The 71,897-nt window shown below is 44.2% G+C and overlaps 1 protein-coding gene across 1 annotated transcript; it reads left to right on the forward strand.

Annotated features, from left to right (window-relative positions):
* Nucleotides 1–25,266: 25,266 nt before the first annotated feature.
* On the forward strand, nucleotides 25,267–52,104 carry EGLN3 (egl-9 family hypoxia inducible factor 3). Its single transcript, XM_086463233.1, has 5 exons — nucleotides 25,267–25,623; nucleotides 47,808–47,927; nucleotides 49,826–49,962; nucleotides 50,668–50,741; nucleotides 52,067–52,104. Exons 1-5 carry the CDS (start codon nucleotides 25,267–25,269, stop codon nucleotides 52,102–52,104), a joined length of 726 nt encoding a protein of 241 aa, XP_086319359.1.
* Nucleotides 52,105–71,897: the final 19,793 nt, after the last annotated feature.

The raw sequence follows: 71,897 nt of genomic DNA on the forward strand, positions 1-71,897 counted from the left end.
AAAAAATGTCTTCTTCAATCAGCTGTGTTACGTCATCTGTTACATATCAGCTCTCTGATACGTAAGGGCCGTGATCTATCTTTAGGAGCGGTGCAATGACTACACTTATGACCTTCTCTTGTGCAGGCAGTCACATTAGTATAAACGGGAACTTTTCCCTAAAAAGAACTGAACAAACTGCACGAAGACTCAGGATTTGGCTGGTGGGATGATTCATATGCGTCGAGTCCTACATTTTCATCCATTCCAATTGTATCACTGGAATTTAGGACATTGTCTCAATCGCTTTCTGATGATGAAGTGCAGAGAACTTGCTCACTTGCATGTCCTTATACTAACAGGCAATTAGATATGTGTCTGCCATCTGTGAGTATCCCTGGAAATATTTTTAGCATGACTTAATGTTTTAAAGTTGGGATGTTGAGAATCAACTCTTTCCAGTATATCATCCAGTGCTCTTTTGTCTTTGACACATCAGGTTTTAGACTTGGTGCTAAAAACACGGAGCAACTTTGCTCTTAGGAGGAACTTTGTTCATAGATGTGCAAGTCAGTTATTTCTGTGCCTGTTCCCAAGATCAGGCCCTAGATTTTTCAGACCCAGATGGGAACAAAACTATTTTTATCTAGTGAATCTACTATGCTGTCCTATCCTGGGACATATAATACAGCATATCATAGGGCACCATCCTGAGGTGGGAATGGACTATAGTTCTGGAATTTTTGCCTGGGACTTACATCTGGAAATTAGTATCTTGATCATTGAATCTTTCTAAGTTTCTATTTCTATAGTGTAAGTTAAACCCTACTTCTCATTCTTAACCCCTGACATTTGTTGTGAGGTGTGTTCTATACAGAGTGGTGTTGTACGAGTTTGAGGGCACTTGGGTACAAGCTCTGTTAAAGTGGCCATGAGGCTTTCCTTTATAAGCAGGCAGTAGGGTTAGTATGGTTTAGTGGTGGACTTGGCAGTGTTAGGTTTTCAGGTGGATTTGATGATCTTAAAGGTCTTTTCCAACCTAAATGATTCTATTAATTGATGATTTTTTTTTCTTACTACACAGTGGGTTGAAGCTCCTAATTTGTAATAGGTTAAAAGACCCTGTGTATTTGGAGCACTTTACGTAAGTCATTGCTCTTCAGGACTGTGCCCTTTCTGGTTATTCTAAATCTGTTCCATACTGTCAGGTTCTTCTCCCTGGCATTACCCTAGTTAGGGTTCACTGTTAATTATATCCTGTAAGCACATTGTACCAGATAACTCTGACACAGGGGAGAAAAAAAAAAAAAACAAAACCCACGCAAGATTTTAAAGTGTAGAATTTACTAATGCTATTCTGCCAGAAAAGGCACAAGGACAAGGTTCCTAGGGCAATGAGCTGGGATTATTACTGAGACCCATGCAGCAACAGTGATAGAGCAATTTGCTCATTGTCTCATGTTCCCCTTCTGAAGCGAAGTGAACGGAGAGGCAGTCTTGAGGATGAAATCCCAGACTTGCTGGCAAAATTCCTGCTCAGTGAGTAGAATTTTGCTCCCATGCTGCATATTTTGCGGTGGGTGAATTCTATAGAGTTGCACACAAGTTCCTGCACTTACATACATGACTTTCCATAGCAATTGTAACGATATCTGGCAGTATGAAGATGATGAATGCCTCAGGAAAAAAAAAAAAACAACAACAATACATGGATAGGTAATGTATTGCTACATCACAACCACCAGCTTTGAGACCACTTCATTTTCCAAGCCTTATTCTTCTAGTGGAGCTTCCACTGTGCAAAAGGATTTTCAAGGAAAACTCTGTGCAGCCTCAGCAAACTTCATCAGTTTAGAAATGACACTTGTGTCTGAGCGCTTTGCAAATGAAAGAAAGCAAGAAACAAAGTCTCAGGTGTTTTGTCTACTTGGTATGTTATGATTAGTTTTGCCCCTTTTCCTGCGTTTTCAGTTGGGCAATCAGTTTCTTGGGAAGTTTTGCGGCTTTTTCAAGGCACAATATCGCGTGCTGCTAGTTATAACTGCTCAGGGTTGTGAAAGCAGAGGATTTATCAGAGAACACAGAGGCTGATATAAACTATTTGCAGATCATAGCATAGGGTAGAGGGACAGTGGAAATGCCCTTCTTTCTATGGCAATGTGTAAATTTTCAGACCTGCAGAGGCCACAGAGCATTGTGAAAGGAGACAGTAAGAGAACGGAACGAAAAGAGCTATACGTGCAATGCATGGTATGGATCACATCATCTATTAAAAGTCATAGCATCTATAAACAGATCAGATCTTGGAGTTGTGGTAAACAGCCACCAGCAGCTATTGTGTGGACAACGGTCAGATTTTAACAGCTAGGGAAAACTCAGAGCTGTTTAGCTGTGGTTTAGCTGTTCGGCTTTGCCCTGCAGCAGGGAGAAGCAGTGGGTGACCTCCTGAGGTCCTTCCTTGCCCTTATTTCTGTGATTCCAAAAACTACATGTAAGTAGTCCATGTTAAACAGAAAAAGCCACCAGGAGAGAGATAATGGCTGTGACAAGACCATTCATAGCTCACATACTTGGTTTTGTTAGCATAACTACAGCAAAGCTAAAATAAAGGCAATGATGCAGAGTTTTATTTGAAAGAAAATCTCAGTCTCACAATTATTTCCTGTATTAGTGAATGATAGTGGAGTAAACATAGAAATGGGTGCACTTACATAAAAGAGAAAATAGATACTTAAGTGAAATACTGCGGGTTTGTCAGTTTAGCTACTTACCGTATCAATATGAACATGGATTATAAAAGCAGCACTGCTAATTCTTTCATTGCTTGGGTTCTCAGGCTTTACAAAATCAGCTTATCATGGGGTAGTTATTACCTATCACCACTTACATATCATTGCAGAAAACTGCAGTCATGTTGGACTAAAATGTGAGTAGAAGCATTGGCTATTGTAACATCCGTATAAGTAATGGTGTGTGACATAACAAGCAATTCTTGTCATTTGCTAACCTTTATGAGTCACTTAATAAACATTAAGACGACTGGGACTCAGTGCTATGCACTGTAGCATATCTTACCAAAAGTGGACAACACAGAAAATATATCTGCAAAATAAGGTGTCTTATGATATAAGGCACAGCTCTAATGTGTGGGTTTGACTGGACTAGTACCTGCATGGAAAATCCGTTAAAGCTCCTGTATATATGAATATTTGGCTAATCTGAATGATGCTCCAAAGTGCAGTGGTCAAACATTATTTATCCTCCTGCATGGGTGCTCTTACTCAGAATGAAAGTAAGTTAATATAATTTCTTCTCTAAGGGCTAGATTCAAGCAGGACTTTAGGAGTGTATAGCCCAAGTTATCCCAAGGCCTGTGTCCCAAGTGTAAGGAGCATTACTTGTTAGACAGGAATATCTTTTATTTGACACTTAGAACTGAAAAGATCCAGACTGCTTATAATTTGGACCATTTGTTTAACAAGTTTGCCCTAGCTAAATTCCAAGTAGCAATAAGAATGGACTTAAGGAAGAGGGAAAGGGGACTTGGAAGATGGAAGGCTGTCCTCTTGTGAAGACTGTAAATATCCTGAATTTAATTCTTTGTTTAAACATAGCTTTCCTTTGTCACCTTGACACTCAGAGTTTCTGTCTCCTTTCCTTGGAGTTTAAAGAAGAGAGAAGGATTGGTGACTGGGGAGTGGGGAATAAATGTGCTTTTCAGAGAGCAAGCCTGTGAAGGCATCTTCAACAATGTCAGGTTTTCAGAGGTTCTGTTGGGGGAGAAAAATAAGGACCTGAGAGAGCTGAGCGGCTGGGCTGTGTGAGAGATGATAGTGCAGAGATGATCGTGGAAGTGGAAAGAAAAAAAATGATTCATGAAGCAGTGTGGCTAGGCAAGTATATGCACTATATTAGGGACAGAGAGAAAAAGTCTGCAGAGAAGATACTATAGATGTTGACAGGTGACTGCTTGAGGTCCTAAATGATATTATAGTTCTTCCAGCAGGCGTGTTGGATCTGTCTCTTCCTCTCCATTTTGAAGCTCTGGAACTAATTTTACAGATTAAATAAAGTACTTTGTCGACTTGGTGTGTCTGGCACTGAATTCGTAAATCCATCCTTTCTATTTCAGTCAGGCATGACTGGGTGAACAACCTCTATAACTAAAAGAAGTGACATGAATAATTCTTCCTTGAAATAAGGTCGATGTTATCCTCAAGTGACTTGAGCTATGTGGAAGGAACAAAGACCTACATCAACCAGGTGCTATTAGCAACACTGGGTGCAGACATATTTTGTCAGAAGTCTCAGCTAATAATTAAAGAGTCATTATTATTATCTCAGTTTTGACAAGAACCACAGTATTTTTCATAGAAATGTATTTCAGCATCAAATTCACCCTGGGGTGAAAGAAATTTTGTCATTACCAAGCAACTTTTGTGTTATGCCCAAAGCTCTTCATTCATAGTGCACATTTACTAAAAAAGTTGCTGGTATTCATATTCTTTGTCATCATAAAGCCTAATCTTTTCTTGTCACATTAGAATGCAGTTTATGGATTTTTTTTTGGTTTTCTGTTCCTTTATGTACTTCTGACTTCCCATTTCAGTATATAACACAATTGATTTAAACTACTATTGTGAGATACCTTTGCTGTACATACGATATTTGGAATGTAAGAAAAATAGTAATGGTTGGTGCAGCCTGCTGCTGTTTTCAGATAGCATCAGAAGGGAATTTTTTCTTTAAATATACAATCTCAATCTAGCTTCATTTAGTGTGGGAAGCTTATTTTTGTCTTTACCACAAAAAGAAATGGACAATTCTATAGATGATTTTTTTCTGCAGAATGATAGAGTATCACCAGTGGCCATAAAATAGCAAACCGTATGTCTTGGTAGCAGAAAATGGCAGTATCTTTAGCAAAATGAACTTGCATAGATTTTTGTGTTATTGTTAAAAGTATCCTGCATTAAACAGTAGGCAATCTTTTTAGAAATGTTTGAGTTCCCAGGTTCACTGCCGTATTATACCTCTGCTTATCTGCCAATAGGGGTCCATACTCTGCACCATGTCTATCTAAATCTACTCAGAGAAAGGAATGATAAGGCAGGTGTATTATATTGGAAGACCTACATTATTTTCTTCTCATCTTCCTTACTTCACTGTAGCTATTCTCAGCATAAATTAAATAGCATAGGTAGGAAAACTTGTCTTTCTTATATATATATATATATTGATTTTTCAGTTCTATGTATAATATTAAATCCATGCTATACAACTTTTACAAACATACTACCAGCTTCAAAAACATAGGACTTTAAAAATAGCTTGTGGAGAGCTTATGATCTACTAATGAATCATAAAAAAAATTTTCTCTACCATACAGTCCCTTTTGTTTAACATGGAGAACGTTATGTAAGCAAGTTTTTTATCAATGGATGTTTTGCTTCAACTGTTTCAAAATCTGCAGTTATTAATGGTGTCTCTTATCCCAGCTGTTAGCCCTAGCTGAATGCTCAGTGCCCGACTTCGGATACGGGAGCAAAATCCCTGTTTACCACCCAGTCCAGATGGATGATGAGTAGATCTGGATCCCAGCCCTGGGACCTGCAGGAGCTGCCCTCGACTGCAGGGGCTACGGCAGGAGCTGAGGATAGTGATGGAGCAAGTGCATAAGGAGCCCGCTTTCCATTACCCGAAATAATACTGGGTGACTCACAAAAGCAACATCACAAATAACCCATGGGAATTGTGAAGTCTGCCTATATTTTCATATCACAAAATGATTAGGACGTGCACCTTTGAAAGGCCTGTGAACAGATTGGTGCCGGTCGTGAGCAGCAGCGGGAGGCCGGCTGCTGTGTGCACTGGAGCACTGCACTGCAGTTATCTCAAAGCTGAGGATGCAGTTCTTCACTCCCTCCTCCTCTAAGGAGCTGCAGCAAAGCAAGAAGGCACGATCTGCATTAGCCTCGGTTGCTTCAATACTTAAGTGTTTTGGCTGACACTGTTGACTGGTTTTTCTACAGAGGAGACTATTGCCAGGTAGCGGTCAGCAGGAGGGAGGAGAATGTTATGGATAGGAAACTGTCTGGAGTTCAGAGGACACAATGCTATTTTTAAAAGTGCTACCCCTTTGCACCAGTGTTCATTAGCATATTCAAAGGTTATGTTAAGTACATATAAGGCATCGCGAGGCCTTACAGAAGCGATCAGAAAACAATATTCTGTACTGTAGGTGTGGTGAACCTTCTCAGATTACCCAAGAGAAGACATCAAAATTATCAGCTGGTCAGGAAAAGATGTGGAGTAATTGGTGCTGCTGTATTATGGGAACCACTTTCTATAACTCCTAGATTATCTTCGCATCATCATTTTTGACTATTCTAGCGAGTAAAGGCTGAGTAAAAAAAAGCAGATGGAGATAAAGGTTTGTATCTCTTGCTGATTTTACAGTATTTGTTGATATACTGTTTTCATTATTGGAATCTGATACAGATCATAGAAGACTGTATTTGAGTAATATTTTTTCTTTATTATTGATTTAAATGTCTTTTGCCCTGGTTGCACAAATACAGCTAAAAATAACTATTTTTACATTCTCTTTTCCAGTGGTGGACAGCTATTTCCAGGGACAGTAATTCCTTTTTTTTAATTTTCAAGTCGACCAGATTGTACAACTCTGGTTTTACTTCACGGTCTTTCTAGGCATAGTTGTAGCCATTAGCAGCAGATTTCAGCTCTTGTATTCAAAAGGCATAAAATTCTGGCCAAATTCATTCGTCAGTCACTTCAGTGATGTGTGAATATGCAAAATAAGTCAGGAGATTAAAAAGGGCTGAACAAAGGCAGAGACCCATTAACATGGGTTGGAAAGTAAATTCTAGATATAACAATTTATAAAACTGAAGTGGGACATATTTGATTTTAGGGAACTACAGTGATCTAGATCCACTGCACATTTTGATTTATATAAACCAGTTTACACAAGGTGGCTCCCTTGAAGTTGTGGGAATTAAATTTACACATAAGCTCTGTTTATCTGAAAAATTCAGTGAATGTACTTTCCCTTAAAGCTAGAGGTCCTTTTTATCACTGCTCCTTCTTCCAGTGACAGATAATATTTTAGTGGTTGGAGAATTAGAAATGAAAACCAGAGTTAATGCCTTTTTCTTTCTTACCGAAGCTACTGTTCTGGTAAACAAATTGTTCTGCATTTTGCAGGGTCCTGCCTCCAGGGTCCAATGCAGGGCAGTGAAAAATGGAACTTGCACACCCTAACTGTATTTAGCCTGATTTTCCAGAAAAGAAACCAAGTCTGATTTCTGAATTTAACCTCACATCTAAACAATGCAACATACTGAAGCCATTAGCTCTTTAGCGCTAAACTTAGCAATGAGGAATTCCCTAGATGATTTTTGCATTCCAGGACTGCTACCACACAAGATTCATGGGGACATGAGGAAGATTCAAGATGCTTAACAATAAAATTACGTTATTCTCCAAACTACCTGGTGAATTAGCATTTTCTTCTATCATCACTAATTAGGTCTTGAAAAATTCTGTAGTGTCACAGATGTTACTGCAGAGGAAACCATACTGGCAAGCAAGGAGGAAACAGTACAGGACTGTTGTTAATTTTACATATTAGAAGGCTTAACCCTTTTAGTGTTAGAACAGGGTCTGACATTTTATGTTAAGTGTTTTCATCCATTTCAAGGTGTTAATACTTTTCCCCTGGAAAGGCGTTTGTCAGAGACTGGCTGGACATTTCACGTAGGCTCTGTTTAATTCTGTCCCCAGGGCCAAATGCCACTGTATCAAAAGGTGGATGTTTGATTAGCAGAAGGACACCAGGTCACAGGTTTGTTGGAATGATCAGGCCTCAGGCTCTGATAAAACTCAGAGCAAAGTCTAGCTCCACAGACCAGAGGGAAAAAACCATCTGCAATACAAGTAAAAAATAGTCATGCAATATCATTTTCAAAAAACATATATATAAGCAAAGCTGGTGGCTACCACAAGTTTGTTTCACCGCTTCATGACCCACTCAGTCTTGTCTGTTCTCGGAATCACAGAACCACAGAAGGATTGAGGTTGGAAGGGACCTCTGGAGGTCATCTGGTCCAACCCCTGCTCAAGCAGGACCACCTAGAGCAGGTTGTCTAGGGCCATGTCCTGATGAGTTTTGAAGATCTCCAAGAATGGAGACTCTACAACCTCCCTGGTCAACCTGTACCAGTGCTCAGTCACCCTCACAGTAAAAAGTGTTTCCTGACGTTCAGATGGACCCGTTGCCTCTGGTCCTGTCACTGGGCACCACTGAAAAGAGCCTGGTTCCGTCCTCTTTGCACCCTCTCTTTGGGTGTTTGTATACATTGCTGAGATCCCCCTGAGCCTTATTTTTTTCAGGCTAAACAGTCCCAGTGGTCTCAGCCTTTCTCTATAGGAGAGATGCTCCAGTCCCTTCATCATCTTCATGGCCCTTCATTGGACTGTTTCCAGTATGTCCGTGTCTCTCTTGTACTGGGGAGCCCAAAACTGGATGCAGTACTCCAGGTGTGGCTTCATCAGTGCTGAGTAGAGGGGAAGGATCACCTCCCATTGCCTTTCTCTTCTGTTTTCTTCCTTAAACTAGGATCAAGGGCATTGTACTTTCCAACATCTTTATCCCAAATTGGTAAAAGATATTTACTCTGATAAAAAAATAAAATAAAATTTTCTTGTCAAACTCCTGGGAAAAAGAATTTTTAACAGCTGTAGATTGACACCTGGCACAGCCCATTGGAAGTATCTTCTCTGCCCATGGGTGTAGCAGAAACCATTGAGCATTCACAGTGGCACTTTGTAGTTTAGTCCCTAGCTTGGGTCAAGACAGAGGACATTGGAAAGTTTTTAATGCTCATTTATATACTTCAAATGGTGGAAAATTTATTTCAGCATTTGGTAAGTTATTCCCTTTGCTGTGCCACTTGCTGCTAATCTGAAATTGAAGCTTTGGCTTCTATCCATTGGATTGTTTTGAATGTTTGTATACCAAGTTAAAGACTTTTCTTGCTGTGAAGTAATAGTCTCCTAAGGCTCCCTGTAAAGCAGGTTTTCTGTCATACCTATCATTAGCTTTAGGAACCTTTCAATTTTTTTTAGATTTTCTTTTGAAATATGGGCACTGGGCAGTACTATTCCAGTCATGGACTGACTGCTGTTGTGTGTGGTGTCATCAGATATACCTATATTAGCACAAGACACATAACAATGCTTCTGTCTTTCTGAAGAAGAAATTTCTTCAATGCAACTGTTGAGGCACAAGCTGGTTGATTTTGCTCACCCAAAAAATGTTATTGGTAGGGTGGCTTACTCTGAGCCCCCTTACCATGTCCCAGCTCTTCGCGTGGCAGTGTGGAAGTGTACCGTACGTGGATAACCAATGTCCTTGATCTTACTTCCTGCAGCTGTGCCTCGTTAGAAACGTCAGCAATGTGATCACGCTGTGCATCAGGGTGCTGTGAGCAGCCAGGGCTCCCCCAGAGCAGGCAGGGCAGGGCCTCCCAGACAGGACCATCCCACCACCTCCAGCCAAGGACCAACGCAGGCTGGAGAGCACTGGGGACAGGCATACGGCCAGGCCAAGATGTCAACCTGCATATGGAGGCCAGGATCAGGCCTAGTTGGGGGAACCAGGCTCAGACAGCCCTGGGATGGTGAAGTTCAAGTGGGAGGCAAATGGTAGAGGCTTGGCTGAAAGCATCTCCTACGGGAAGAAGGGTCAGCCCTTGCTGAGGCTCCCAGCAGTGCTGCCTGGCAGCCTCTTCCCACAGCCACCAAAGGGTTCCTGCACCCCGCAGCCAGACCTCTGGGAGCAGGGATGCTCTTGGGGCCCTAGCAGCATACCAGCTCTCATCATAACAGTGGCAACTGAGGTTCAAACGCTGACTTTTGCTTTGTTTAATCTAATTATTTATTTAGTTGTCTCATTCCTAAGCCTATCATCACCTGCATGGATCAGAACTAGGTAATTAAGCCCTTTCCCATTGTTAGGTCAGGATATACCCCACTGCAATGGGAAGGATGCTCGAAGTGCCTGTGCCCAAGGGTGGAGAACATGCATGAGAGGAATTAACTGCTTGTGAGTGCTGTGTTTGCAGGGCGGTTGCACAATTTGGTGAATCTGCTTGTGATATTGGCCAGCAATGAAACAAAAACTTCAGAGCACATCATGTCCTTGGAGCTGTGGATTTTCAGAGAGGAAATGTGAAGGAAAACTATAGTTCCCATATGCACTCATTCCAAGTTCCTAACTTATCGTGGGAGCTATTTTTTGTCATCCTCACCCACATGCCAGGGAGATAACTGGGAGCTAATAACTTCCATGTTGTAGCAGGTCACTGGGAATGTGCCTCAGTGCCATCAGAGCATTGGGTAATTCAGGAAACATTTGGCAAAGCTGTTACTAAGGACTTCTCCCTTTCTCAGTCACCTAGTTGATATTCTTGATGCTATTCAAGATACTAGCTGTCCCTGCCTGTCTTGTCTTTTCCAGGGTGATGAAATGCAGTGCTCTTTTCCTGCTAAAGGAGGCAACAAGTAGCAGGTAGTCACAGAGGGTGCGGACTAGGTCTGTGGAAAGCCGACGGTCAAGTGGAAGTGTCTTGTAATATGGCTTAAGTTCAACAAGAAAACTACACTAGACTACCTCTCCTATTTGGTTTTTGGTACATAAAATTCGTAAAGTTAACTTTTGGCACTTGGGTATACTGCCATTTTGGGTGGGGATGGGGATTGCAGTACTAACTTATTTTGAGAGTAGGTGATCGTGGCATAGTATTTCCTTCTGAGTGATTGTAAGGCTGCACCCTCCTGCTTATCTCTACTGTCTCTATTGTTCATCTCCTGTCTATTGTTATGGTTATCACTTACAATAAAAGGACATTGATTTACAAAACACTTGAACTCTATTAACAAGGTATTGTTGTGGGATGATGAAGTCAATTGAGAGCTCCATAGGAGGAAGAGGTGACTTAATGGAGTGTGATCTATGTATGGGCAGGTGGCAATGGCTTGCATTCCTTCAGCTCTGTAGCTCTGGAGTTGTATTTCCTGTGATTGCCAGCCTATTCCCTACTATTGTTTCCAGTAGTTCTGTCTTGTGTTTCATTGTCTGGATTGCATCCAGCTGCATGTCTTTCAGAGCTTCTTTGCCATTCTCAGAAAGATGGCCACACTAAACTGGAGCAGAAGGCCAGTTACTTACCATCCTCCTTGTGGCAGCAGTAGATGCTTCAAGAAAGACACTTTGGGAGGGATGCTTTCCCAGGTATACTATCCTAACTTACCACAGTCAACACTGCAGGATTTCCTGCTTCTGTTGGTGTTTTTCTTGGCCTCTGGACACAAGCTCACAAAATACACGCTCACCACACTTTTTTTCCTTATGGTTCAAACATTCACCAGAAATTTTGCAGAGGTGTAGAAAGATATTGAAGAAATTTGCTCGTTGGTGTCACTGGTGAACTGAAAAAGAAAGAACAGATAATTGTTCCTAGTCCTTTCATTTCCCCACTTAAAAACATATATTTAAACCTTAATTAGAATCTTGAATCAAACACTCCATTTAAGGCCTTGGATGCTGAGTATTTTTATTCCCTGCTGTGCAAGATCAGCATCTTGTAAAACTTCTCCTGGGAATACTGAAGGGATAGGGAAGGGTAAGCAGAGGAAGTATTTAATGAGGGATGTTAAACTATTCCAGATAGAATCCTTGAGGGAATATCTTTCAAGAGGAAACCCTAAGTGGCAGGAGACAAGCTGGGAAAATATGCAGCCAATATCTTACAGCCTTCTGAGAGGGGCTGGTGGAATATGAGGACCCTTTTCCTTTCTTGCCGCATTCACTTTCTTTGTGCTATGCTGGCAAAGTGTTAAGCATCCTGTGAAATACGGCCTTTAAATATGTGAATGCTAACAGGTTTCTATGGTTATAAGCCACGGGACTTGAGTGTGGCTACCTCCAGTGAGTTTTCATAGGCTTCTGCCAAGTGACCTCCCTGGCTCCCTCCCCTCTCTGGTGGTGGCTCATCATCTGCACTGGGAGATCAGAGCAGACCCTCAGTGGCTGTGGCAAGCTCCTTAGAGCACTGTAACATTACAGTGTAGATGTTGCTGCTGCTTTCAATCCCATGAATAAATACTGTCATTATACATTCTTCTTCTATCACATGGCAAAATGGGCAGAGCATAATCTGAAATCTGCATGGCACAATCCACAACTCAAATCTGTGTCTGAACAAAAAAGGTGGGTTTCTGATACACAAGGCAAGTTTACGTATTTGTGGCTGAGTTTGTAGCAAAAAACAAAACAAAACAAAAAATTCGTGTTCTAGTTCAAAACTACAAATATTAGTTGGGAAATAATGTAATTTAATTTCTGTAAGCTATCTTAGCTGTCATTTCCCTCAGTTGCTTATGTGTGTGTATCACATTTCATATCACACATTCATTCATTTCATTCATGTAACATAAACAATGAGTGTGTTTTGTGTGCACCTATCGTAATTTACTCCTCTTCTATATGATGGCATTACAGTAAATTAGTTTTGTCATACAAATACTGCATAATACACTTCATATGATATAAATATGTCTCATTAATTGATTGAATTGCATGCTTTAAAAAGATCAACAAATTATCATGAACTATATCACTGAAGTGAAAATGCTGCCACCCCCAAGCACTGTCTATTACTCTTGCATTCAGCCTGTGCTTTTGGCAATAATAAAAGTGCCTTTCAGGGTTATGTGAGGATAGAGGAGGCCACTCACTGGAAATTACTGAACTGCTTTAAAAGAGGATTTTAGTGAGTTTGAGGAACCTTACGATCGGTTTTCAAGAAACTGTTTTGGTGTGGGGTTTTTTGTTTGGTTTTGTGATTTTTTTAGTTAGTGGATGATCAGAAAAAAAGCTTGCCAGAGAGAAAATGGAAGACTATTTGGAAGCATGTGAATGAGCTGGCGGAAAGACAGGATCCACACATTTTCACTCATCCCTGTTTTCATTGGCTGGGAAGGTAGGTGCCAGAGATGCTCACTCAAAATTTAAGTACAGTAAACATTACTTTGAATTCAAGCTTATTTTTCAGAAATTTGACAGAGATTAGTGTGAATATTAAATGTTTAGCTGAGTTCTGTTTCTTATTGATTAATAAAAGTTCAGGCATCTGAGTGAGATTTTGGGCTCCATCTCTGTGTTAGGATTGGACATGGAGCAATGCTGGGCTTTCAGACAATTCATTGTACTTGTTCTTTGCCTTTCTGTCCAAGACAATCCATGGCTTCCTCTCTGCACCTTACTGACCACGTAGTTTATGTTCATTGACAGGGAATAGAAGTGGGAGCATAACAGGTCTTATAAAAAGCCTTTTAATGTCATTGGGACTTTGAATTATGAACAGCAGCATTCAAAAAGTTTACCAGATGCTTGACTGTTGAATGCGAGAAGACCTGCATTCAGATGGCTGTGTCAGTGTAAGTCACCATTTCCATGGCTCTGATGTGGTCCACTGGGAAGTGTTTGCACTACTAGAAAGCAGTATGACAAATTATCAGCAGGACGCATCAGTGCCAGGTAGACATCAGCACGGTGCACACGTCTCTACTAGAGCAAAGTAAATTCTCACAGTGTAATTCCTGTGCTTAGACCAACACTTCTGTCATGATTGCAACGCTTTTGTGGCTATGACCCTGCAAAACCAACTTATTTTCCCTGACTTTTAAGGCCTTTTTAAAATCACCGTGGATCCCAAAGCAGAAAATAATATCTAGTTTACCTATTATGAATTTAAATATACATGCACACAGAGACCCCTATCTTATATATGTTCTTTGCTTCTTAGTGCCTAAGTTTTCTTTCATCTGCACTAAAATGTGTGTCATTGATATGAGATAGATTAATGGGATGATCCACTTTTCCCTGTAAAATGAGCCTCTGCTTATCATTGATGCTGTAACTGCTCCTGGTCACGTATTTAATAATACACATACACTCAGACAGCTTGTTGCTGAAACAGCAGCTTACTTATAAAATGATGTTTAGTGCTGATTTATCTGTTCTATATTTCATGGAAAAGGCACAGGAGTTTTTAAAAGAAACGTCAAGAAAAGAAGAACATGAATCAGTCCACTGTATGATCAGTATATTATAATCTATTGAGATTCTGGCCTCTAGAAAAGCAGTAACTCTGCCAAAAGAAATATGCATGTTTTTCCTGAGAGTTTACTGAGGTCACATGCAAGATTTCAATGGGCTTTTCATCAGGCAGTTTGTTCTTACATTTAAAAGGCAGAGTAGCTCCTGAGATATAACATGGCCTTAAGGATAGACTCCTGGGCCCCCAGGATAGACTTGTACCTACAGCAAGCCTAAAAAACCACCAGTGTGATCAACCTCTCAAATTACAAGCAGTGGGGACACAGATCTCTTCAGGTGATTCCTCACCCCCAAGCCAGGAGGCATAATCACATAATAATTCCTAGTTAAGTGAGGGTGTGGTCATTTGCTCATTTGCTAAAATCTTTCTTTGCAAAACATAAAAAAGTTTTTCTTCCTTAGGGAAGAGAGAAAAGGAACAATTTTAAGGCTGTTTTTTTTTTCTTATTCAGGTCATGTCAGACCATTCAGAGCACATCAGTGCAGGCAAGAGCCCAGTGGAAGTTTCCGTTTGCCACTACACAGTGGGGAGACAAGCTTAGTCATGGGTGTTCACAGAGTGTTTTTCTCTTCCTTCCACACACTCAGAAAAAATAGATATTTTTCTCTGAAAGTTGCTGAACATCGAATCATGTAGAGGCTCACTTGCCATAGTCTTAAAGCCTTGAACATGTGCCTAGCTGCTCCAGTCTCTGCGTATGGCAATTACCTGCTATCTACTCAAATTATCTTAAGTCAAGGTAAGTCTTCACTGAAGATACTAGCTGCTCCCATCTGGTTTGGGCACCCACATTTGCAGAAGCAGTGTTGCTTTGTGATCTCCAGGCTTGACCTCCCTTGAGGTTGCTATTGAACCTCCACTTGGTTTTGGGGAGTATATAGCCACTTACACTCTGACTTGTAAAACCCCACAAAGGCAATGAAGGAACAGCAAAGTGAGATTGATCTGTTTATTAAGTAAGAATGACATTTTGAACTAAGCCTAAGTACTGCAATTTCAGTGCAGAAAAGGCAGCTCAAAAGATCTCTCATGGAAAAAAATAATTATGTTGCGGGACAAAAATATTCCTCTTCAAAAGCCGATTATGGTCACCATGTTTAGGGGTTTTATTTGGACCTACCAGCATCTTGATGTGCTAACATTTCGTAGTCAGACAGTGAAAGAAAGAATTTAGCCTCTATGGATAGATGATGAAATCATGAATTAAAGTCAATTAATCTATTGTGACAGTGAATTAGGAGTAACTAGAACCTTGCTTTGGCCACAAGATGAGTTGTAGGAACATTGGCTTGTCTACCAAATTAATGCTTTAAATGTATATGAATTAAATCATAGCAAAAAATCAGCATTTTAAATAAATGGTGACCTCCTTTGGTTATAAGATTTTTCACTCCTTTTGCTTTTATAACTAATTAGGCAAGACAGTCGTTCCACAAGGTCTTTCTCTGTTAACCCCACTTATCTATCAGTTAAGTCACCATATTGTGCCTGCAACACACAGATTCTTTTTCAGTTTTCCTGTAGAACATTGAAAACCACAATTAAAAAATAATTTCAACACTTACGGGAAAAGATATTGACAGTATCTTTTTTTTTCCACAATACTTAAAATTCCTTTAAGAGTCTGGTTTTTTCTACATACTACATGAAGTCTTGGATTTTCTTTTCTGCATTGCCTTCTGAATGGTTTGCTGGGAAAAGATACTACTGGTTAGTTGGAAACAGCAAAGTATGTTTGAGAAGGCAGGGTTTAATTACTAGTGTTTTTTTGCTAAGCTGCATGTGGTTTGTGAAAGTTGATTTTGGCCAGCAAAGAAGGTAGGAGCTCTGTGTCAGAAATGGTAAAGCTGTGTCCACCCTATTCAATCACCAGGACAAGGACTTCGAAGTTTAAGAGGAATAGGGTAGCATTTGCCCATTAGCAGAAAGCTGTGCAAGTGTGACTGATAGCTGCTGTGAATTCTGCTGCTAACTTTTAACTTACGATAATCATAGAATAGTTTGGGTTGGAAGGGACCTTTAGAGGTTATCTAATAACATTGTGTAGTGGATTGACCCTGGCTGGACAACAGCTGCCCACCAAAGTCTCTCTATTGCTCCCTGCCTCAGCTGGTTGGGGGAGAGAAAATATAATGAAAGGCTCGTGGGTCAAGATAAGGACAGGGAGATCACTCACCAGTTACTGTCATGGGCAAAACAGACTCAACTTGGGAAAAACTTTAATTTAATTTATTACCAATCAAATAAAACCAAATCTTAAAAACACCTTCCCCCCATCCTGCCCTTCTTCCCAGGCCTAACTTTACTCATGATTTCTCTACCTCCTCCCCGCCAGCGGCACAGGGGGATGGGAGGTTGTGGTCAGTTCATCATACGCTGTCTCTGCTGGTCCTTCCTCTTCAGGGGGAGGACTCCTCACACTGTTCCCCTGCTCCATCGTGGGGTCCCTTCCACTGGAGACAGTCCTACATGATCTTCTCCAATGTGAGTCCTTCCCACAGGTGCAGTCCTTCGCAAACTGCTCCAGCATGGGTCCCTTCCACAGGGTCACAAGTCCTGCCAGCAAACCTGCTCCAGCGTGGGCTCCTCTCTCCACAGGTCCTGCCAGGACCCCGCTCCAGCATGGGCTTCCCACAGGGTCACAGCCTCCTTCGGACATCCACCTGCTCTGGTGTGGGGTCTTCCATGGGCTGCAGGTGGATATCTGCTCCACTGTTAACCTCCATGGGCTGCAGGGGGACAGCCTGCCTCACCGTGATCTTCACCATGGGCTGCAGGGGAATCGCTGTTCTGGTGCCTGGAGCACCTCCTCCTCCTCCTTCTTCACTGACCTTGGTGTCTGCAGAGTTGTTTCTGTCATGTATTCTCACTCCTCTCTCTGGCTGCAATTGCTCTTGCGCAGTAACTTTTTCCCCCTTTTTAAATACGTTATCCCAGAGGCGCTACCATCATCGCTGATGGGCTCGGTCTTGCCCAGCGGCAGGGCCGTCTTTGAGATGCCTGGCATTGGCTGCATCGGACATAGGAGAAACTTCTAGCAGCTTCTCACAGAAGCCACCCCTGTAGACCCCCCTTGCTACCAAAACCATGCCATGCAAACGCAATGCACACTGGTTCATGTTGCTATCATGTGGCTGGATAGCTTGCTATCAGTTCTTGAGGCAGAAAAAAATTAAAAGAAGAAAAAAATTTGCTTATCAGAAAATCAAATGTGTGAACATGAGGAACCCACCAACAAGATACTCAGAAGCTCATGAGTGTCAGGATCTTAATTAAACTTTATTTACAAAAAATAAACAAGTCATATTTTAAATCAAACAAAGCGTATGTCCTGCCATGAGGGTGTTTGGACTGTGTACAGGACAAACTGACAGCAGTTTTGTTTTAAGGCTGGCGCTACAGCTATTTATATGTGTAAATTATTAATTCTGTAACTTGATATGAACATGTATTTTACATTTTATGCAGCCAAAGTAATACTCAGGCAGTTACTTGCTCAGAATTACATCTGGCAAACATCCTGCAAAACACATGAATTTTATTAGAAACATTCATTTAAGAGACGAAAACAAATCTTTGATATAAGTTTTATTAGCAAGCCATCCAGAAGAGAATTTAGGGAACAGTACTTTCATGGTTCTGCATTAGGAGGAAAAATTGCTTTAATTAGATATGGTAAGTGATCAATTCTGCATGCTATGATTAGGAGGACAGCTCTAGCAATTATATGTACAATAAGATGTCCAAGTCCATGAACATCTGTTCCTAATCATCAAACTCAGATTATAGAAAAAGCTTACATTAGTATTCATTTTGTATCACAGAAACCCAAATCCAAAATATTTTATTATGATCTTTATGCAAGAATATCAACTATATTTTTAATAGAATAAAAAAGATAGCAAAGTATATGCTGTATTTTCATTAACATAACTGAGAAAATCTTTATGATACAGATAAGCATTTAGGTAGGCAGAGGTTCCACATTATTTGTGGCCTGGCTATGCACAACATGTATAATCAGTACCAGTTAGATTTTTTTTTGGACAGAATAATTGTATTGGTACAACTACTGGTGTGGATACAATTACAGTAATATGCATGTGCCTTATATTTTATAGGCTTTATCCTCCTCCTGATGCAAAAAAAAAGTCTATGTACTAGTATAAAGCACCTTTGTAGGTATGTAAATGCACCAGTACTTGTAGGATAGAAAAGAAAGGGCAGAAATACACTGCTTTAGTTACCTGGCGTAATCTAGAGGAAGACATTTTGACCTCTTATGCAGGTAGTTCAAAATCATCTAGTTTTCTGTTTGTTTGTTTAACTTGGATCATACCTCATTCTAAAGACAAGGTGAAGGACCATAATTCTTGAGAGACAAGGCATGAGAGTTAAAATATGTACTCATTGAGCCCCTCAAAAATTTTTCAGTAGTAGGTAGGGACTTCCTAAATAAAAAGGCACGGAGATGAAATAGGATAAAGCAGTATCACCACTCACCCATATTGAAGACAATGTTTTTGTAGCCGTATCGATCAGAAAGCTGGAAGAAGAACCAGAATTCTGATTTTGTTCCCTTATAAGGTCTTTTGCTTTTTTTTTGTTTCAGCAACTTGAAAAAAACCCAAAAAAACAACAACAAAGAAAAAACCCAACAACAAACCAACTCAGACAACTCTACTGTCTTACTGGCATTTCAGCAGGACAGTAATGGTTGAAAGCTGACTGCAATTTTCATTGCCAGCTAGAGATTTCCCAGAAAAGAAGTTTGCCTGTACTGAGAATTGCACAGTGGAGGCTTTAATTATAAAATCCAGATAATAAACTACTGCTTGTTCATTGACTAATAGAGTTGGAAAAGTGGAAAGTCTAAAATTGTCCGTCCCCAAAGTTCCTCTTTTTCTTTTTCTTGAGGAAGGGGATTTCTGTTTACATCATATACTTGTTCCTTGTTTTCCTTGGAAGCTGTGAGAGTATTAGAATTGTGAAAACCCAACAACTGCAACGCAGCAGGGAAGATATTTTAAACACTTTGTATCTGGCTTTCTTCTTCTTTACCTATACTGATGTTAAATGACTGGTTTAATGTCTTTGAGAAAGAAAAGACACAGGAAAGATTTCGAAGCTGCTTCATTTAGTAGAAATCTCTTTAAGGTTGCGATCATTGATTTCTGGTCTGTCAAAATTTATGCTTCTGAGAGCTCTCTGACTTGAAATCCTTGGCAATGTCGCTAACTCAGATATGGCCCCAGTCTTTGGTGGATTATTGCTTTCCTGGACAGATTCTCTGTTTTATTACAATGCACCATTTGGGGCCGACTTATTTCTCTGTTGTCAGGATTTACTGTTTAATCCCAGAAACACTGAGATACACTTGGTAACAAAGGATGTGGTTTCTGCAGAGGAATATCTATTTAAAAAGGAAATCAGTTTTAAGGTAATCATAATATTATTTATGGTAATTTTCTATTTAATTTCAAATGTAAGTACTTGCCCTAGGTGTTCTTATCACTCCAAATTAAAAAGGTAAGACAAACTCTCTAATACGTGGAAATATATATATATATATCTGTCTATATAGTCAGATTCCTAAAAAGATGTTAACAATTTAAAAATAATTAAATATTTATTTTACAAATATATAATACTAGCAAATTTTACTGCTTTCCCTTGTTTGCGTTATTTACTCACCACATTGAACTTCTCTGTTTACATAATGAAAGTCTCAAAATAGTTGCCTTTTTTTCCTCATAGCCGTACTTACTTTAAAGTTCTTGATAGTATGGTAGTTGATAGCCATAAAATTAACTGCCAAGTTCTGTATTGGCAGACCTTGTGTTAATTGCATTTACTATGGAACTTTGACTGCTCCACTTGCACTTTGCTCACTTACTAACTCCCCGCAGGACAGTTTTGAACACCCCATGGCTCTTCAAACAGCTGACAGTGTGCCACAAACACCCATTCCTCCAGCAGAGATTCACGACAGGCCAGTAAAAGCTGCAAGTTCAATGTTCAGCATATCTCAGGGACTGCTGGAACAAGATAGGGGCACTTAATCCCATCAGGAAGCTGGGAATCTTACTTCCCAAAAGGCCGTTTTTACACTTGGAAAGCTTTAGACAAACTTTGAGAAAACAATTGTTGCTGATGCTAGCTGAGCTCCCTTAGTGCTAACAACATTTATAGCATTGTTTTTTCCCAAGACTAGGATTTGGAAGATATTTACTGGTGCATCAGTTAATACATGTTCACAGCCTACTACAAACAAGGCAATCTTTAGCAGATGTTAAGCTGAGTCAAAGCCTACTCTGAAGTTTTATTGCATGTTAACTAACACTGATCCCTAGTGCAGGCCAGATGACTGTGGCAGTGAATGGAAGATGCCAGTGAGGGCTGAGCTAGAAAATTGTTCGTCTCTGCCCAAAGGGGTCAGTCCTGATGGTTCCTACCCTTCCAGCGGATCTCACGGGACCTGGCCCGAGACAATTCAATTCCCCAACCTGTCAGGCAATGACTCTTTCTTTATTGTTTTGCTCAGGATTGCTTTTCTGCCACCTTAGCAAATGGGATCGGCTGTGGAGGAGTCCCAAGTGTGCCAAAGCGAGTGCAAAGAGGGGGAAAAGGCGCTGAATGAGTTGCTAGATCAGCTCAAGCCATGACATGTACCTTTGCCTTCACACCTTCTTTCAGTATGACATAATATTAAGGGTGCTGACAAAGGAGCTCCAGCAAGTCTCGCTGTTGTAGTTGGAGGAGACACCACACCGAAACATGGCTGCTCTGCCAGGAGTTGCTACCTGCACAGCAGGCAGAGGAACGGCGTGGGTGCTGATGCCTCGGCCGCTTCCATGTAAAACTAAGCCCCCAGTGAAGGTGGGTTTAAGGTGGGTTGGATTTTTGAAGTGGCTGAGCAAAATCACATGTTCCCTTCTGTCAGCCCTGTGGAGGAGAGGTCGAAACCTGTAGCAGAGGGATGGGAAAGGCAGGTGGGGTGAGTGACCTCTCAGGCAGTCATGGCAAGGTATGCTAGCACTGATGTGATGTGTCATCCCCGTACAAACACTGTCTGCCCCTCAGCGAGAGGGTTGTACAACCATACCGACACTGTCACAAAACTTCCTTCTGTAGGCTGGGCTTCAATTATTGTCTTAGTAGATCGTGAGACATCAGCTCTACAAATCACATTGTGAGGTATTAAAAATACTATTTTTCACTTTCTCAGTGGTATAATGAAATACTTTTCCCCTCTTCACTTTGTCTCACTGGGGCCTTTGCAATGCAGCTCTTGGCACTGAAGTGGCCTGGCTTTCCGAAAGGAAGAATCTGAAAGCAAGACTCAAAATGTTTAAAACTCTTTGCCCTAAAACAACTTGAAGCAGTTCTCCTGTAAACTCTGCTGTCAAAAAAAAAAAAAAAAAAAAAAAAAAAAAAGGCAAGCATTGGTGTGTAACAAAGTATCCAGGCTTTACTAACACTTACCAATTATTCTCATGCTCTAAAGCAAATCTCCTTATAATCATTCTGCCAGCATAATAATGTCCTGGTTTAGTCTACTGAACTCTGCTAATACATACCATGGCGGTAGGTGTAAGCAACAGATACACAGGACTCAAAAGTTTTGAAAATGAGATTCTAGAATGGAGAATAAGAAAATATAGAATTCATCTTAGAAGGGAAAATAAATGTTTCCACAGTGTAAGGATAAACAGAGCTTTACATGGCAGATGGATAGCTCATCTGTAATTGAATGATGTAGGATTTTTAATTAAAATGTGGTGACGCCTTTTATGCCTGTGATACACAGCACTGTAAACAAACTTTGTGCGTGTCCAAAGGTGCAGGTGACATTGTGAATTGCCTTATTTCACACCTTCATGCCTTTATTCATCACTTGTGCAACCCTATTCTGTTGTACGTGCAACGTGATAGCTTGCTTTGGGCAGCTGTGGAGTGGCCACAAGAAGTGCTCAGGAAGGTCCAATGGCTGGTCCTGCTCCGGCTCTTCTATTCCCCTGGGTGGTCCTTGTGCAGGTTAGTACACACTGAGGACTGCTTTGACTCTTTATTGGCAAGTTCATGGCTTAGCTTGGGAGTTACTACAACTGCAGGCCAGCATCTCTCTACCCGGCTTTGGTCCCCCTATGGGGAATGAGAGAGCTCTTGCAGAGTGCCTGTGGGCTAGGCAGGAATTTGCCCTTCCTTGGTGATGATGAAAGTGCATGATAGAGATTATGATTGCTTAGGTTACAGACTCGTTGCAGTATAATGATATGGAGACTATTGCTGGGTGCAACCCGTATGCATGGGGAAAGAGTTTCTAACCTAAGCAATCACAATCTCCTGTCACGCACCTTCATCATCATCACGCTTCCCACAAAAGTCAGGGGCAAACAGATGAAGTAAAACAGCACCAGTAAATAAAAATGAATAAACCCACTACTCTTGGGGCTTGTTTCTCCTGCTCTCTTATCTTCACGTGGAAAAGTGATGCATCTGCTACTGCAAATGCCATGTGTGAAAAACACGTTGAACTTCAAGGGGATGAGCACACCATCCAGCAGAAATCCTGACTTACCGACAAAGGGCAGTGGATGCCCTCCTGAGGAAGACGTGACTTACCCATGCTTGTGGAATAAAAGTATTTACAACTCGCTGAGCATAACTGCAAGTGGGGCTGTGGACTCAGCTTTCTAAGACACATCTGTAACTCTCTAAGGTGGCTTTTTCTGATGCAGTACTGCCTGACTGATTGTTTCAAACTCTAGAAAGGAGAAGAACAGAGCTGTAGTGGCCAACTTCAGCTACAGCCAGAAGATATCCCTCTCAGCCCTTGACTTTTCAAAGTGGCAGTGTTATGGTTGATAAAAAGGCTTAGATGTTCAGGGTCTACAAATACTTGATTCTGGCACAGGACCGTGTGTGTGCATGTACATGTAAACAAGAAAGGAGGAAAAATCCAAGAAAAATCAAAGGATTTTGGCACATTGTGGCTTTTACATGACAAAAATGTGTGAATGGTACAACAATGCAGCAATAATGTTCCTAATGTATCCAAATTTCATAACATTGACATTTTGCAGTTGAATTAATCTTGCATCCCTTGCTGATTATTATAGCGGCTCTTAGCTTACCATGCCTGACTGATTTTTCAGATAAGCATTAAGGGATTAATAAGATTCAGAATCATATCTTATTAATTATATCCACACTTTAATTTGAAGCGTGTATCTAAATCAAATAAAGCCCTTTGACAATCCATATCTCACCGCATATGAATTTATCTGATGTAAAAGTATTGCTTGGCTCTCGGTAGAGCTCCCAGGGAGTAACTTTAGAGGACTAGACCTGGGCTCGGCGTTACACACTGGGGGCTAAATGCTGCTGGATTCAAGGAGAACAAACGTGGGATACGTGACCCGTGTGGGGCCTGGAGTTCGCAGCTCGGGCAGCGCGGACTGCGGGTAATCCTGGCAGGGTCCGCGACTTGAAGGGGGAGAAAATAACCAGGGTGGATTTTGCCTTTTTTGGGAGTGAACTGTGCTGGGTTCCAGCCGTACGCGCGTACCGCCCATGCTGCGACCGGGGGCACGGCGGGGTACAGGGGGTGTCCCCTCACCGCAGAGGACAAGACGGGCCGCTGCCGGGCGGGATGGAGGCCCCCGTCACAGGCTGCGGGGGGGCGGACTGGGAGCGGGGCGGGAAGGCGGCGACTGCCGTGACACCGCGCTCGGCACGGACGCCTTGTCCCGCAAGGCTTCGAGCCCGGTTTGACCGCAGGCAGCTTCTCTCCGGGACATTTCTTTGCTTTAGTTCTGGTTCCCGTGGAGGCTTTTTTGGTTTCTTTGTTTGTTTGGCAAATCGTGGGCGTGTTGCGAGCGGGGCTGAGTAGTTAATTTACTTTTCATGAGGCATTTTTAACTGAACGCATGCCCTTCAGTCGGGGACAGGCTGGCGATGGAACAGCGGGAGGGTGTTTCGTGGCCGGCCGGTGCAGGGGCAGCGTTACCGCGCTTTCGCTCGGCAGGCGAGGAGCGAAGCCGCTCGCAGTTTGACCCCAGCCGTCCCGCCGCGGCACGGAGCCGCCGGCAGCGCGGGAGGCGCTTCGTGCCCTCAGAGCCGAGCGACCCGCGGGCCCCTTGGGGCACACAGCTTAGGGCAGCGCCGTTCCGCCGCACAAACCTTGCGGAGAGGAGCGCCTTCCCCGCTCGGAGCGGCCGTACCTGCCGCTCCGAAACACCCTCCTGCCGCTGAAACCGCCACCGTGGGGGGCGGCAGCAGCGGGGCTCCGGGGGGGGCGTTTCCAAACCGCTCTTGGACTAGTACCGGAGCAGGGCGAGGCGAGGCGGGGTGCCGGTGTCGTGTCTCGTTCCCCCCCACACCCCGCCCCGGGCTGCGGGCCGGGCCGGTGGGGCCGGGGGGCAGCAGCGCCGCCGACATGCGAGGGGAGAATTCCTCAATGGCGCTGGCCACGCCCACTCCCCGGGGAGGCGGGGCTCGCGGGATCGTAGGCCACGCCCTCCGCGCGCACGTGTGGAAGTCCCCGCCGCTTGTTCCCCCCGGGGGCTGGCCACGCCCCGAGACAGCCGGTTGGCTGCCTGGGCCGCGGCGGGCGGAGAGCGGGCGGGGCGAGTCGCGCCGAGCGGTGCCGCGCCGTGCCGCGCCGGGCGGGCTCCACCCACGTGCGGCGGCGCCGCGCGAGCGGGCGGCGGGGCGAGCACACATCCCGCACGTAGCCGGCGCATTAATCAGCGTGGGGCCATCTGCCGCTTCGGCCCATAAATCGGGCGGGGGCCGCCGGGCGCTGTTCCCGCACGGCCCCGGGGGATCCCGCACGCTGCTCGGGCAGCGGCAGCGGTAGCAGCGCGGGGCTCCGGCAGCACCGCCGGGCTCCGGCAGCACCGCCGGGCCGCGCAGCCCAACTTGTCCGCGGCAAAAGTTTTGCCTTGCCTCGCCTGGCCCCGCGCCGCGGCGGAGCCCCTGCCCGGCTCGGCCTGGAGCCGGCGGCGGCCCCGGCGGGCATCGCCTCCCGACGCGGGCGCCGGCAGGGCAGCAGAGCGCCCGTCCCCGCCGCGCCATGCCGCTGGGGCACATCATGAGGCTGGACCTGGAGAGGATCGCCCTGGAGTACGTCGTGCCCTGCTTGCACGACATCGGCTTCTGCTACCTGGACAACTTCCTGGGGGAGGTGGTGGGGGACTGCGTGCTGGAGCGGGTGAAGCGGATGCACCACGACGGCGAGCTGGCCGACGGGCAGCTGGCCGGCCCCAGCCGCGGCGTCGCCAAGCGGCACCTCCGCGGCGACCAGATCAAGTGGATCGGGGGCACGGAGGAGGGCTGCGAGGCCATCAACTTCCTCCTCACGCTGATAGACCGGCTGGTGATGTACTGCGGCAGCCGGCTCGGCAAGTACTACGTGAAGGAGCGATCCAAGGTAAGGGGGCCGCGGGGCACCGGCTCCCGGCCGGCCGGACCCGCCTCGCAGCTCTCGGCGGGACCTGGCGGAAAGTTTCCGCGGGTTCCCCCTCCCCGCCTCGCCTCCTCGCTGTCCCTCTGGCTCGGGCAGCCCCGCTCCGGGGGAGGCCGAGGCGCCCTGCGGCGCCCCGGGGACGCCCGCGGCGGGCAGCCCCTCGGCGGACCTTGCCGGCGGCGGTCGGGTGCGCGGCTCTTGTGAGAAACGCGGCCGCGGGGCTGCCCGCTGCGGGTCCCTCGCTCCGCTGGCGCTGCGGGGCGGCTCGCCGCGGTGCCCCGAGCTGCGTCTCCGCCGGGCTTCTCGGTTGCGGGACCCCGGCCGGGCCCGTGCCTGTGCCCTCCGTGTGCCACCGGGGATCACTTCGCAGCCGTCCCGGGGGCTGCCGCACGCCGCTTCCCGGCGCGGGGGCTGGAGCCCGGTTGCAGCCCGGTTGCCGCTCGCCCCAGCTGCGGAGAGCGGGGACCGCCGACGCGGGGAGTACCCCGCCAAAAAAGCCTAGCCCTGACCATGGCTTTCTTCGGGACGATTGTTTCAGGCGGAGGTACCTCCTCCCTGCACACGTACACGGCTCGGATCCGGTTATTTGGTTGTTTGCGCCCATGTGATGGTGTTATCCAAAGTACTCTTGATGGTCTAACTCATGCCAGCGTCCTACAGCTGGACGAGGTTATCGGTACTGCATTGGGTATGTGGCATAAAATAGGAGGTACTCAGCTTGAGCACAGCGAACTTTTTTTTTTTTTTTAGTAGGAAAGTTGTTTTTTCTAGACTTTATTGCTCGGAAATGGAGAGGACACTTGTATTTCTTTCCCAGTAGAGTTTATTTGCACTTACAATGGCATTACTTCAGTTTGAGGTAACTTGGGTTTTCTGTCCTTGTTTTTCTGCGGCAAGGCGGACTGGCTTGGAACGAAGTTTCCTTCACAGTCCTGAATGCTGAAAACTTCCCCATTTCTTTATCTCTGAGTTGTTATATAATATATAGCACATTTTCAAAATATCCACTCCTTTTAGAGAAATGCCAGAAATAGAAACGATGAAACTTTTTAAAAAAATTACAAAAGTGAAAAGTTAGGCATTTCTTTTGGTCCTAACTTGCACTGAATTAAGGGCATATGTGAGTGGTACTGAGATTTCCCCCCCCCCCTCCCCGAAAACGAAGGAAACAGTATGGTGATGTTTTCCAGTTGCTTGGGATCACCTCTAGTCACCCAACACCCCCCCCACCTCCGCACAGTTCTACACGTTGTTGGGAATAATAAAAGGTTGAAACATTGCTTCTGTGCTTAGGTCCACTGAACTACTGATCATCAATTCAGTTAAAGCTTGGGTAGATTTGGCTTAGCATGCGAGTGGACTGGATTTCACTCATTCCCGGTGGGCCCCTGGTGTTAGGAGGTATAAATAACCATTCTGCTTTGGCATACCTTTAAGGTCATACTAGTTCTTTCTCTGGGTGACTTCTGTTTGCCTGATTACTGATGCTGAAAGTACGTTGCTGCATTGCATTGCTGGCTACCTGGGGCGGGGGGAACAGGAGCTTACGTTAAAGTTGGACTGGAGTGAAAGGAGGTTACCCAGCATTTTTACAAGGTATTTGGATTAAGAATCAACTGGATGCGTGAAGGCTGTTGGCACTGGCTGGGGAGAAGGCTCTTTTGGGGAGTGGCAGTGAGTTGTAAAGATGATTTTAAAACTGAGTTGTGGTGTTCTTGCAGTCATTTTTGTACAAATAGTAATAACAGAGAGGACAGAACTTGTTTTACGAATAGATACCAATCTGCTTGCTATAAAGAGAGACTTTTGGCCCTTGTACTTTAGCGTGGAAGATGTCAGATTCCAAACAGTGCATGAAAGTGCTACACAGCAGTCCAGGGCTGAAAGGGACTCAGTATCATCTGTAAAAGTAAATATGGAGGAATTTCCATCAGAAGTTAATAGTAACCAATCCCCTTATTATAGTAATAAATACCATGGATAGGTGAGGTCCTGGAATAGCAGCTCCCATCTGAGAAGTGGGATGCCTTCAGGAGGAAGATTATTCTAGTGACTAACCAGCTGACTATTGCAGTGCATGCAGGTTCCCACATCACCTATAGACATTTCCCTTCCACCATTAAACCTACTTATTTTGCTTGTCTTCTAAAGTCTTGTGAATGCGTACACATACCCCCCCGATTTATATTAAGTGTATTTTCATTTTAACTGCTAGATTATATACATAAATGGATGTCCAGAAAACTTCCATAGCTAAACATTTGGAGGGATGTGGGGTGTCTCTAAGCAACTGGACCAAAACTTCTTAGTTGGACATGTGCTACTATAATTTATTGTTTTGGGATATAGGTATTGGATGGAGCTAAGAGTCCAGACCAATTTGTTTGAAGTATAAGCCTTTGGCTACATGGTAACTCCTCTTGTCGTGGAAATGAATCTCTGTAATACCAGCCTTATTGTTAGAGGTTCGTGCTTTTAAACCAATAGTATGACTTTAATCTTTAGCCTAAGTGTTGGAAGAGGGGGAGAGGTTTGCTTATTCCGTCAGCTTACTATCTGCTTAGTGTGATGTGCTTCATGCTGTTTTTGTAGCTACACAAACAGAAGACGACAAGAATGACTTTTGTCCAATGAAGGATGCTTTCCTTGTAGCTACATGAAAGAAATGAGTCAGTCAGGATTTTTCTGTTTCCAAATGAATTTCAACAGCATTACAAGAAAGTTAAGGTTGCATCAAAGAGCATGGACAGAAGTAAAATTTTACAAGGGTACTGGATACTCTTAAGAGCTGTTGGTTGACAATTGAAGGGTGATAATGAAATGTAACCTTTCATCTTTGCAGCCCAGTGATCCAAATCTACCTTTGGAGTAGGTTGTATTTTAAAATATTAGCTGACATGGTTAAATGATCAAAATAACAAGATAACATTCTTCTAAAGGACTGTACTGTTGACAGACCCAATGCACTGCTTTTGTTGGCTTCTGCATTCTCCTCAACTAGAGTTTCTAGGTTTTTTAGTAAAAATTTTCTAGTAAAACAATACAATGGTTCACCTCTTCTGGTAGGTAAATGGCTAAGGGTATCACTGAGGCATTGTTGACCTGGGTTCAGTCTTTTCCTCAGAGTGAGAAGATTCATATCCTTGTGCATAGGGACACTCTGGCCAGAGAACAGAGTTTAGTGTGGTTTTGAGGAACTGTCTCCACTCTGTTGGAGCTTTGATGCTTGGTGGAGAAAAGCTGACAGGCTGGGAAGCAAGGCTGCAGCTTGATCTGTGAGGGCAGTTGCCTGGAGCGCCCCTGGGTCAGGTGATGCTCCCAGGACTGCGGGTGAAAGGTTGATGTGCTGCAGCTTCTGACTCCTCAGGTCTCAAAGTCCCTTCTTGAGGTTAATTGGTATTTGTGGGGGCTTGAGGAGGTGCCCTGTAGAAAAAACCCTGTATTGTAAATAAATAATAAAAAGCAACATAAAAAGGCAGGAAAAAATTTCAGAAGAGAAGCCATGTGAGGAATTTCTCCTTCAAGACATGAGAAATTTTTGTTTGTTTGTTTTAGTTTAGTAGCTGAAGTTGTGCTAGGTGCTGTGGAGTTTGGGATATCTGTCCCTTTGGCAGCCTCAGATACTGCAGAGCCTGAGGAGCCCTGGACCCTGGAAGTCCCTCCTGTGGGGAGGCAGGGGACTGGGGCTGGCAGGAACCCAGTCAGCTGGCCAGTGTGCAGAAACGTAAAAGCTGCATTCACAGTGGATGCCTGAGTAGCTCATCTGCTGCTGAGAGGCTGTGGCTATTCCCCCTTTCACATTTTGCCTCTGCTGCAGAAGGGCAGCTCTCCTCGTGGTCAAGCAGAGTCCCAGAGTGACACTGTCAGTGCCTGCTGCCCTGGGCCACCTCGGCTGAGTCAGCGCTTGACGTGCTGCCAATGGGCTGCGTTGGCCCTCATGGGCGAGGGGTGGAAGGTACTTTGAACTGATGTGGCTGCACTCTGCATGGACTCTGCACCCAGGTCCTGACAGCAGTGTGTCCTGCTGTAAGTCACCGGTACCCTCTTGGGTGCCATCATGGGTTGAAATCGGTGTCAGGGCTGCCTTTGGGGACCTTGAGCTCATCTTGTGCCTGCTGGACCCTAGTGAGCCCTGCTGGTTAGAAAATAAGGCAAGAAGTTATAATCCAAAGAGCTGACCTATGTTGAAGGAAGCCCGTGACTGATGTTTTTAGCTCAAAACCCAAGTGCTCAACACTCTGTGTCAAGTGTATGGTCTGTGTTTTCAATACGAGATTAGTTAATTCAGGAGTCCCTGTGGGATGTGAACCCTCTTGACCACACTTGCTTCAAAATCTCTGTGTGGGCCTTTCACTTTTTACGGGATGTTGTCTGCATCTTCTGCTTGTATCCACGACACCTTCCTGCTCACCCCACCCTGGTGCGCCCTCTCTGAGTGTCGCAGCAGAAGCAGGTCTTTTTGTGGTGGCACTTCATGGCTAGTGGGTGTTTGCTGAAAGTCAGAGCGAGCCCTTCTGCTTGTCACATGCTGGGATCTTCTTAGGTAGGTTTTGAAACATGGCCTATTCTATCTAGCAGGTCATTACCAAGATTTCTGTTCCTGAGTATTGAAGAAGTGCATGAAATGTCACAGGCTTGGGTTGAGTTGTTTTACCCAGACCCTCATAACTCAGGTAATGAGGTGAGATATTTTTGCATTTATGTATGAAGAAAGAAAAGTTCTGTTCTTTAGCATTCAAATTCTACCCATTGCAATTAAAATAAATCAGAAAATGCAGCTTTTCACTGTGAGGTGCGGATGTTAGGACCAGGATAACAGAAAACTGGCTGTAGAGCTGAAGAGCAATACTGCCTATAGGAACATACTGGTTTATTATATGTAACAAAGGATTTTTGATACTTGCGTAGCAGTATGCCTTGCAATTAGTTTACAATGGAAGGTCTGATGAATACCACCATCCGGAAGAAATATGCATAATTTCTTTCTTCTAATCAAATGCACATGTTCTAGCATAATGGGTAAGTTCAAATCTGTTCTTCTGGCTGGCTGCCGACAGAGTCCAGAGCCACTGGAACTGTAAATACAACAGACAAGTCGTTTTATGATATCAGACTGAGGAATTCATCATTGGCACAGATCCTAGAGTGGTTGCTTTGGCTTGGTGTCAAAACTGATGTTTATATCTGTGTTTGTCAAGCAAGATTAGTTAGCCTTGTTAATTATACACAGGAATGTATAATTTTTACTTGCCAATCAGAGCATTAAATGAGTATAAACCTGGGCATATTAGCTCTTGTTTTTCTTCATCATTAAATTATTCTCAATGGCTTTTTGAAACTTTCAAAAGATGCTTCTTCTCTGAAAGAGGCACTTGGAAAATCTTTCCGATTGCTTCTTCACTCAGCAGGGACACTGTATTGGAGAAATGAGTTAATATTTTACAGACAGCGATGTGGGTATCTGTAAATGGGCTCAGAAGCATGGGTAGCCTCTATGGAATGGTGTTTGATTCATACTCAGGTGTTGAAGGTACATACAGCTTGAATTCTGTACCTGTTACATATCACACTCTTAAGAACCTGACTGTAGTGCAGTGGTAGACTTATTCTATGGTGGGCAGTGGAAAAAGTGTGCTATCTTCAGTGTGTGTTGCACCAGAGCCTTTGGCAGCCAGGTGGCTGCTGTTGTTCCTCCTTTCCCTCTCCTGTGCAAAAATCTGTCCATGCAGTGACCTTTCTTACACTGCATTAGGAGCATGTCCATGTGCTTTACAGTCATAGTTGCAGAGGAAGGCAGAAGGGGCCTAATCCTGCAAGAGAAGGGAAGTAAGTCTGAGCTATTGGGCAATGTAAAGAGCAGTGGCCTGTTTATCCTAAGCTTGTGCACGTGTTTGTGGCATCAGAGCAGGTTACTTGACTTTTTCTATATTGTCTGTAGTTTTGCAGTTGAGCAGTGCTTAGTGAGTCTTTAGTAGACTCTGGAGTTACACAGAGATAGCAAAGCAGTGAAGTTTTCCACAATCTGTCCCATACTGGTAGCGCATTTTCTTTGATACCTTCTTATCCATTGTTGTGACTGCTCTGGTACCAATCCTTCCCAGCACCACTATGCCAGCTCTTAAAGCCAGAGAATTGTAGTGATAGCCCTGTTGGCGTGCCTGCCAATATCCTATTACTTGCAAGCCCTAAGTAAATATGTGCCTCTGTTTTTGTATGAGGGCTCATCAGTCGTTAAATGTCAGTATAAACCTTCCACAGCTGTATGGGGAGGGACACTGTAATAGAGGTGGCATTAATGCCTCTGGGTATGGGAAGTGTTTGTCCTTTGGACTGGCAGGGGTGTGTACAGCATTGCAAGGCACAGTACCCTTGGGAGAGCCACCTGGGAAAATGTCAAGATGCAGAGTTCAGTGTCCCCTCCTGCTGAGCTTGCATTTTGAGAGGGAGGGGAGTTGGTCCTTGCTATTAATATTTGTATACAGCCTTTTCCCAAGGTAATTATTAAATGAATAATTCAGTTCATTACAGCTCACTGCTAATAACAGTATATGTTTAAATGGAGATGCATTGATGCTTATAACACTGATGCAGGGCAGCATGTACACAGTAAAAGTGAACTTATTTCTTTGCATTAAGGGTTCCAGCTGCTTGTGTTAATCCCAGTGTCTTTTTTTGATTTTGCAGTAAACTCTTCTTTCTTTGACTTCCAAACTTATTTGGATGGTGGCTCAATGTAATGCAGCCTTACCCTGCATGTTGCTTCCTGAGCAATTTGCTTGATTTAGTATGTGGAAGCATCTTCTTCCTCTTTCTCCTATGCTGCACAGATTTATGTGTCATGTCAGTCCCATACCCTGTCCCTCCTTCCCCCCCCCCCCCCCCCCCCTGCCCCCGGGGTAGTGGTCATGGGGATGTTCAGCAGTGGCTGTACTCCCCTAGTAATTCCTTTCATATGTGGAAGGGGTGGGATAGAGGGAGAAGATAAAACCACAATGACCCAAACATGAATGCATTTTTAATCAGATGAAATGTTTGATGAGCAGACTTGACACACTTGGAAGTGATCAGTACTTTTATCAAATGTTTCAAGATGACTCTTACAAAGTCAAAGTACTTTTTAAGTACCTTTTTTTTTTTAAGGTATTCACTTAAAAAAAAAAAGTTTTCTCCTGCTCCTGTTTCGATTGGATTGCCTTTTCCCATTGTGTAATAGGTCAGGGACAAGTGGTCCTTTGGCACCAGCAGGCCACATATCGGTCATCCATCTTGCAGTGGACAGCTTGTGAGAAAGAGGAGGTCAGGAAGGGAAGCCTGTGAGTAAGTGTTGCCGGTTTTAGATTTATGGAGAAGGAGGACATGTGCATACCAACTCGAGGGAATATGAAGCCCTGGGTTGGCTTTATCATGACTGTAATCCTTCTGTCACAAAGCTGAAGACTGAAACAACGTTGTTAGAAAGCTGCCAGCAGCACAAGATTCCCTAAGCTTCTGTGAAAAGGTTTTATTGGATTAGCAGAGGAGCTCTTGAGTAGAGGTGTTATGGGAACGGCTTCTGGTACCTGTGCCTAGGGCAGCTGGTGGCCCTTGTGGTGGGTTTCAGGCTGAATAACCAATGCATTGGCACAGAACGTGGTGAGGCTTGACAAAAGATTTTGATTGGTGCATAACATTACATGGCAATTTGTTTTAGACCTTTTATTGCATTGAAAAGAGATGACAGGGAGTTGGTCAGAAAAGCAAGAACACTCTAGCTGTTCAGGCAGTGAGGTGGAGGAAGAAAATGGTTGAAGGAGGCTCATGCCAAGCAGTCTGCTACTGTTTAAGCTATTCACAGGCATGTCATTCCATCAGCACACCACTCCTGACTGTCCCTGCGAGTGATTTGGAGAGCTGTAAGCCCCATTTCCCCTCCATCACTCACTCACACATATGGGTCTACTATCTCTCAGTGACAGAAAGGAGCTTTTCCTTTTTTTCTTGTAATTGTGTTTTGATAAGATTAGTAGACAAAAGAAATTTAGTGCCACCATGCAAAGCACTTAATAGAAAGCAGTTGGTTAAACAAGCTACTTGTTGCTCTGATTTTTCATAAATAAAGTAATGCAACAAATTTTGCTGACCATAATGGTTCCGTAGAGGCTTACTAAATGTTCATGCCACCAGCCACCCTGTTTAAAACTAATAGTATAAATTGCAGGAGTACAGCATAGCAAGCTATCTGCACATACTGGAAACAGTTTGTCCAAAGCTTTGTCAGCTGGAAATGGCAGGGTAGCCTCTTCTTCTGCCAAAAATCAGGGAATTGCATCCTACTTTGTAGTGCAAAGATAACAATTTTGAGCCTCATGTCTATCTACTTCATACGAATCCTTTGGTCACAACAGGCTCTTTTCTGGGCTTTCTTTTTGGACCTGAAATCCAAACAAGAAATAAGTTTGCATTTTTCTTGTCTGCAGGTCATAATAGTAATTAATCATAATAGTAATTAATCATTGCTTATGTCTTGCACTGTAATTTTATACAAATTGATAAGGAAAATGTTTTCAAAGTTTTGGCCCCAATTCAGTAATTCACTTAAGTACTTTTTTTAGGTTTTTTTGTTCAAATCAATGGGACTGAAGCACATCCTTTGGTGCTTGGCTTAGACTATGCTAGAATATGTTTAGAAAACTTCAGGACAAGTTGCAGTGATTTGTCTTGCAGTCCATGGTCTTTGTCTACATTTTGTCTTAGATTTGAAATGCAGGCTATCTTTTACATGGTGTCTTGGAAGGGAGCAAGGAGCCTTACTTGATGGAAGTTATAGACAGCATTTAAGATTTTTATCTGACCTCTTCATTAACAGTAGCAGTTATTCCAGCAATGCATACAGGGAGGTAGGTGCTAGTCAGTGCAGGCTGGAGGGTGCCACTCTGAATGGGAAAAATCCTGGGGTGTGATGCCCTGTTGGACAAGGTGCTTGAGGCAGTGGATGCCAGCATGGAGCCTCCTCACTGCCCCGAGGCTCGAGGGAGTGACAAAAATCTCTTGCACACAGCCCCTCACTGGACCGTGTGAGTAGAAAAAAAAAAAAAAGGCAGAACCAGGGGAATTTGGAAGAGGACATATTAAAAAAAAAAAAAAAAAGAGGGAGGGGTAAGTGTCAATTAGTCCTCAACTTGCCTGTTCCTAGGTTGTTAACAGTGTTAGGGCATTGTGCTTGCTGCTGAAGACTATGTGTAACTGCACCTTCCCCTTCTGATTTCCCATAGACAATATGGTAGAAGTGGTTTAAGAAGTGGAAAAAGGAGAAGCTTAGCTGTAAATGCTGCAACATGTCCTGCTGTTAAAGCATGTAAACCATGGCGTATGACTAGATGTACACAAACAGAATAGGGTCCCCCAGGATGTATCAGTAACTCTGTTCTTTACAGTATTCACCAATGCTTCCGCTTCCTTAAATTAACTTGTCCTCTGTCTTCTGTTGTCTGTGGAGCATGTGCGTGGTGTCTGAAGCAGGCCAACAGGAAGGGTCACTCACTGCCTGGTTAACTGCTTACAGACTTCCTCTTCGTGGAGGAGAAATGAGAGGACTTGCAAATGCTGGTCCTTATTGCAAAATTTACTATAATTCAACATTCGATGGTCGTCAAAGGCTGAAGTGTCAAGGTTGTGCATTTTACCATTATATTTCTCAGTGCAAAACCTGACGTCTAACTGGTGACCTAAAGGCTCAGTGCCAGTCTTACATTAACAGTGATAATTTCTTGGCAAGCGTGAAAATGTAGTTGACTTGGTTTTTGTTCGTTTGTTTGTTGACACATCTAAGGTGTCTACAACTGAAACAAATACTTTTTCTATTTTATAGTTTACATTTGCCTTTTCCTGGCACTGGGTTAAAAGCCTGTTTCACTGTTTGCCATCTGTAGAAGCTATTGCTGCTAATTATGAGCTGTATTAGTACAGTGTCTTGGCTGCAGTTAGGAAAGGCACTGGTTGTGCCAATAGTGACCGTAGCTATGGGCAGACACAGTACCTACTTCACCCCCCATGCCTAAGTATGCATATATAGCCCTATAGCTCTGACTTGCCAGCACGTACCTGTCCTGCCTTCCCACTCTGCATTTCCTGCTGCAGAGAAGCACTTGTGCCCCACACCTCCAGCTCCAGCCCCTCACCAAGGGGTTTCTTACCACCACTCTTACCACAGCCTGTCATGCCTGTGCAGCCACCATCTCTTATCTCCATCCCAGGGAACAGGAGAGACAGGGGTGAGGGCTGCTTCCTCTGGTTGCCCAACCAGCTGGCATCCTGGGAGAGCAGCCCCCATCCAACCTCCAGCTTGGCTCACCCCCAGCTGCCCCTGCGGTGTCACAGAATACATGCTGCTGTCATCACACTGGCTGCCAGAGAGGAAAAGTTGTGGAGAGGAAAAGGAAAAAGGAGGGAACAGAGCCAGAAAGACCACTCCAGGCTTTCTGCATCCTCAGGAAACATCCTGAACCCACACCAGAGAGACCACCTCCCTGCTCAACCGTGGCTGTGCTTCCTGCAAACACTAGCTTAAATGCTGAAGAACGTTATTACTTTAAGACCCAGTCCTGAACTGGGTCTTGAGAGACCTCCCAAGGGCTGTTGCTTCAGTGAGTTGCAGTGGGAATGTCTGGGTAAGGCTCCAGAGGGGACCACAGTGAAGCGGAGCAGTAGACGTGAACAGGCTGGAGGGGAAGCTCGTGAAGGGAACTCTTCAGGCATGGCTGCGTCCCTGTGCAGGACCACTGCCCCAGCCAGTGGGTCGAAGCCCCTGGCAGCAGCTGCAATGCAACCAGCCTGTAGGGTTGGTCTCTTCTGTGAGGTGGTGGCAGCATAAATCCGTGGGAGAGGCTTGACCAGTGGAAAGAGAGAAGTGGGAATTCAGCAGCCCACGTTCCAATCTGGAATCTGGTGTTGCCTCGCAGCTGGGTTTAGGACGAGCCTTCCTTGTCTGAGTTGAGAGCTTTTGTGAATAGCTTTAAGATGTGCAAATGTAAGGCTGGAGCTCGATTTGTTGTGTGCATGCATGTTTGTGTTTATACATGTTTTTCTTTGTTCAGAGTTGCCTAGTTTCTGTCTACACACACCTTAGTGGTGCAAGTACCAACTGTCTATAGATGGTGGGGAGCACAGGCCCTCCAACACTTAGAATGATATTTTTTTTTACTGGTACATTTTATTGCCTAACCTTAGAATAGGTGTATAGTTATATTAATGCAAAACGGCTTTGAATCGGAATAGCTTGTTTCCCTTCCTGTGTCACTGTATACACATTCATCCACTTTAATTGCACCCGTGCTTGAGAGGATGCACTGTTGTAATGTATATGTGTAGTTGGAGCAGTGCAACTTTACATGCAGGCAAAGCCTTAGGATGTAAAGACTACATGTTGTTTAAGCATAGTAGAAATTGTAATTTATTACAGGTAATTTTAATGAGTTTTACCCGTAAGAATTAATTTACACAAAATCCTATGCAGGAATGAATGTACTGTTAGCTAGGCAAGGTCCTCTGAAAAGGTGGTGGGGGAGCAAAAGATGGGTGGGGGGTGAGAGAGATGGCTTCCTTCCAAAGTTAACATAGGATATAACTGGTCTCATCAATTAGTCTTAATTTGGTGCTACTGCTGTGATAACAAGCACTTGAGAACGGTTCATCTCTCTGTTTATGTAGTGCAGTAATGTCCTAGCAGCCTCAGAAGCCCAGACGGCTCTGACGGTTTTGGGAGGACCCTTGAGGCACATTTGGGGTACCTGCCAAGTGTGACGGCGCTAGTCTGAACCTGCCTTCCTCTCTGGCAGCAGAGAAAGACTTAATCATTGAGCCAAAGGGGACAAAGAAAAACATCTCCTCAGTGTGGTGCTGCCTCCACCGTGGTGGGAGCATGAGAGACTGTGAGAGGTGGTCCCAAGGAGGAACTGAGTGGCATGGCTGGGTCCTCCTCTTGGCTCATGTGCTTCAAGGTGGTGGCTGCTCATCACCTCCTCGGCCTGTGGGTGCCCAGGGATACCCCCTGTGAGCCTCTGAAGCAAGATGTTCAGGGGAAGCATTTGGGGTGCTGCGCACTGTGGGTGAGCTGGTAAAAGCTTTGTGGGCAGCGTTGCTCACTCACCCTGGGCCCACAGGCTAAAAATAAATGGATAATAGTAAAAAAGGGATGTTGGCTAGCTTGGGCAACTCTGACACCAGCAAAACACGGTTTGTCTGTGTTGTGGCTGTCTTTCCTGACCTTTAACACACACCCCCACAAAAGCATCAAAATATGTGGAGATCTTTAAATGTTGCAGGAAAAAAAAAGTGGTGTAACCTGCTGGGTGATTAGTAGCAGAATCGAAAAAGTCTTAAGGGCTGACAAAGACTGAAAGGCTGGAATATTTAAGGAACTCTGAAATTATCTTTCTACCACACAGATGAGGATATTCTGCAGAGAATGTCTATGCTGGTTACCATGCCTTTATTCCCTGCTGAGAACCTGAACATACAGGGATGGTGCTTACAGATTTCCTTAATGAGCCTGCACTTACTTACGAATTTGCTTTTCTGCAGGGGTGGCGCTTGTCACCGAGTCCCCTGGGACTCATTACAGGGGACGGTTTCTGTCTGCATTGATTGCTTGGGATGCTTTCTCATTAGTGCAGCTTGTCCAGGTTTGGTTCTTGGGGGAGAGGGGACTGAAAAGAGTTTTGTGGGTGATGAAAGGGCTTCAAGAACAGGCAGAAGTAATCCTAAAATTTAATTAAACAGAGTATTTTTTTTTAAAGTGTGGGAAATAAGCATGTATGTGTGTGTGTGCAGCTGGAGAGGGAGGGAGACCAGTAAGAACCAGAACAGAGAAGTGCCTTGAGCGTCTGTGCGCTGCAAGCGTGGGTTTCCCCCTCGTCCCTTCGCCACGTCTCTGAAGTGTACTCTGGAGTGAAGTTTGTGTTTGATCGCCGATCGCCTCACGCTCCGCACGTAGCACTGTCGTTAAGCCATCATCTCGCTGGCCTGAAGCCAGGGCTCCGCGGCGCAGGGGTGGCCGGTCTTTCTAAACTGAAACAGCCTTTATTGATACATTGATGCACTGCGCATGTTTACAGCTGCTAATTGGAGACTTAATCTGAATATCCTTGACTGAACTAATTCACTGGCAATAGCCTTTTAAATTTCGGGTCCTGCCGTGATGGTATGCCAGCTCTTCGCAGCTCGCTAATCTCTTCTGAAACTGTATTGTCTCTGTGTGCGTGCCAGGCACAACGACTGAGTAACGTTGCAGCCTAAAAAGTAGTTTTAGGGCAGAGGAGGATGTAAAATAAAATCTTACCTGAATTTACCATTGCAGAAGACTAGAGAAGCACTGGGGAGCTGGAGGAAAGTATTAATTGACATACATGCAGAAATATGTAGATGAGTTAAGCATACAAGGAATGAGGTTAACCTTTTTAATTATTAGAAGAGACAAAGATGCTCACTGCAAGAACAGTTCTGGTCCCATGGCAATTTTAGATTTGTTTCCTTAAATTTTGGTGTTCTGTTTTTTCTTGGCCATGCCCAGAGGCTGAACACAGAGAATTTGGGTGGTGGTCTGAAAGCAAGAGATGTTATTTTACCTTTTTTTTTTTAAAGCCAAGTAATATAGACTGTATACAGTGGTAGTTGAATGCCTGGGAGTCTCTTGCCCAGGAGCCCACAAGTCAGATTTCTCTTCTCAGAAGCCTGATGAACTTATCCCTTCCACAGTTTCCTGAATTGCCTCTTCACAGTATCCAGCAATGGGGACAACTCAACAAAACTCGCTGCTGTCTCCAAAGCTTAGTTTGCAAATGCTCACTATTCTCTTGGCTGTTGCAGATGGCCACTGCTGACATGAGGCATGGCTGTTCCGTGCCTTCCCACTTCACAGCAGCACTGCCCTGGCAGCCAGGTTGAATTTGAGGGGCATCCAGATTTATCTCTAAGTGGGTGTTCTGCTAAGAAAAGAAACAAAATTTAATCACAAGCTGAAGCTGTCCTTCACATTAATAGGACTTTTCAGGCCATGAAGAACTAAATTTTGCTGCCAATCATTGGAAAAGCTTCCTAAGCCCCATCACAGGTTCATTTAATAGGGAGCTCATTTTTATAGCAGCATCAGTCTGTGATCAAGCTTACATGAACAGAATCACAGAATCATTTAGGTTGGAATAGACCTTTAAGATTGAGTCCAATCATTACCCTAGTTCTGCCAAGTCCAAGCCACCAATAAACCATGTCCCTAAGCACCACATCTACATGTCCTTTATGTACCTCCAGGGATGGTGACTCCACCACTTCCCTGGGCAGCCTGTTCCAGTGCTTGATAAACCTTTTGGAGAATAATTTTTCCCTAATATCCAATCTAAACCTCCCCTGGTGCAACTTGAGGCCATTTCCTCTTGTCCTATTGCTTGTTACTTGGGAGAGGAGACCGACTCCCACCTCACTGCAACCCCCTTTCAGGTAGCTGTAGAGAGCGATAAGGTCTCCCCTCAGCCTCCTCTTCTGCAGACTAAACAACTCCAGTTCCCTCAGCCGCTCCTCACACGACCTGTTCTCCAGACCCTTCACCGGCTTCATTGCCCTTCTCTGGACATGCTCCAGCACCTCAGTGTCTTTCTTGCAGTGAGGGGCCCAAAACTGCACACAGTGTTCGGGGTGCAGCCTCACCAGTGCCGAGTACAGGGGCACGTTCACTTCCCTACTCCTGCTGGCCACACTATTTCTGATACAGGCCAGGATGCTGTTGGCCTTCTTGGCCACCTGGGCACACTGACAGCTCATGTTCAGCTGGCTGTCGACCATCACCCCCAGGTCCTTTTCCACCAGGCAGCTCTCCAGCCACTCTTCCCCCCAAGCCTGGAGTGCTGCATGGGGTTGTTGTGATGCAAGTGCAGGACCTGGCACTTGGCCTTGTTGAAACTTGGCCCACTGATCCCGCCAGTCCACATCCCTCTGTAGAGCCTTCATAACCTCAAGCAGATCAGTATTCCCACCGAGCTTGTTGTCTGCAAACTTACTGAGAGTGCACTCAATCCCCTCATCCCAATCATTGATAAAGAAATTAAACAGATTTGAAAAGATATACAAAGATTTGAAAGCTTTAAAAAATACTAGAAAGCTTTTTAGGGCCTCCTTGAGCTACCACTAGATAACATGCCAGTCATCAACAGCTGTGTGGCATGGAGATAATCATGAACAGAGTTTTCATAGGTAGTTCTTTTCTAGAACTAAGTGTAGAAACAGAAATTTAATAAACAGGAACGGTTTTTCATCTTGTGGTAATTAGAATAGTATTGGGTAATAATAGTCTTTTGGTTGGTAAGCAAAGATAAACCAGTATCTTTGTATTTTTTTCCTGCAGATGAGAGCAGTAGTCTTTTGCACAATTCCCACTCTCAGGCTTTTCCTCAAAAAATTCTCCAAAATGTGTCTCTGTACCTGGAAACAATAATCCAGCTACAATGGTGCACACGAAAAAACAAATAGAATAAAAAGGGAGAAATGAGGTTTCCAGTTCTTGGAAGAGCTAATCTGTAATCAAGGTCACATACATGCAGGGAGAAGCAAGTACCAGACCACCTAGCTAGAATGCTATCTGTGGAAACAGTATTTTTCTATAATTATGAGTACTTGCCCACCAGAAATGCTATTATTAACATTGGGCATTGTGAAAACAGCATTGTGCTCCTGAGATGATAAATGTTGAGAATGAATGTATTTTCACTTGTGTGGCTGCATCTCTGGCCATAGAAATATGTTGTTCTTTCCGCTAACATTTTCAGGGTTGCTGATATAAGAGCAAGGAGCAAACATAGTTGTGATCATGTCAATCTGTCCAAGATACAGTGCTCCAGAGACGAGTCATCTATCAGTCTTTCATACCTTGTTTGCCATGACTCATTTGGCTCTTCAGTCGACACTTGTCACCTGCATCCAAGGTACCTTTGTTATGTGGGACTACTTCTGCAAGCTAATGAAGGAAGTATTCAGCAAACTATGCTTGTAACTGAGTTTGTGTGTTTTGATCTGCTTTGTGTTTCATGAAAGAGGGTAACTTCCCCAGGCTTTTTATTGTTATTTCTGTTGGCTTTTTTGCTTTTCAGATGTCCTCCATATGGCTTTGGTTTAGGCCTGTGTATGAAGATGAAAAGTTGAAGGGAAAAGGTGCACATGTCTTGCCCTGCCAACTTCTAGCACTTTCCTCAGTGTTTCTTAATTTCTAAAACCAGTGTCCTTCTGCACGCAACTTTTGCCCTCTCTCCGTCTCTTGCCTCCACCTCTGAGCAAGAAGCTGATCAAAGAGGAGGTGGCTAGGTTTAGCTCTGTAAATCCATCAACTGTTTGATTGAAGACTGATAATCAAGCTATGGGTGAGGAAATGAGGTACTGGTTTCTCAAGCAATATTGACACTGAAGCCCATTACATGTTTTGCATGACCGAAGTGAGCAGCGTTTTGCGTGTTCCCCACCGCCCCCCCCCCCCCCCCCCCCCCGTAATTGGTGATTCCCTTTCGAACAAGCAGAAAGCTAATATCTCTGATTTTTTTGGTGTTATTTTCTTCCCTCTGTTCCCTCCCATCTCTAGAGAGTATTAAATTAGACCAATTTTCCTAGTTCATGCATCACTATAGCAGTTGAGTGTTTTAACTTTCATAAATTCAAACAAACTAATACTTAATAATGTTTATGAATATTTTATGCTTAACCGTTATAAGCTACTGGTAGAAAACACTTGGGCGCAATTGGGTGCAACAAGAAAGTACTTAAGAAACACCCTGTTATGCCTGTGTCAGACAAGCCTCAACTGAGAATCTCTTGTCTTTGATCATGAAATGTCAGACTACTCATGTTCTTTTAATGCAGAGCATGCTGTGTGCCTTTCTTTTTCTGGCTGTACAGACTGTGCGCATCTACAACCTAAAATCAGGTTGAGTACAATATGCACTCAGACTTAAGTCAACCAAGAGAATCCTGGTAGTCCTCATTTCCTAAAGTCTGGTCAAGTGATTTTTTTGTTTGTGCTTGAGCTTAGGACTGTTGGGCTGAAATTTGGGAAACTTGGGAGTGTGCAGCCAAACAAAAATGTATCATCTGAAAGCTGCAGTGGCTATAGCACCATTAATTCTTATTAATACTTTTGTTTTCTACACAACCGTCAGCGTAAAATCCAACAGACTTTACAAGTAATTTCTGAATTTAACTATTTGATGTACAAGCTGTATGCAGAGATGATCTACATTAGGGATCAAAAGTAGCAGCTGTTCAACATATGCAGGACCAATCTGGTACAGAAAATGGAAAAGCGTATTGTGGAGTCGTTAGCTTAGGCTGCAAAGGTGATTGGTGTTGGCAGGATAGTTACACAGGTCAGAATCTTCTCTGCTGGTTGCAAAGGTCATATTAGTTCTGGGAGGAAAACACTGGATCAGTATAGGGTTACGATGCCACCTAAACGGCCTGCACTAGGAGTACACTAGGGCCCTGGCTTAGGGCTAGCAGGCATGGAGAGCATCTCCTTTTGACCTGCAGTCTTCACTGCTTCCTATTAAGCACTGTTCGTTTCTACTTACAAGCTTTTTCTAGCTGAGGTATTCTCTGAAGCATTTTGTTCCGTGTGTCAGTCTACTTCAGTGCTGCTTATTTTATGAAATGTGGCAGAATGATGCCTCACAGCATGGTCCTGGCTATCAGCTAAGAGAATTTGTTTTCCCCTTGCTAGAAGCACTGGGAGGCAGGGAAAAATCCTCTCTATGGAACTGTTGTTTTTTATCTGCTTCCAAACCTTGCTGATGTCTTGCAGATTGACTTGCAGATTTCTCTGGCTGACTTGAGTGTAATACTTAAACTGAATGATGAATAACTTATTTTTGCAAGCTTCTGTGCAGTGCAGAATTTTCTGATGATTCCTGGCTCCTTACTAAAGCTGATAATTACTGCTTGTTTAACTGGTGGATGATTTGCACCCTCCTGGGAAACCTAACGTCTTTGAAAATGACAGTGCAGAAACTGCAGTCTTGATGATTTGCTTTTCATTTTCATAGTTTTGCAGGCTTTAATTTATGACTGTCAACTAGACCAGGATAGCTTATGTCTTCAAACTGTGGGGGGTGGGGTGTGTGCAACTGCGAAGGCATGCATGTGTATATCAGTTTTGAAGTGTCCACCTGATGTTTAAGAAAAACTCATCTGATTTAACTTAAAATAAGGGGTGGGGGGAGGGAGAGTGCTGAAATTTGCTCTGTGTGCTTACACTGGGAAGTTAAGCCAACTAGCAGCCATTGTAATGGATTGTATTGCAAAAAAAAAAAAAAAAAAAGTACTTAGGTACATTCCTGCTCATTACTGCCTGCTATAGATAGTTTAGATTTGGAGTTGGTTAATGAAGGGAGATGCTTCCAAAACTGGAGTGTGCTCTTCTGGACACAATAGTGAAAGTATAGGAAACTTTTTTACTGATACTCCACTTACTCACCTAGTAAATGGTTTGATTATTATGATCCAGTCTCTGGCTCTTGTAGGTAGCCTGTGCACTAAACTGGCAAATGCCACTCTTCGCCAATTAACTAAATTAAGTCTGGGTCATGCATCTCATCTCGTGTTTCTTGTTTGCTTTGAATGAATCCAAAAGTAGTGCTAAGAGCTGGAGTCCCTGCTGAGGCCAGCTTGATCTGTTCTGGAGCTGCTCCAGCCAGTGCTCTGATAAAGCTTGATATCGTTTCAGCAGGCTCTAGGAGGACCAGAATGATTTCCCTTCATTGTTTAAGGTTTCATTCAAATATTTACCATACCAGGAAGAAGGATATTTCACTTCTGCTTTTCTCCCTTCACTGCTGCTACTAGAAAACTTTTTCCCCCCCTCTTTTCTTTTCTTAAAGTCAAGCTAGAGTGTGGCCAGTGCTTTTGGATTCTGTGGGAATTGTTCTGCTTCTTCATCCCCAGGGACTCTGTGCGTTGCAGTTGCAAAAGGTGCATGCAGTAAATAAATAAATAATGCACCAATGTCTTGGAGTCAAAGCACATGTTCTGTTAAGAGAACATGTTATGTAGGGGAGGCCGGGGAAAACTCTGGCCTTCTGCCCAGATTTTGGTAGTAAGTAAAGCACCTAAATCCTTTTAAAGATTTGGCCTGCAGTCTATTATTCTTCAGCAGCTTTTTGATTGTGGCATTAAAAATAGTAGTAATATTGGATTGATTTTTAGGCAATTTGGTAATCTTGGAGTAATGTCTGCTCTCCAAAGAGAGACTTCCTTAAGGCCTCCATAGTTTCATCCTGTATATTGACTTGAAAATGAGGTATTATCAGTGAACAAAGTTTTATTCCCACTGTGCGTCATCCCTCTGGTATGATTAGCAGAGCTGTGCTGAGCCAGGCCTGATGTGGGCGCGCATAGCCCTTCGCCCTGCCCGTCTGCTGGAATCGCTGCCCTCTCTGTGCTCTCAGCCTCCAGGGTCATGTTCCCCAGTGTACGAGGATCAGGTTTAGCAAAGGGTTACTGTTCTAATTGTTCAACCTAATCCAGCTCCGTGTGAGTGGGATGGGGGAAGGGTGCAGTGCTAGCATCTGGGATGAGGGGGATGAACGAGGGGGTTATCCTCACCAGTGAGGGTACAGCTCCCTTGGACCATTTCTACACTGCAGGTACAGCTGACTTGTGGTTTCGACTAGGGTTACGCCCCTTATAGACTTGTTTCCAGTGCTAGGCTGTGAGCAGGCCCATACTGCTGTTATCAGGGTGTTAGTGAAAGGTAAGTTCAGCTGTGGAGCCGTTTGTAACAGCAGAATGACAGCAAGCAGACAGGACCTACGGCAAGGCATCTAGCCAGCTGCCAGGTGTGATGGAAGAGGGCTTATTACTTGGAGTTACAGATAGTCACTCTTGTTCAGCATAGTCTCCTGCCCCGGCAGGCCACCACCCCCCAAGCAGCTGTGGCCTGAGGTATCAGGTGAGGTGAGGAGCAGGCTCTGGTGACTTACAGCTGCCTGCAGGTACTGTTCTGCTAGTGCTTGTAGGGAGGAAGGAAAGTCAATTAATCCATGACTTGAAATGCAGAGCAGTATTTTCACAGCTGCATATGTATACCTGTCCTAACTGGCTGACTCCTGTGAATAGATCTTTGTTCTTAGTAGCTGAGGGTCCAAGGGATCCACTGTGCTGGCCAATGGTAACTTCTGTGCCAGTGTGTGTTGGCACAGTAAAATTACCTTTGTGATTAAAGCAGCATATGCTATAATCTAGCTGGTCACATGTCCCGTGAGAACAGCATGGCTTTAGCATGTGCTTGGGAGCAGAAAACAAGACCTCTGGGATTCCTAGATAAAAATTTTAATTGCTCTTACTAAAGCCTATACTGTCCATCTTAAGTGCTATCAGCTGTGCTTGGCAGATAATTAGGGGCAAGTCATGCAAGTGTTGCACAATCACATCCCCATTCTGTGGGACAAAGATGCACAATACTCATGTATCCAAAGTTAGGATCATATGGTCTGGATGGATGGAAAACTAGATGGGTAAAAAACTGGTTGGATTGTTGGGCTTGGAGGGTGGTTGTTAATCAGTCGTATTGTACCTAGAGGCTGGTAACAAATGGAGCACCACAGGGATCTCTCATGGGACCTGACCTGTTTACCACCTTTATCAGTAACCTGTAGCAGATGGCAGAGTGCACTCTTGTCAAGTGTGGAGATGACACCAAACTGAGTGGGACCAGTTGATGAACTCGAGGGCAGGCCTGCCACTGAAAGGGACCCAGATGGGCTGGAGGAACAGGCCAGCACGAATGCTATGGAATTAAGCATGGGCAAACGCAAAGTCCTGCCCCTGGGAAGGAAGAGCCCTTTGCAGTGGTACAGGCTGGGGACTGCCAGGCTGGGGAGCAGCTCTGCTCTCCCTCCGGTGAGCTTGGGGACCCTGGTGGTCTTGGTGGGCAGCGAGCTGAACATGAGCCTGCAGCATCCTCCTTGCACAACAGCATCCAGGGCACTATTTACAGGAGCACAGCACGAAGCTTGAGGGGAGTGATTATCGCCCTCTCCTCAGCCCTGGGGAAGCCATGTTTGGATACTGTGTCCAGTTTTCCAACCAAATGTGGCCCATCATCTCCCATCACTCTTGCTGCTAATACTGTCAAGCATTGAAAGGAGATGTCAGAGGAGTGGGAATGAGACTTATACTGCCACAGCTTTAGTGGAGTAAACTCTATGGAAGGTCACTGGTATCATTACCAAGTAGTCCCAGTAGTGAAGAAGTAACTCTGAGACAAAGATCTGGTACCCTACCAGCAGTCTCACCTGCTCTTCTCTGTATCCTGCTTAGGCTGCTAATGGTGTCAATTCAAGTTTAATATGTTTTTGCTGTAAAAACCCTTCTAAGACCTGTTGATTGTTGTGTGATTCGGAGTAATTCATGTTATGCTTATCACCCAAGGTGAAATTTAAACAAACAGTGATTTAAGCCATTGTGTCAGCAAGTCTGGAGATGATCAGAGGGAGAAGTATGCTTCTGAAAGTTGTTTGGTTAGTTCTGTAGCTCAGTCCATGAAAGCAAACATGGAGTGCCCTGTGCAAACACAGCACAAAGGAGTTGCAGATTTTTGCAGACTTTGCTCTGTGGGCTTCTACCAACACCTCCTGGGGACTCTCACTTTGTGTTGGACCGTAGGGTTGACAGGGGCTAGAAGATATGACTAGAGGAGGATGGTGGTAGTGAGGTATGTCATCCTGGGATTGCTTTCTGCTTTCATTATGACTGGCAAATCAGTTTTGCGATGACTACTCATCTTTAGAAGAAACCCAAGCAAACTTTAGCTGAAACTGCCACAAGGTCATGTAGCTTGGAGAGAGCAGTAAGCTTGTACCATACAAACTAGTGGTTTAGTTTAATTCAGAATTTTTTTCCTACTTTAGTGTATACATTGCGAAATATGAAGGATATTTATTTCCAGTGTGGAATTTCACACTGGCTGACTCATCTGGTGAAGAGTGTAAAGATACATTCTAGTGGTGTCTGCTGTAGGTTTTGGATTGATCATCTGGAAAATACTGAGCCAAACTGATGGTGGGAGGATGCTTAGCAAAGAAAAACTGAAGGTGGGCGTCTTGTAGAGTTTATTTTTTTCACAGTCTTTATCTTTGATTCAGGCTATGGTCGCTTGTTACCCTGGCAATGGAACTGGGTATGTTCGACATGTGGACAATCCAAATGGTGACGGGCGCTGCATCACCTGTATTTATTACCTGAATAAGAACTGGGACTCCAAGGTGAGTAAGCCATGTGTTTGAGGCAGAACATGAAGACAAAACTAATTCAGAAACAGAGCCTTGGAGCTGTAGTTGTTTCTGTGAACTTTTGAACAGCTAGTCCGTTCTTCATCTCTACGTTTATTTTCTTGGTGTTTATGACAGCCTTTTGGAAATAAGAATCTGAACTGTTTCCCCTCTCCCATCCCACACACATACTGTTTTGTTGCTATAGGGTAAAGCTTCTAAGTACTGAGCTGCTGGCTCTTACGCTTTGTTTAGAGGAAAGAGCAATAGGAAGAAGAGCATAATCCACTAAAGAACAAGTGGATTCTGGGAGCAGAATAAAATGACAGCCCAAATTTGGGCCTTTAGCATTCTTGATACTGTTCCTTCAGGCTAACCTGCAGAAGATCTTCAGGCAGTTGCCTTTGTGGTTTTTCTTACTTATGAAGTGATGGGGCTTAGTAAGAGGAATGAATGAGCACATGGCTTGGTTTGTCTTCTCCATCTTTGGCTCCACCAGTGGGTCTCTTGACAGGACAGTGCTCTTGTTTCTGCCTGTATTACTATAAGGCAATAAAGTCACCCTTGAATTTAGCAAACCTTAAAGTTAGAAACAAAATAAGGATTTAAAAATTGCAGGGTATCTCTTTACACTTCTGTTGTCATAATGCAGCACAAACCATTCATATGGATTACCTGTTGAAAATGACACAATGTTTTTTTTGTCTCTCTAACCTGTCTTGGCCACTTTAGGTGGATGCTTTTTAAGCACACATAAATACTAGAGCCCCCAAAAGTGAGTTCAGATTTAGAGGCAATATGCCACTGAAAAATGCACTGTTGGAGAAAACCACAGTCCTTTACAGAGAATAAGACAGTGAAACATCTCAATGTAATAAAATGAAGGAGAAGATGTGGGAGGAAATGCAAATATCCCATTTATTTTGTGCCCTGCACTCTTATTTTAATAGTGAGAAAACATCCAAGTGGACACTAAGGAAGCTAACTGAAATCCAGGATGGTGGTGGAGAGTATTATGTGGGTGTGACTAATTTGATGCAAATGTACGCTGGAGGAGATGTAATATAACTATGCTGGCCTTTGAAAGCAGCCATGTTGCTTTAAGCCTGACCTAATAGTTTCTTACTGAGGTTTGCCTGCCACATGGAGGTACTAAGTCAGGCTGGGTTGGCAGCCTCTTCCCTGTCCTCTGTGATGCGGCATAAAAGCCTCCCAATGAGCCCTCTAACAGCAGAAGGGAGGAGGCAGAGTTCATCTGCATCTTTTGAAGTTTCTGCAGTGCGAGCAGATCACAGGACTTTTCCCCTGAAACTTGTGGCAAGTGCAAAGGCAGAAATAATGTGGTAGAGAAACCAGGGTATGTCATAAGTAGGGAAAAGACTGGCTGGGAGATAGAATGCGTTTATGAGAAATTTATTACAAATCGAACGACAGAACAGACTTCACTCTTCCCTGCATGTAAAAGTTAACTCCTATATGATCAGATGTGGGCTCTGAAATACCATAAGCAGTATCTAGCAATTGCTGGGAGGAGAGTCTGATCTCAGGCTGGTCAGGTGGAGTAGCCTTACCTGCCTTGTGGTATTTATACGCTAGTTCCAGAGGTGTGACTGGGAGCTCAGAAGTTTCCCAGTGTTTGTTACAGGGCCAACGTTGTCTTTATCTTGGTTCATTTACTTTAGGCAGATGTTTATGCTGAAACATTACAAACTGTTTGGGGAAAATCAAGGTGGCCAGTGTACAGTTTTCCAGTGTTGTCATGTAGCTGTGTTGGTTATCATTAGATGTTTATTCCACACTTGTTGCATTCTGAGGAGGGAGAAGTAAGTCATTGTTTGCATGAATGTGAGGGTGTTTATATGCGTGAAAAGCAACCTTTCCTTTTCTTTCAGCTGCATGGTGGAATTCTTCGGATATTCCCAGAAGGAAAGTCCTATGTAGCGGATGTTGAGCCGATTTTTGACCGATTACTTTTTTTTTGGTCAGATCGAAGGAACCCACATGAAGTCCAGCCTTCTTATGCAACCAGGTAAGTAGTGTATTTGGTATTGATATTTGGCCAGGAAAAAAAATAAAGCATCTCTTCTACCAATATTTGTAGCTAAAATTACGTCCATCATGTGTTTGTTTAAATACACATGGGCATAAAAAATAGATACCTAGAGTATGAGTGGATTTTGTGGGAGTTCTCTCATCAGATGAGGAATAACAAGCTTGAATGATAAGATTTGTGTGATTGGGGAAGAAAAACCAACCTTTTTACCATTGACATGAGAAATCTTCTAAACCAGGCATAGCTATTTAACTGGGAGATGCTGGGTTATACTTTTGCCCTTGTAATGCTGTGGGGATTCTTGGGGCTACCATCTGTCAACAGGCTACAAACAGCTGGTGTGGCACAGGGCAAACCCTAAGCTGCCTACAGGTGTCCCAAAACAGAAATAGTGCAAAGGTCTGTAAGCTACTTTTGCCCTCTGTTACCAGGGGCTGTGTACTCTTGTGCCTCCAAGCAGAAATTCTCACCTATATTTTGGTCTTGATAAAATACACATTTAAAATGCTGCGTTTATTTGCCTATGAAGATGTGCCATTTGCATCCTATTTATCTGCTAATCCAGTTTTGTGGTTGGTTTGTTTGGTGGGTTTTTTTTTTTCCTTTCTCCATGAGCGTAAAACTCCAGGGGTCTATTTTAATAGCAAAAGTTGAAACAAACAAAATTTCTTTCTTTCGTAGATATGCCATGACTGTGTGGTATTTTGATGCTGAAGAAAGAGCAGAAGCCAAAAAAAAGTTCAGGAACTTAACTGGTATGATTCCTTTATAAGTGTTCACCAGAAAGAATGCAATGCATTTTGATATTTCTAAAATCAGACTGGGAATCACTCTGCAGCTAGATGGGTATGACATTCATTTTTAGGAAGCTTTTTTTGTCTCTAATTGCTAGTCAGTTATTCTATATGAAGTAGAGAAGTTGCGACAGTTTATTCAGTCCTGGCCTCAGTATCCCTGATAAGTGTGATGGGGAACACAGGAGAGGCCACTTCTGATTTCTCTCCCAAATGGCTGCTGAGATTTTGTCCTACTCCAGGTGGCTGCTCCACTCACCGGGAATCTCTAAGCTCTTCTTTTGTTATTTGGGAAGAATATTTTGTCTTGTACAAACTTTTTTTCGCACAAAGTCATGGGACTTGCACAAACAGTTTCATAATCGTGTTCTCTGAATATTCTGGCCAAATAGGGCCCGTCTTCTACATTAACGAAGGGCAGTTGGGGCCTACAGTAATGCAAAAGAGGTTTGTCTTTAATTTACAAGTAATTTCTGAGTGGGGATATTCATAATGACCTTGGAATGTATAGATTGAGTTGGAAAGAAACTTAAGTTTAGAAAAATATGTAAGTGCATTTTTTAGCAGGCAGTTGCTAGAGTAGCTGTGATCATGGTGCACTTCAAGAGTTACCTGCGTTTGACCGAGTCTCACAGATAGCTCAAAGTCAGCCCAGAAACACTTCTGAAGAAGCCCAGGAAGAGATGACCCCAGCTTTCCTAATGGCTGCTGCACTGCCTGCTATTGGAGTAATGGACTGAGTTGTCCAGATGTGCTCCAACACCCTACCTGGGCTGTGCTCAAAGGTTTGCTGTTGGGAGCAGTTTAAGATCTGGTGCTTCAGGCAGGTCCTCAAAATACAGTGAGAGCACTCTTCTTTTTTAAAATGTGTGCTATGCAGCTGGGGACCAGCAAAGTCATAATTAGTCAAATGCTTTTCAGAACAGGCTGTTGTCATCTCTGAGGCTGGTATGCAAAGCAAATGCTGGCCTGACCCTGAAAAAGGGGTTCATGAGCAAGGGGGGAGGAAATGTATCACAGATCTGGAGTCTGAAAGTTTATTGGGCTACTTAAATGAGTTGTCTTCAGTTTCAACAGGGCAAACATATAAAACCTTGGTATGACTATCTCATTAACATGCTGTGGATTCATACAGTGTTTCAGTCCATGTAGTGAATTCATGAGTCTGAAGTGGAAAGTGCTGTCCATTGAAAACAAACCAACTGTGTTCTGGTTGAGTTTTCAGATGAATGCTGTCAGAACCGTCTGACTTAACTGCCTCTCCTTTTTTAATCTTTTCAATGTAGATGCAAGGAAGAGAGAAGCACCTCTTAATGAAGACTAGTCAACTGTTTCTGAACTCTTTGTGAGGAAAGAAGATCCCAAAGATGACTTCCATTTCCAGCGAACAAGGGCAATTTCTTGTTATGCACAGAAACGCACTGGTTGTGTCTAGCATGTGCATCTTAAATTGATGGTACTTAAGGCAGCCTCCTGCCATGCCTGCATCTGGCGGAAGGAACACTTGTTTTCTATTTGCCTTTTGCTGGAAAGAGTAGCCAGGGTTAAAAAAAACAAAACAGAGTATCACTAAGCCTAGTGGTAATGGCTCAGCCAGCTGGCTTTTGATCACTCTTGTAACCAAGATAATGATCATTGGAATGAGTGGTAAAAACCGGAGTCTTATTTGCACTTTAGGGGGGTGGGGGGGTGGGGAAGGAAATCAGCTCAACGGGAAGGAGTTTTACAAGTTTAAAATCTGTGGCAGACTGCTGATGGGCAAGGAGATGTATTGGAAATGTGAAATTAAACTGGATTTTTGTAAAGTCTCATCTTATGGTCTGTCACACACAGGCCTGTAGATGTACTGTTGATCACTTTGCTGCGCAGAGCATTGGCTCAGCTCTTTGATAGCATGACTTTCAGAACAGATTTTTGTCTACACGGTCATTGCATTTTCTGGATTTTGTTTTCTTTTCAAGAGTCAAGTTCTAGCTGTGCAGTTACACTGCCCTTTCTGTCCCAGGAATGAGGGGGAATTAGATACGCATCTGTCCACAGCTTTGTAAAACCATTTCCCTTCTGTTCTGAGCAGGATGGGTTGTACATGTTCTATTCAGTTTGGTAAAGCAGCTGTTTTCTCCCAAAAGTTTGGTAATCTTGGAAGGCTGATGGCACACAATGCATTGGCACTAAAGGCCAGTGATACGTAGTGTTACTGTTGTGACTTCTCCATCTACTATATTTTGTACGACAAATATGAATCTGAAAGGAAAAGATATGTCTGGCAGTCTGATAAATAATGGGTAACTTAGACTTGATTTCTATGCTGCTTATCCTAGTTAACACACTTGTTTAACTTTGCATGCATTTGAATGAAAGAATCTGTTACGTCAGGTAACTACTTCTGCTGTGCCCAAGCCGTGAGATTGGAGTTACTCAAATGGCAAAGCACCTATTTTTTTTCTCCATTGTTTTTAAAAACTTAGTTTACCATGAGTAACTGGTGAGCTTTCTCCAATCTGCCTAAGCTTCTACAACCAGCACTTACTATGCAGTTCAGAATAGCTCTTAATGAAGCTGGGAGCTGGTGGTGGACGTATTTATCACTCACTAATTGTTCTCAACCTAATAGACTCACTTGCATTCATTTTTGTCTCATGTCGTCAGTGTGTGTGTCAGACCTTACTAAATGTTCCAAATGGGTGCCCTCTTCAGTGTCCTGTATTTTCCTGTGCCACCTGCCCGCAGTGGTGAAGGTGGTCTGTCTGAACTGCTGGCCCCTGTACCAGTTCACCACGCTGTGCTGGGCTGTCATGCTAGTGATGGCTCTGAAGGCTGGCTCTGTCGCATTTCAGCTAGGGAATGAAAAGGTAGCATGAAATGGCAACTATTAAACATCAGTGACAGAAGGGTAACAGCTGCATAGGACAGAAAAACAACTTTCGTGACATAAAAAATGTAGTGGAAATGGAGTATTTTTAAAGCAGTTTTGTCTCTTAAAAAAAAAAAAAAAGGAAAAAACCCTGGGCATCCTTCAGCCTGTCCTTGAATTCTGAATGTAAATACAGTAGTGCTAAGAAACCGCTCATACTCTCTGACTTCTCCCAGAGATCCAGCTATGGTCTTATGAGCTGGACTTCATTCAGCCTGACTGCTGTGCACCTTAAGAGAGGAATATGAGGGAACATGTGTGACAAATATTCTTATAGCTCAAGACTAGAAAAAGACAAATAATCTGATAAAGGTCCTTTAATGATAGAAAAAACATTATTCCACTACAGTTGCTTCTAAGTAGCACAACATAGACTTGAAGGAAACTTAATGATAACTTGAAATTCTCATTCTGCAATGTTCATGTGGGAGGAGAAAGAGGGAGGACTCTTCCCTGAGAATGAGAGGTAACCCTTTGGACAATGGGAGGTGTTGAAAAAGGGGGACTGCAGGATTATTATTTAAAAATTATTTTAAAAGGGAGGGGAACACAACCTGTTGTATTGCTATGCAAAGTTGATAATGGCATGTAAATTTGAAAATCCTACATGATTTTAAAGGGGGAAAAGACAGCTAAAACACAGCAGAGCAAGTCTTGCTTTGCCTTTAGAAACTGTAACCTTAAAGTGCACTACAAAGAGGTGTTAGTAAACATCTCACTAAAGCCTGGAACAGTGGAAAAACAGCAGGGTGGGAGGGGAAAGTCTTTGTAAAAGAAAGGTACTTTGGTTACCACTATTGCTACCACCTGGCTTCAGCAGTGGTCAGCAACATGTATGTGGTGGATGGAGCATGGAGCAGTATAGATGTTTTTATTGTAAATAAAGTACATATTTTCATTTTTTAGCTAATATCTTCCTGATCTAGATAGAGGAGAGAACAATTATTCTGTGGCAGAGAGCACTGTCTTTTTCTTTATTAACATATATAATTAAGTACAAAAAAGTTGAGGGCACAGGATTTTGAAACAGATTCCTCAGTTCTCTGTTCTAGACCTTTACCCCATTTCCAGATCATCCAGGGATGATCTCCTTGAAGATGCTGTAGTTGAACTGGGGGTGGGTGGGTGAGTTGTTGGTCATGTAAGAACCCACAGGCTTGATGTTTTCTACACAGATTTCTCTTGCCTGTCTCTGGAGTTGTTGCAAACTGCTCTGCAAGAATGAAATTGTCTGAAGAACTGTGGGGGAAGCAGGCTGCTGCGGTAGGGAGGGCATTTCAAGGAGACTCTTTCCTTGTGTTTTGTCTTCATGGCAAAGTGTTTGAAACAGCCATGGCTAAACAGCACTTGTCACCCAGTTGTGAAAAAGAGTTTTCTCTAAGGCATTCAATTTTTAGTCCTACAAAAGTTTTGTTGGTTTTTTCCAACTGTTAGGTAATGTGCCTTCATCATTCATGTCTGTGAAGATGTTACATGCCACATGTGTGTCATGCAAGTTTTTCATGGCTCTTTAAGAAATATAGTTGCCTTTCCAAATGCAATTGCATTAAAAAATAAGCAGAGCCACCAAGCCACAATTTCCACCTGGTGGTTTTTGTTGTGCAGGGAAGAAAAAGGCCAGGAGACAGTACTGAAAATCAAGACTATTTTTATTCTTAAACCTGTAACCACTGGCCTTTTTGAGCAAAGTAGTGTCTAATAAATCTTACTTTCTCTAGATTACTTCCAGTTCTATGAGGAATGGCCTCTGCAAAATAGTGTCTAAAAAGATCCACTCTTTCCTTCTCTTTAAACTGTTTTTAGTCCTTTCCTAATGCATTTTTTAAAATGTTGGGATTTATTATATGTATTTGTTGTTGTTGCAAAATAGCTGGCTCTAACACCACTTGCATCTAGAAGAAAATGTACCTATTTGCAGGCAAATAACTAGTTCTAGTTTGACTGTGATGTATTCCCAGCAGATATCTGAGAGCGAGTTATGACTACGTCTTCTCTTGTCAGGTTGTATGCTGGTCAACAATGCTGGCACTTTGCGTTGGATTGATATAGAAACCCCTAGTAGTATTTTACCATACATCACATTTTGTGTTCCTGTTACTATTAAAGAAAGAAAAAAAGTGTGTCAGGAGTCAATAAACACTGGGTCATGTTAAACATTGTCCTGTGCAAGTCTTTCAGTCTTGTGTCTTACCATGACCAGGGTTGCGGCAGGTGGGTGCAGTGCTGCATGGCTGGATGAAGGGTGGTGGCACTGCACAAAGGTGACACCAAAATCCATGGCCACTGCTGTCCTCCGCTGTTGGGGACAGCTCTGTTGCCATCAGCTTGGCATGTTTCCTTGGTCACTTCCTGCCATTTTGAAGTTACTTACCTTGCTAGTGACCCGCTTCTTGAAATGCCTATTCGTTGTCACACTCCTGTTGAACCAGATAACATTCTCACAATTCAACTGTTGTCTGATAAGTTTTATTTTTAACAGCATTCACATCCTCCCTCTACTATTTTTCCAGCCTGAGTCCCACAGTTTTCTCCTGCAGTTGTGGGGGAGACTTCTCCCCACTCCCACTAACATTGCAGTTGAATGAAAGCCAGGACATTTTCACTTATCTGTTTAAGTGCTGTGAACTTTTGATTCTTTTGCAATATTGTGAATAGTGGGATTTCCCCCCGCTATGTAAAAGATGCTTTCTATTGTAGAAGGCTTGGATTTAACTTTTTTTGGTTAAAAAGGGAAGAGAATTCTAGATAATTTGCTGTTTCTTTAAGCATTTCTTTTACACCAAGGAGTGCTTAGAGCATGTGGAGAAGGCCTAAGGAAAGCAGAGGGGTTTCTCTTCTGAGCATGCCCCTCAGAGAGTAAGGGTTTGTGGGGACAGCTCAAGAAGAAACTGGGCATTTGCCATCCAGCTGCCAAGGACTTGTCTTTTCTCTGAACTCTGACTAAACGTTCTCTAAGCAAACATGCTTGTAGTAATTGTTATCTTACAGCTATTTAGGGGTCTCTTTCCTCCCCCACCTACCCAAAGGGATATGGCTAAATATTTATGCTTGCACTGATGATTCCCATGACTCTTGAGAATGCATCCGATATCAGAGGTTGCACTGAAAATTACAAAATAGCATGATGGTGGAAGGGAGGTTTTACTAACTGATTCCCCTTTCCCATGTAATTTCTCCTCTGTGGAGTACTTCTACTTCAGTTAATAAGACTCCTATCCTCTTTCACCAAGTATGGATAGAAATTTTTTTTATCTGCTTTGTAGAAAGAGGGGATAATTTGCATGTGTTTATTTTAAACAGTGCTGGAGAACCTAAATAAACTACACTAGGTGAACCGCAATCAACATAAATTCTCATCTGGTGGCAAATCGAGTCAGTGCCAGTGTGCAGATCTGCTCCTTTGCTGGATACCACAGTGGTAAATCTTCCTGTTAGTGGTGAGAGAGGAGGTGTTAGCCAATAGTGGTGTTAGCCAACACCCTGGAGACTGATTTAGCAAGAGGGGAGTCAGAGTGTGGCTGCCTAGTCCAAAGGTTTTGGAAAAGTTGTTAATCTGGCTGGCTCTTAAAAGTCTATACTATATAGGGGTGGCTGGTGAGAAGCATGGAAAGAAAGGCCCTGTAGTCCAAGCTTATAGAGCTCTGAAGAACACTTGTGATTACATGCAGCTGTTCTTTGTTCCTTTAGTTCTGACATTTTCTCAGTTTATACCTGCTGGTGTGTCTTGTGCTAAAACACCTCAGAGTAGCAAAATTGGAACAGAGGTTTAAACTTAAAGCATTTGTGGGGGGAGAGAGGTCCAAGCAGTAGACCCAGTGCATTTAAACAGAAGAGTATCTGAGCCTGAATGTGTCTCTCTCTTTCCCAACTGTCCATATGGTTAATAAAAAATACTATCTCCCCTTACAAGCCTTGCCCCTCTGATGCAGCTGTTACTATTTAGTAACTTCCTCAACAGTGGACTTAAGAGCATTTTCCTGGTCCCTGGTGCCCCATAATGAGCTATGAAACATTGCTTCTGCATGATCTTTCATGCAGCATGGAAGATTTCTCAATTGAGAAATCATCCCATTTAGCAAAGAAGCGGCAGATGGGACAATGCTGTTCAGAAGAGGTCCTCTTTGCCCTATAGAGCTGATGGTGGTGCTGTGGCAAGCAGGTTTTATTATACTTATCTATTAACAGGGCATATGACAGCAATAGGTGAGAGCAGAGCTGGTCTAGCATGAGAACTGGCCACAGGGCCGTCATATGGGCTCCAGCGTATGATGGACAAGTTTGCCCAGCACCCTGTGAACAGCGGCCGCTGACACTGAGCTGCTCTCTGCCAGTCTGTGCTGTGATGAGGCATGTTGTCCTGCCAACGTGGAAGAGCCCAGGAATCAGATGGGGAGTTTGATGCAGAAAGCTGAGAGTGGAAGCCCAAGCATTTCTGCATTTAGCGGTTACCACATGGGGTCATGACCACTGCTGCACTGCTAGCTTGTCCCTCGCACAGCTCCCACACCTACCTGCCTAATGGTCTAGTCTGAAAGAGAGGCCTGGATGGAGGACAGCTCTGCTCCCCCTGCCCAGCATCCCGATGGGAACTTTGAATTCAGCCCCCTCTGCCAGGAGCACAGGCAAAGTCCTAACCAAGGGCACAGCAGTAAAAACCCTGCCCTGGGTAATAATGAATCTCAGTTTTGGAGCAGCACCTTGTAGTGGGTTTACATGGCAAGGTTTTGGTAGTGGGTTTGGGGGGGGTTGGCTATGGGGGTGGCTTCTGTGAGAAGTTGCCAGAAACATCCCCTATATCTGATAGAGCCACTGCCAAACAGCTCCAAGGCTGAGCCCATCAACAATGGTGGTAGTGCCTCTGGGATAACATATTTAAGGGGAAAAAGTTAACTATGCAATAGCAACTGCAGCCAGAGAGAAGAGTGAGAATATGCGAGAGAAACAACTCTGCAGGCATCAAGGTCAGTGAAGAAGGAGGAGGTGCTCCAGGTGCTAGAGCAGCAATTCCCCTGCAGCCCATGGAGGTGAACAGTGGAGCAGATATCCACCTGCAGCCCATGGAGGACCCCACACCAGAGCAGGTGGATGCCCAAAGGAGGCTGTGAACTTGTGGTAAGCCCGTGCTGGAGCAGGGTCCTGGCAGGACCTGTGGACCTGTGGAGAGAGGAGCCCATGCTGGAGCAGGTTTGCTGGCAAGACTTGTGACCCTTTGGGGGAACCAATCTGGAGCAGTCTGTTCCTGAAGGACTGCACTCCATGGAAGTGACCCATGCTGGAGCAGTTCATGAACTGCAGCCCATGGGAAGGCCTTGCATTGGAGAAGTTCATGGAAGACTATCTCCTGTGGGAAGGACCTCACGCTGGAGCGGGGAAGCGTGTGTGGAGTCTTACCCATGAGGAGGAAGGAGCAGCAGAGACAACGTATGATGAACTGACTGTAACCCCCATTCCCTGTCCCCCTGTGCTGTTTGGGGGGAGGAGGTAGCAAAATTGGGAGCAGAGCTGAGCCTGGAAAGAAGGAAGAGGTCGGGGAGGAAGGTGTTTTTAAGATTTGGTTTTGTTTCTTATTACCCTTCTCTGATTTGATTGGTAATAAATTAAACTAATTTCCTCAAGATGAGTTTGTTTTGCCTGTGGTGGCAATTGGTGAGTCATTTCTCCCTGTCCTTATCTTGACCCACAAGCCTTTTGTTACATTTTTTCTCCCCTGTCCAGCTGAGAAGGGGAGTGATAGAGCGACTTTGGGCACCTGGCATCCAGCCAGGGTCAACCCACCACACGTCTGTCCAAGAACTGCACATTGAACTGAAATTGTGCAAAAAGATGGTGTTTTGCCCCACCTTCAGCATTAGCGGTGGCCTGGCTGAAGAGTTTGCATGCCTAGGCTGCTGGCCAATGCAGCATTCAGACATGCCTGTCTCTTAGGTGTGGGTGTTAGGGCAACAACTGCTGTGGGAACTGAGGCTGAGACCTGTGGGTGCTGCAGCAGCCAGTACTGTAATGCCTGCATCTTGTGAGCACTTAAAGATTCAAATCCCTCCAGTGCATGGAAGCAGTGAAAAAAGTTGTTTCTAAAAAAATATAATTTAGGATGGTGGTGCATATGGGAACTGGGAGGCCTGCTTCCCCTTCCATGGCAGCCTTTGCAGCTGGAGCTGGGAGGAGCAAGGTCTTGTGCCCCCTCATAGCAGGGCAGGCATTCACACACCTCCTGCCTCCCAGCAGAGTGCCCAAGCACATCGCTCAGCTGCGAGCATAGGCACGTTCCTGGACCTGGCTACGTGGGGTGGTGATAGCGTTGCCAGTGCTGGTGCGCTTTGCAGAAGACTGGGTGAGATAAAGACTCCTGCGGGGGTATCCGTTGGTGTAGACAGAGTTGTCACCCCTCAGAGGGCAAATCACACAACCACCCTGCTGGCCACCCCTGTCTGTAGCTCATGTCCTACCTTCCTATGACAAATGGCTGATTTTGTCCCAGTTTTATTTTTGTTTCCTTTTTGTGGAGAGAGGCTGTCCCCACAGCTCCACCACTGCCACTGTGGCTGCTGACCTGTCTGGGTCAGCTGTAGCAACAAACTCTGCTTTCATGGTGGAGAAAAGCTGCTTTTGAAGCCAAGCCCCAGTTACCCCTGAGGAGATCACCCAGCGCCAAGCACACACGCCACTGCGGGAGCCTGTGCAGAGGCTGGCTGCCCCTGCTCTTCAGGCTAGGTCATCCCTTCCCTGGCAGAAGACGTCGAGCTATTAACCTTTAGGAAAGATTACACATTACTGTCACCATTCCTTCTTGCTTTCTGTGATACTGGTACAAGAAAAAGCTACATCTGTGTAGCGTGTAGCAGTCTTAGCAGCCACTGCCTGTGTGAAGATAAAAGCATCTAAGGCTCCCCCAGCCTCAGCAGGCATGCGTGCGCGCGCGCGTGCATATGTGTGTGTGTGTGTGTTTGTTTCCCTGTGCAGCTGGAGGGAAGCCTGATTTCCAGAGGGAATTAATTTGAGAAAACTGAAAGTCGCTCCACTGCTACCAACTAATATTGGTAATATAAACCAGTTCTTTTTCCTAAAAGGACTGCAAGATGAAACCCTGTAGTGCATCTTTCAAAAGTGGAATAATTTAGACAGCAGTAATTTTACCATCAAGCCTTTGTTGCAGCTCAGCTAACCTCCCAGGCCCTTTCGCTAGCTGCTGCTACTGAGAAAAGATATGTTGCTTTTTTCCAATGTGCAGAAGGATGTACTCATTCTTTGCCAGGACTGACATAACAAGGGATCTATAGTGAAAATATTTACTGTTCCTGAAAGGTGCGTCTTTGAAATTGTCTTTTTCTTTTTTTCTTAAGTAAACTGAAGGAGAGGCAGTTAGAAAAACAGACTTACAGCATCTGCTCATGATATAACTAAAAGTTGCTAGCTCCATTCTCACAGGGGAGCAGGCTTAGGCTGGTCTGTGGCACTGTGGTAAACCGCAGCAGTCCCCAGCTCTCCTGCCCAGTCCTCTGCCAGCTGTTCCTCAAAGTGGCATTACTGCATGTCAGTCAGGAGCAAAGTGGGAAATAAAATCAGTGCTATCGCTGCTATCGCACTGTTGCCATCTCTGGATTTGTTTAACTCAGCTGCAGCTCATCTCTCATTAAATGCCTCCCTGGGGCAAAGCTCAGCCCTGAGCTGTTTTACACAGGCTGCTTGTGATGGACCTGCTAGCTCTGAAAAATACGTCTTCAAAGTCATATTCCCAAAGAGGTTGATGCTGTTACCTGGGAATCAAGGCCTTTGCCCACCCACCTGCTGCCACCCACTCCTGACCACTGGCTGCTAAGCTGTTGGGGATGAGCCCCCGTGCGCCATCCTGATGAGGCAAATGGCCAGCAATAAGTTCAGCAGCCTCAGATGGTGTCCTGCATGACTGAAAGAACACGTCCCAGCTGCTCTGAGACCTCATGATCTGGAGGAGCCTTCTGAGCTTATGGCCAAGGTGTTGGCCAGACCTAATGGTAGAGATAAAGAAAAAGTAAAAGAAAAAAGAAGAGACTGACACTTCACATTTGACCAAAAACTCAGGCTTGATCAGCCCACCAATCATGCTATTTCTAACCACATGCAAAGCACCCAAGAGGGCTTGGTATTTCCGTGTAGCAGTGCTGTAAAGTCTCCTGACGACCCATGGAAAATGTCTGCCTTCTTCCTCAGTGACTGCTGATACCCCAATAAAGTGAGGAAAATGCTGCCTTTTTTTTCCCCCAAAACCCAGAGAAAATAGTCACATTTTATGTTGGAAATATCTTTGTGTTTCCATATACGTTGTATTCATGTGAAGTAAAAGAGAACTAATGAAGGCTTGGTTTTCTTCTTGAACTTGAATCAAAAACACTTCTAGAAAAGTAAGAGGGTTTAATGGCATTTTTCTGGCAGGGAGTGAAATTGGATCCTTAAAGTAAGGAGAGAATTAGAGCTCCCATGTTGCATTTAAGCTGTCTGGCTTGGTGGTTAGTCCATACAGAGAACAGAAAGTTATGCAAAATGATTATATGCAGTATAGAAAGAGGATAAAGTGGCAATGCCACTGCTGGTTCAAACCCACTGCAGCAGGTGCCACTGCATTTGGTAGGACCCTTGAGTGTGCAGCTGGGGCTGCATTGAGGGTACCTGCAGCTTGCAGCTGGGTAGCTCATCTCCCTCAAAGGGAGAACCACTCAGGCAGTGGAGCCCAAATGATCTCAGGGGCTCAGTCAGATGTCAGGTGCTGGGCCCTGCCAAGACATAGACCTGTGAGAAGCGGAGATCCAATGCCTGAAGTACTTAGGAAATAAGGGTTCTCATCGTGTTAGGTTAGGGGGCAATTGGCAGCGGGATTTTGAGATTTCCTTGTGGATCTTCGTTTTTTAAGTACCACTGTTTTCTGGCATGTACATAGGACATACAGAGGATACAGCCAAGTTCACCAATTGCCCAGCAGGCCAGTCAGAAAAGTACCAGTAGGTGCAACCAGGATGCGAAACATTCACCTTCTTCACCAACATAAGCAAAGTTTTAATTTTCACTGATGAAAGATTACCTGAGCAAGCAAAAAAGAGGTCACAGGCAGGGAAACTTGGGTGAAAGTTGCCCCACACATGACCAAGAATTTTGTCAGCTTCTTAAAAGGGACTGGGTGTGCCCTACACCACCCAGAGGTTGTCTGTGCCAGGGCTATGGTACCCATCCAGGTTGGGCCAGGCAAGGTGGCTGTGCCTGGGAAAGGTCTGGTCAGAACATAACCTTGGAGTGATGTTGTGGCATGCAGCAACAGAAGGTTGCTTTTTATTTACTAAATGCTGTACTTCGTGCCAGCTTTGACACTTGTCCCACCTCCATAGTGGTTCAGTGGATGCCCTAGGTTCATCACTGTGGTGTAGCACATCACCCCATGCTCCAAGCAAGGGAGAAAATGCCTGTTGTTAAGAGGTACCAGGGGCTTCCCTTATAAGAAGAAAAAAAGAAAGGAAAAAAAAAAAACCAACCCAACATCTGAACAGGCATTTACTAGGTGAAGGAAGAGGCTTAACAGACTTAAGCTGGGCTGTCTTCAGAGAGTTTTCAAAAGCTCACTGCAAACACTTCTGCTTCAAAGCTTATGCTCCTTTATCTGTGAGAAGCTAAACACTGGCTAATTCTTTAATTAGCTCCCAACAAGATGTTTTTTCTCTGTAGCCAAGGCTTGCAACAGGATAATTATGTCTTTAGTTTAAAAACAATTGTCAATACAGAAAGTTTTTTTGATTTCTCTTTCTTCAAATGCTTTATTTCTCCTTCTACTAAGCTCCCACTCTGCTGGTCCTCACCTGCAACATCTTTCCTTGATTTGGGAAAGGCTGATGATTACTTTATTTTTAGCTCCCTGCTCTGCAGTCCCAATATATGGATGTGACAGGGCTGGAGCCAAGCCGGTGATGTGATCTGTGGTGCAAGCACATGAACGCAGTGCTCGGGTTGTGAATCCTTCCCAGGGCCAGTGAGATGGAGGACTTTGAACCACCATCAGTTGAGCAGCTCAGCTTACTAAACTGTAATAACTAATTAGCATACACGTGATCCTGGGTGCCCAAGTGCTATACTGCATGCCAGAGACCTACATTTGGTGCTTCCCAGCCTCCTGCCTACCACGAGTTGTCTACGTTTATTTTAGCAAAGTTCCCAGAGCACCAGCAGATCTCCTTCTAGTTGGTCAAGAGTGCCTTAGTCTTGGCAGTGCTGAGCAGACATGAATCTTCTGGGCCTGGGTCCCATGTGTACCATAGCAGGAGGGAGAGAAGCTGCTCCCTCTGCCCTTCTCTGGTTGCCAGCTATCAGTGCATGGAGGCAGGATGACAAAGGTCTTACACCAGGCTTACCCAAGGAGATTCAAACTGGCTTCATTTCACCCACCAGGAGAAGATCCTGACTATTAGGCTAGACAGCGTGTTCTTGTGTTGAGGGAGTGTGACCTTTCTGGTTAACCCACGGAAGCTGTTCCATTTCAGAGGGAATAAATACATCTTTGTGGATTCAAGAGGGAATTTAGCTAAACAACTGGCATACTGTGGCTCAGCTGTCTTCAAGAAAGATGTGGAAGAATGTGTTCTCCTATCAGTCCACTGGAAAAAAATGAGTATGACCAGAGACCTAGAAAACATGACCTGTGAGAACAAGCTAAAAGACCTGGGATTATTTCTTCAAGGGATAAGAAGAGTGGGGAGAGGAGTGAAGGAAGAAGTAAAAGCACAAAAAGAGTCCTAAAATGCAGGAAAGTTTACTGCAAAGAATAAGGAAGTAGTTTGTTCTCTACACCTGTGACAGATAACACACAAATAATGGGGTAAAATCACAACAAAGAAATTGCCAGTTAGCTGTTAGGATGAGTTTTCTTATGGCTCAGACACTGAACCACTGGAGTGCCTGAAGTAGTTGTGGAGATGGCCAGCCAGGAGGGATGTAGGTAGAAGTGATTTTTTTCTTGGAGCAATGAGTAGGGACTGACCAGACTAGATGACATGTCATGTGTCATGGTAATGTAAGCATAATTTTGGAGCCTAAGAGGTCGAGGTACTTCACGCAACGGAAGAGGTTTGTGGTTGTCCTGTTCCAGTGAAGAGTTATGGGGACCGCTAACACTCACTGGTGCAGAACTGGGCCAGGGCTGCCCTTCCTGAGAGGTGAAATTTAGCCCAACATGCTGTGAGCAGGTATTCTCCCCTGCCGCCTCCTTTCTGGCCTGATACACTTGCAGGTACCCACGCTGCATGCACCATGCAGCAGGTTGGCCACGGCGACCGTGTGCCCCAGGAGGACTCTGCAGCCTGGCACTGCACCTCTTGTCTTCCTGCGCAAAAGGCACTGAACTCGTTTTCCACAGCAACCAGGTATTGGTAGTTCTTTTTGTACCTGCTCCTTTTTGGAGAGTTCATATGGGTTACGTTTATCCCGTGATGCTGAAACCTTTTGATCAAGTGCCTAAGGCTGTGGATTCTCCTCCTCTTTTTCCCATCTCAAATTCAGGAACTGAAGTTCTGAGCCTGATGACCCTTTGGATCTAGCTTCAAGGTAGAGCTGAGAACAGACTTAGAGCTGGGAGCACATCCTGCTTTCCCCCTCTATCCAGAGCAGCCATGCAGCTGGTTGGGCTCTCTGTTTACTAGGTAATGTTGAGTTATAGGTCATCTTCAATCATTCGTTACAAATGGAAATAATATGGGGGACAAAAAAAGGGAATGATGAAGAAATATACAGTGGGATATCAGAAGTTAGCCTTTGGGAGCATAATGTCTTGATTAAAGAGAATGTGCATGCGTCCATCCAAAAGTCAACATTTTCTACCTCCGTTGAACATTTTTCTCCCCTTTGCAAAGCTGTGTTGATTTCTGAGTATACTGTAAGAAAATTCTCAGTTGAGTCATTAATTCTTTCAACACGTCTGAAAGAACTTGAGTTAACTAATGTGATCATAAATTCAAGCATTTAGAATATCAGTACTTGAGCCTAGATGTGTTTATTATTATTAAATACCATGGGTAGTTCTTGCACACATTCTTTCACTTTTAAAACTGGCAGTCCATCAAAATTTTATATAATGTTGGGACCTATAGTATTCTTGATGCTATAAATATCGTAATATCATAAGCCAAACCTTTCCCCCCCTTATTGTTAGTGTATTTCCTTTGCTTAGTCTCTATGAATGTGCCCAGGGAGCACATGAAAATTGTAGGAGTCTCAGCTTCCTTTCATTCCACTTGTCAGCAAATCACGGCCAGAAGATGTAGACAAGGCCATTTTGGAGGAGGTGGGGGCTTCCCCAGCCTCTGCAGGTCCTCTCCAAGCTGGATGGTCCCTGCTGCCATGCCTTCTGGATAGAGCACCCATGCCAGCACCCTGACCAGCATCACCTTGTGCAGCAGGCACAAAGGGCAAGGGAATAGCTAGGAGATTTCTCCCCTGCAGTCTTAAAACTCAAACAATACCTCCATTTGCTCTGTCATCTGCTGATCTCAAGGACATTGTGCTATTAAATGTGTGCTCTGTCTTCTGAGAGGTAGGGAATAGGTAAATGCAGGTGCCTTTTGCATTGTTCCTGTTCTCCCTGAGCCTACAGTGGTCTGGGCTGGACAGCACACCTCTAGGCTGTTGCAGCACATGAACCTCACCTACATTGTCTGTGGATTGCTTTGCTACCCAGAATCTGCCCATGGCAGTGAACAGAGACCCAGGAGCATCCCCATTCTCAGCACCACCCCATGGACGCTGCATGACTTTGGGCTGCTTTTCCCAGAGCTATCCTGCCTACCCCTTGATAGACTTGGGCTGACGTGTCACTGCAGGGACATGTGGCAGAACAGGACACCACAAATTGCACATATGGGCCCAATGCCAGTGAGTTTGCACATCCTGCAATTTGCGAAATTATTGCCATTCATTGACATTATTGTCAGGTTTAGCACGAGGCCCAGAGCTGAGCAGGTGGGGACACTGAGTGATCTGTGCTTGAAGAATGACTCTAGCAGATCAAACTTAAACTGCAAGTAAGAGCCATAGCATGGCTGTTGTTTGGACACCATGCAAGACTACAGCTTGAATGCCATTCGGATGTGTACCTGCAGTACCTTGCAGACACTTGCAATGGAGAACCTTGCACAGTCATAGCCATCTACCCTGTCTTTACAGAGTTCTGCAAGCAGCTAGTCAACACTTTCCTTCACAGTTCTGGTTGCACATTGGAAGAAATTGTTTTTCTGCCAGTATTTAAGATGAGCTTGCTGTACAAGGTTGCTCCGTGATGTCTCTGTGGCATATGAAAGTATCCTATTAGAAATGTCTTGGGACCTAAAGCACCATGCTCTTGTAAACTATTTAGCATGACTTCTGGACAGAAAGTAGTGGCAAAGACATTAAAAAAATTTTATTTTTATTCTCTGCAGTAATTAATTGCATGTATCAGGGCCTACACTTGCCTTTTCAAGTATCAGAAGAAAAATTATGAGAAAGGTTCAATAAATCAAACATGGAAGTGTTGCCACCAAGTGGTACAAGCTGTGTTAGGCAATGGCTCATAATTTATAGATCACAGTGATGTATCTGAGACACCCTGATGTATTTATAAAAAGATTCTTTTTTTATTTCGTTTAGGTATCTTTTTCTTTTTGTAATACATTTTACTTCCCGTGGTGTTAAATGATCATAGTAGCACCCATCTCCATGCAGTCATGGGGTGTATTACATTCCTCTTTCGGCTTCTTCTGGAGCTGCAGGCAGCAGAGAGGCAAATATGAAGGGTCTTCTGGGTGTATGGGACTGTTCAGGCTGTCTTTGACACAGTCCCCTGTCTTGTTAGGATGTGGCATAACCCTCCTTCCACAATCTCACTTGTGAGTGGAGAGAGTAGCCTCGCAGCGGAAAGTGCCCCCCCCCCCGCCCGTGACGACTGGCTGAGGAATGTCCCAGCCTGCTCCTGTCATTGCCAGCACAGCCCCTTCTGAGTGACTGTGATCCTTTTGAAATCAGCTGCAAATTTATGTTTTTTAATGGCACTTACGTGTGTGCTAAGGTGTTTTGTTTTTCAGCCAAAGTACTAAGTATGCTGTATTTTAGCCACGTACTTTTATTTACTGTGCAGGAGCTGAATAATGCCCTTTGCTTCCCTGTCCTTTAGAAAGACTAGGTTAAAAAAAAAAAGATTTTTTGTGGAGACAAGACTGTGGCGCTTCTTTATTATTTATATTGTGAGGCACACAACATTGTTCTTGAGAGGCGCCTGTCCCATGGGGACAGGGCTCCCCAGAACTGCTCCAAGCACGAGGCAGTAGCAGGCAAAGTGAGGGATATAGAGACTAGTGCACATGCACATGCACGTGCAGGACTCATACCCCTCTGCCTCCCATGCAGTGTGGCTGCCAGGACCATCAAAACCACCAGCTGAACCATCCTTTTCCTTTGGTGGGTGGAAAGGGGCAGGTGGTGCAGGAGCCTGGAGAACTGAAGTCATGGTGGGCCCTTATATGGCAATGGCAGTGCAATGCTGGGATAAGTTGAACACCTGGAATAGGAGCCCAACAGGAAAGATTTAGGTCAAAAAGATGCTTTTTCAAAGCTGATATCTTTTCTCAGCAGACACCACTTCTTAGCTTTCTTTCAACAACCTCTCCCTTTCTCTCCGTCTTTGGATAATTGCCTTTTGTTTCTTTGAGTGAAAGCCTGAAGTATTACTTTTTTTTTTTTTTTTTTTTTTTGCATTGTCAGTGTTGCCACCATTATCTTCAGACCAAGCAAATGATGGCAAAAGGCAGAAGCAGTCACCAAGCTCCTTTTATCCCAGATTTAGTCTCCTTTAAATACAAATCACAGTAGAGGAGTTAAATTAATGCAGCTGATCTCCTGAAAGGAACCACTAGAAGGGAATCAGCGAATGTATGTGTTAGTGTAACCTGACAGGAGAAAAGGTTACTAAAAATTTTGCCGCTTAACTTCCAAAGCTTTTACAAGTGTGAGTGTGAATACATTTCAATTTTATTTTTTCACATTATAAAAAGAAAGAAAATAAAGGGGGATGTTAACCTGAATAATACCTAGCATTGTTACCCAGAGGGAAAAGATTATAATTAGGATATCAGATCTATTTAAAAGATGTCTTATCAGGAGCAGTGGAACTTATCTGTCTTATGTTCTACTCTATTATACAGAGTCAGTTTAACTTGACCATTTATGAACAGCTAATTCTTTTCCAATATGATGACTGCTCTTTAGACACCACATTTGCACATGGTTCTTCCAGTTCTTACTTTTACTGCTACTCCTTTGAAAAAATAATTAACACAGATAAATCAAGCAGACAATTTGATATAATAAATTCACTAGCAGATAAAGTAATTATTTTGAAAATTATTATAGCAAAATTAGGTTTTCTTTATTTTCCGGTGAGGTTTTGCAGGTGGAAGAGGCCAAATCTTTATGATGCAGTGGTTCATACATGATTATATTTGTTGGATTTCTGTATGTTTGTAAGCAGAATACATACTTTTTTTTTTTTTTCCTCTTTATTAAGTTCTTTCTCTTACTGAAGAGATAGAAACATAAATAGAAAATGTCATAAAACCATGTTAACAAAGAATAGTTTCAAGAAGGTATTTGACAACTATTTAGAACCCTCTTATTTTTATTGAAATTTTATAAGGGCCAGGAAGCTTTCTAGTTGTTTCTACTTTTGCTTATGTGCTTAACAGTGGCTGCACTGAAGGTGTTAAATCTCTAGCAAATACTGTGCTATATGTCTTTGACAAAAACAGAAATAAAACCCAAAAGAAAAGCAAAGAAAACCCAAAAACCTGAAGTATGTTTGGTTGAGCAGAGTGTGTACGTGGTAGACCAGATATTATAGGGCTACAGTGGGGCGAGAACAAACTAGGAGTAATTGACCCAAATTAAAATGGCTGTGAGCAATAGGCAACCCAGCAGCAACAAAGACATGTCCTGGTTATCTCCTAGGCGGTAGGTGACAGATGAGGCCTGCAGTGTGCCTTGCGACATGCTTGTCATTTTCGGAGGTGCATCCTGGTCCTGCTGGACACTGGGAGCAGATGCACAGAATCCATGGGGGATGAGGAGGTGGAGGATTGCGTTTGCCACTGCTGACTTAAACGGTGACTGACTTAGGTAAATAGTCTTCTAGGATAACCTTTCCAGGTGTCTGGAGATGACACTTCCAGAGCACAACCCATGTCTTGCCTGGCTTGAATGACCGTCAGAGGTGCCAGCTGCTCACTTAGATCAGACAGACAAGCCTTATGTTAATGCACAAGCCCCCTTCTACCACTGCCTGTGGTTTGCTTGTTTTACAGAACTGCAAGGATTAAACTTTGGTAATGGTTTAATGGGCCCCAATGGGATCAAACAGGAGAGGCGCCTGAGGACTTGAGGAAAGCCAACATCACTCCAATCTTGAAAAAGGGCAAGAAGCAGGACCCAGGAAACTACAGGCCAGTCAGCCCCACCTCCATCCCTGGAAAGGTGATGGAACAGCTCATTCTGGATGTCATCTCTAAGCATGTGGAGGAAAAGAAGGTTATCAGCAGTAGCCAAGTTCCAGTAGTTAGCAACTTCAAAGTCCTACTTGGAGGGATACCACAGGCTAGGGTTCTAGAAGGTAGGGGGACCCAAGAGAGCTGGTTGCTATTCAAGCACCACTTCCTCCAAGCCCAGTGAGGAAGAAACTGAGCAAAGGAGGCAGAAGGCCTGCTTGGATGAGCAAGGAGCTCCTGGAAACACTCAAAGGGAAGAAGGAAGTTTACAACATGTGGAAAAAGGGACTGGCCACTTGGGAGGAATATAGAAATACTGTCAGAGTATGCAGGGATGCAAAGAGGAAGGCTGGCTAGGGATGTCAAAGACAATAAGAAGGGATTCTTCAAATCCATCAGTAGCAAAAGGAAGAGCAGAGAAAATGTGAGGCCCCTGCTGAACGAGATGGTTGCCCTGGTGACTGAGGATACAGAGAAGGCAGAGTAACTGAATGCCTTCTTTGCCTCAGTCTTTGCTGCTAAGGTTTGTCTTCAGGAATCTCAGACCTTGGAAGTAGGAGAGGAAGTCTGGAGGAAGGAAGACTGCCCCTTGGTCGAGGAGGACTGGGTTAGGGATCTCTTAGCTGGACTGGACACTCAAAAATCCATGGACCCCAATGGGATGCACCCGTGAGTGCTGAGGGAGCTGGCAGACGTTATTCTAAGACACTCCCCATCATCTTTGACAGGTCATGGAGGATAGGAGAGGTGCTTGAGGACTGGAGGAAAGCCAACGTCACTCCAGTCTTCAAAAAGGGCAAGAAGGAGGATCCAGGGAACAGCAGATCAGTCAGCCTCATCTCCATCCCTGGAAAGGTTATGGAACAGCTAATTCTGGCTGTTATCTCTAAACAGGTGGAGGAAAAGAGGATTATCAGGAGTAGTCAGCATGGATTCACCAAGGGGAAATTGTGCCTGACCAACCTGATAGCCTTCTATGATGGCATGACTGGCTGGGTGGATGAGGGGAAAGCAGTGGATGTTGTCTACACTGACTTTAGCAAAGCTTTTGATGCTGTCTCCCACAACAGTAGTTCCCAGTTGGGAACTGCTGGAGAGGGTCCAGCGCAGGGCTATGAAGATGATAAGGGGACTGCACAATCTCCCCTATGAGGGAAGCCTGAGAGACTTGGGTCTGTTTAGCCTGGAGAAGGGTGACAGGGGATCTTATCAACACTTACAAATATCTAAAGGGTGGGTGCCTAGAGGATGGTGTCCAGTGACAGGACAAGGGGCAATGGACATAAACTGGAGTGCAGGAAGTTCCACCTGAACATGAGGACAAACTTCTTGCCTTTGGGGGTGACGAAGCACTTGAACAGGCTGCCCAGGGAGGTTGTGGAGTCTCCTTCCCTGGAGACACTCAAAACCCGCCTGGATAAGGTCCTGTGCACCTGGCTGTAGGCGAATCTGCTTTAGCAGGAGTGATTGGACTAGGTGATCTCCAGAGGTCCCTTCCAACTGCTATTGTTCTGTGATTCTGTAATGACCTCTGAGGAGCAGCACAGGGAAAGTTTCTGGACCTGAATATTTCACTTTATTTATTTGTTTATTTTGCAGGCATTTTTGAAGGAAGGGGAAAATTATCATGGGGCATTAAAGCTGAAATACCCGAATTCCCCTCTTTTTTGGTATGTTAGAAAAGGC

The sequence above is a fragment of the Leptosomus discolor genome, chromosome 3 (assembly GCF_034619465.1).
Source record: "Leptosomus discolor isolate bLepDis1 chromosome 3, bLepDis1.hap2, whole genome shotgun sequence".
Taxonomy (NCBI): Eukaryota; Metazoa; Chordata; class Aves; order Leptosomiformes; family Leptosomidae; genus Leptosomus; species Leptosomus discolor.

Excerpts from the sequence above, each read along its gene's own strand:
- EGLN3 (XM_086463233.1), top strand. The coding sequence starts at position 25,267 with ATGCCGCTGGGGCACATCATGAGGCTGGACCTGGAGAGGATCGCCCTG. Across the intron at positions 25,624-47,807 it reads ACGTGAAGGAGCGATCCAAG|GCTATGGTCGCTTGTTACCC; the intron begins GTAAGGGGGCCG and ends TCTTTGATTCAG. Across the intron at positions 50,742-52,066 it reads AAAGTTCAGGAACTTAACTG|ATGCAAGGAAGAGAGAAGCA; the intron begins GTATGATTCCTT and ends TTTTCAATGTAG.